The sequence below is a fragment of the Argiope bruennichi genome, chromosome X1 (genome assembly GCF_947563725.1).
Source record: "Argiope bruennichi chromosome X1, qqArgBrue1.1, whole genome shotgun sequence".
NCBI lineage: Eukaryota > Metazoa > Arthropoda > Arachnida > Araneae > Araneidae > Argiope > Argiope bruennichi.
Window position 1 is genome coordinate 79,743,638 of NC_079162.1, and position 64,472 is coordinate 79,808,109.

Genomic DNA, 64,472 nt, shown 5'->3' on the forward strand with positions numbered 1-64,472 from the left:
AAGCTCTATCCCATAAAGATTATTTCTAATTGCCTGTGAAATAACCTTCTAATCATATGCCTTCTGTTTATTCTGCAGGTGCCATCTACTGGCGGAATATAGAACTAAAGTGAAAATTTTAAAGGAATAACATTTTTTTTATTCAACTTTTTTAGAAAATATTTTACTCCAATAAATAAATTAAGTAAATAGATTTGAAAAAAATTAAAATTTAAAAGCAATCTGAAATATTTAAATTAAATCAATCAAACGTTACTTAAATTAGCAAATTAAGTATTAATTACAATTCATAAATTTTATATTTGATACTAATTAACAATTTCTTTTTAACTGTATGAGTGAAATAAGAGATATTTGGAACAAATGTTTAAAAATAGAAATAAAAATATTATTTGTTATTCAAAAAATCGTCGATTATGTCTACAGAGTTACGCACTGGAAATAAAATTAAAATCGAACAGCCGAACATTTCTTGTGCCGTTCTTTTGTTGCAATCTCTCGGAAGCAAACATCATCTAAACATATTTCTTCAATTTCTCAAATATTTCGATATCTATTAACTGTAACCTTTTTGCATCTAATTTGAATCGTCATTATAACAAGCGTCTGTACCACAAGCACGCATCTCAGCATCTCAACTTTCATTGGCTTTCTGAATCACGTGAGACAAAGCATAGATTTACCTTTCTTGGCAAATTACTGCCTTTTTGGCAGACAAACTAACTCTCTATACTTTAAAAAGGGTATCCTCTTTTTTTATATTTGTTCTAAAATAATATTATAGCACAATTAATGAGTACCAAGAATTTATTTTTTAAATGATCATAAATCTTAAGGAATTACTAATATGACATGTGTAGGGTTAACCCTCCATATTATTAAACATTGCTGATAAGATTTAAGTTTTTAAATGCTAATTATTCTGAAAGTATATTCATTCATATTATTTACGTCAAAAGTAATTTTGTAACAAGATTTCAAAAACAAGGATTGTAAATTACTTTGTAGCTGAATCTGTTGTATGTACTTGACCTATAGTAGACACACACACCCTCTTTTTGCGGTTTATTTCATAGACAGGATTCGTCTTTATTATGAACTGTCATATATTATTTTGCTTCTAAATTTAATGTAAATAATGTTATGTTTGAAATCTCAATAAAAGAAAACTCATTTGCAATTTTAGGAGAGAAAAACTTTCCTGTAGCAAAATAAGAGTTAAAATCTGTGATTTTTGCTAGTTTTATATTTGGCTAATATCGTTTTTTTTTTTTTTTTTTTGCAAAATGCATTGCTATGACAAAATTGCAATTAGTTACTAAACAATATGGATAAGGCATTATGAATAACACATTTTAAGGCCAGTTAAGATTATCTTGTGGTTTTTAATGCTCAGGCATTTGATTCTTTGAAAATGTTACTTTAAATAAAAACTTAAATAATAAATAAAGTTTTTTTTTTTTTTTTTTTTTTTAATCTAGAGTTTTTGAATTGAAACCACAATTCAAATCTTAATTCTATAACTCAGTCAGCTTTTGAGTGATTGTGTTCCCAGATAGACATAATTCCAAAGATGTCTTTTGTAGATACCAGAAATTGCAAAACATGGAGATGCATTAAAAATCTCAGAGTTGAATTTTTTTTAATGACTGTAGAATTTTGATTCCACTAATTTCATACATTTGAAATGAACAAGTTTAGAGTAGTTATTTGTCACTGAACAAGCATAAGAAAAATATTTAATGTTTATTTTTAAAAATGGAATTGAAAAAAGTCAAAGAACAGAAATGTGTTTTCTTTATTTAAAAACTAAATTGTGAAGACAATGTTGCAAAATAAAAATTTTAAAAAATTAAGAGAATACTATTCATATACTTTATTTGCATAACAAACAATTCATTTTTGTGCATTAAAAAATTAGCAACTAAATATATTATCTTCAAGATGCATACAAGTTTAAAGATATAAGTGGTCAAAATTTCTTTTACTTGTTGAGAGCCCTTCTTTTAAAGGAATTGATTTTTTTGACACAGTTTCCATAGGGGTGGGTACCAGAAATGTAGTCTTAAATGGGAAATATCTTAAAATGCAATTTTGTTTTTAGCACTGAACAGGCAAGTTAATTTCCTTATGATTATTATAACCTTTAACTTGGTGTTTGGTTTGTATTTGGTGTTTAAAGAAAATTTCTTATCGCAATAAATACTCGAAAAGTTTTTATATCGCTCTTCAGCAGATTGCTTATGGACGCGGGACAAATGGGCATTTAAATATTGCTTATTGTAGAATTCAGCGTTTCATAAGCACATGTAATCCTTTCCACATTAAATACCTTCAAAAGAAAAATGCCAGTGGATATCTTTTTTTTTAAGCCAGCACAGATAACTTGCCAACCGTCTATGGTTGCCGAGTTGTTAGTGACGTCATATGAGCATCCAATCAACGTTAGGTTGCACTAATTCCAAGCTTCTGATATAGGAGTTTGTAACAGTTCGTCACTACATTTTCTTTGCCCATTTTCATGGTAATATTTGTTTTGCATTTGCAGTGCAAATGATTTTAATAAAAATGGGCGCAAATTTAGAAATTAAACATCTCAAACGTCTCCGAAAGCATTTTTTATGGTAAGTTGGCCTTTTGATTTGTAATAATTGTTGTATTTAAATTATTTTAATGTTTTATGTGGTAATTATTATATTTGTCACAAGGCTAAAAATTTATTTTATGTGTTTAAACCATTATATTCTAGAAAGAATTTATGGATAGATATGTTATTTAAAATCTAATGTAAATGGTTTTCCCCGAGATTATTAATATTTTGCGGTATTATAGCTTTTTAAAATCTTGTCAATGTTACGTTAGTCGCAATGAAATGACCTTACTTAATTATCGCCTAAGTAATCTATCAATATACTTAACTAAAATTTGAAAGTAATAAGTAGAAAATACAAATAACGAAAAATGGAGAGAGATTGCCAAAATTTTAAATCTGTATTTTAAAATATATTTTCAATTATTATTGCCTTTAATGAATGTCAATATCCAAGGATTTATTTATTATTATTATGCTTATTTTCAATTTGCCATGATATAAAAAATCGTATTAATTTCCCTGTAGCAGAAAACTAGAATCTTTTAACCATTGATTTGAATTCAAGCGTAAATAATATTTTATTTCAAATATTTATGAGGGCTCTTTTATTTTACTTTTTTAAATGTTTATTTCATTCATAACTGACATGTGGAGAGAAAAAAATTATAGAACTTTCCAAACATGAATATTGCAAAATATGTTGCAAACAGTATTAACTGGAAGTCAAATTGAAGTATTTTTTTCAAAGTCTTTTTATAGATAATAAAAATAAAGAACAAGACATAACAAAAATGTTCGACATTGATGTAAATTTAAATCTCGGGAGTCATATCCCTGTTTAAATATTTATTTTTAAAAATACAAATTACATGCAACAATGATTATGCTTCAGAATAAAAATTGAATTATTTTTTTCTAAGTAAACATGAGGAATTAAAGAAAATTGATTGTGATCAGTTAAGGAGTGTAAAGTTGTTTGAAATAAACATTTAAATTTGGAATAACATGGCATTCATTAATGGTAGTTTCTGTCTTATTATTTTTTACATGTTCTTATTAATATTTTCTATATATAAATGCTATTTTTTGCATTTTTTATTAACGGATACCCATTACATTTTTTAAAATTCCTTTTTATTGCAATATCGATAATTCTGCAATATTAAAAAAAATATATCATTCATTCATAACAAATAATGTGTTTGTGTGATGAATGATGATCATTTGAAACTGAAATTTCAGTTGCTTTTCTTGAAAAATTATCAGGTACAGAAATTTTTTTAATTATTTCCCAAAAATTTATTTATTGTTTATGCATTCCTTTGTTGAAATACTGTGAAGGAAACAAAAAGTGTTTCATTTACAAATTCTAAAAAATTATTCAATTGTAATTTAATTTTATTGAGATAAAGAAAGGAATTTTTATGATGTAATTTAATTTAGATGTAAAAAAACAGGGAGATCTTTTATATTTCTTCATTGAAAGGGATTTCAAAGAACAATGTCTTTATATTGTGTATGCATGAATGTATTATTATCTGTTTATAGCATGTCTTGTTTCTGAATTCCTTTGTGTTCTTTTTATAATAATTATAAAAAGTTATTTTGAACATTAGATTTTTCTTATTTATTTAGTGAACCTAGAAGTGACAATCTGATGTTATCTTTGAGCATTAATTAATTAAAATATTTTTTTACTTATAATAAAGAATAATTATTTATATAACCTATTTATTTCATAACTCTGTTTAATTCTTAGGCATAAAATATTGCACTTTGTTTTAAATGGAAGTAGGAAATCCAGATGTTTAATAATATTAATATGTTTGATTGTGTGAGAAGACATGCTGAAGTTAAAAAAAATTGTAACTGTAGGAAAATATTAACAATGGGAAGCTGAAAGTATTATAATACTCTATATGGCATTCTAAGTTGGAGAATACATATTTTAATTTTCATATTATGCTTGTATAATTATATTATTTGTATAATTCATCTTTACTTGAAAACTTCTATTTATTCTTACTTTTCCAGGCTTTTTATGAAACTTGACTTGGATAGTTTATTCTTCTGGTATGATGGTACTTATACAATTATAAAGACAACTTATAAAAAAAGACAAAACTTGTTACAGGAAAAGGTAAAGTTCACTTAAAATACTCTATTTTTATTCATTATTTTCCAGCTTAACGGCATGACATTTTAAATTGTGTTGCAGAAATCCAATTCAAAATATTTTTGAAATGACAACATTTGGAAAATATTTTTTATTCTAATTATTAATAATTTATTTTTAATGTAAAATTTGAACTTATTGATTTTATTTTATTTTTAATTTTAAAATAGAGGTTAATATTTTAATTCAGGTATTTTTACACAGTAAATATTTATTTATATAATAATTTATAATATAATTATATTAATTTATTAATATAATAATAATTTATGCAGCATTTTCTCACTACACACCCTATGTATGTGTGTATATATATATATATATATATAATTTAATAAAGAATAACAGTGAAGATGTAAATATGTATGAAATGTTTTAATGAAACATAGTGAGGGGAACAAGTGGGGTGGAAAATATTTGTCAGGTGACAGTAGGTGTCAGATTTTAATAAGAATAGATAAATTTTTCCAAAGAAAAATGAGGTGAAGTAATATGTAGTTTTGTAGTTTACTTTTTACAATTGCATATATATTGAAAATCTATCGCTATTAATAAAAGAAAGTTATTGAGTTAATAATAATTAATCAAAACAGTTATTTTGAATAATTTTATTTAGCTGCCTTCCAGTTACACTTCTAGTGTTCAATTAAATTTTATGCTATTCTTTTTTACCCTTTCATTCTTGACCTAGCCAACAACTAGTTCAAATTCTAAGCTGTCAGGCTAGTTTTATTTCAAACGAATTTGCATGGCCGGATTGTTGATGAGAGGGTTAAAAATTATAAATAATTAATGAAAAAATTTAGCTTTTGGTTGGTATAAAAATCCTTTGCCACTGTCTGTAATTCTTCATTGGTAATTTTCTTGAAGGATCTTTGGTTAGTTATTATTAATGAACCATTTCACAGAATTCCACTTCTTCATAGAGAAATAGCCACGGTTCTTGCTTTCTCCGGAATCTTCATTTTTGTTGCCAAGGTCGAGGGTCATTGATCCGAGAATCTCTCTAAATTTCTCTTCTTTACCATAAGTTAAACATGGCAAATGGATGGTATTACAGATTTATAATAATATTATCAGAAGTAGTTTTATCATTGATACTAGAAATGCATTTGATGGGTATATAACATACTATTATGTTGAGAAATTTTTAACAAAATCAAAAATATCTATGAATTTTTTGTACTTTTAAAACAAATTTTTTTATAAAGGTTTTCAAAATTAAAAATGCAGATATATATAATACACAATCCTCTGAACAAAGAAAATAATACAAAAATCAACTGAATAATATTATACTATGATAACAATGCGAAAACCAGAAACAAGCAGTTAATGAATTTCTTTTACAGAATTAGAAGAAATGTTTATGAAATTGAGGATTTGTCTTTATAAAAATTTTTAAAAGAAGATAATTAAATCACTTAATACATGCTGCTATACCACAAAAATAGTTTACAAAATCTTTAGAAACAATTTATTTGCTTTCTTGTATACAAAGTATACTGTGAAAAAGTATTATAATCATCAAAAAAATTCAAATTTGAAGTTTTGACAAATTTCCTTTGGAAAATTTTGGAATTAGGTATGTCTGTTGAATGCATTGACTCAAAAATAAACACATAACTCTCAAGTGTGAGACTGAAAATAAAATTCTGAGCACTTTTGCTATTCACGTCTTTGCCTAATGTCCGCAATCTTATGCAGGAAGAGTGTGGATAACTCCTTTATTAGAGAATATGTAAAAATATTTTGAGGACATTGTTACCTATTATTTTTATTTTCTCAAGAGATGCAAGCTTTATTAAGGTGTACCAGAAAAGAAAAATAGAAATTCTGAGTGAAAGAAAAGCAAATATAATAGTCAAATTATGCAAAAACAACTTCAAACAGAATTAGGACTAATAGCTAAATTAATTCTAAGTAAAAAAGATTTAACATGAGAGGATTTTCTATTTTATGTGAAAAAAAAAATCTAATGAGATAACCTGAATCCTTTTATAATTTTGTATTAAAAAACCGATTGAATGGTTGCATAATCAACTCGGAATAGCATACTATAGTAGAAAGAAAAATTATGTAATCCATCAGTTTGTAGCACAGAATAATTTTAAATACGGTGTAAATAATTTAGAAATATCCATAACAAAATTTAGGCTAAAATAGAAAATTGTTTTTCAGACAATCTGGTTTTTGTTGTTGTATTGGATTTTTTTTAACTAATTAAATATTTAGTCAAAGATTTTAAATTAAATAACTTTATTTTTTATGAAATTATAAGAATTTTATGTTTGTAAAAAATATTCCAGTTCTTAAAAAAAGATTTCTTTCATTCTAGCTGTTATCTAATTATGTTGCTGTTGCTCATAATTGCCATTCTAAATACGTTCGCTTTGGTGGAGTATGGTTATTCCTGCTCATCAAAGACAGAAGCAGAACGTATAAATTTCGGCATGAAACTGCAGCATGCCCTCCTGGAATTCACAGACTCTTTTTTGCCACATATGAAAGAGGAAGAAGAGGTAGCTGCATTTTCATTTGTAAAAACTGATTTTTAAGTCTGTGAATATGCATGCTGAGAAAATTGTCTTTTTACTTTTAGACTAGCTTTCTCCAATGCTCTTAAACATTTTTACTTACATTTGCTGTTATATACATATGTTTGGTTAATTCAATATCAGTAAATCTTATTCAGTTAGTAAATGCTGTTGTTAATAAATGAGCATATTAACTTATGTATCCATCTTCCTTCCCAAAATTATTAGATTATTATTCTTTGTTTATTAATATGTTTCTAACTTCTCTAGAAACTGTTAAACATTTTTATTTGTAATAATTTTTAAAATTATATGTCTTCATCTGAAAAGTATTTGTCTCTTGAGTGATATATAGAAAAGGAATAATTGAAATGTTTAACCATTTGCACCCCCCCCCCCTTTTTTTTTTACCTTTATTGGAATTTATTTAGTGTTCTTTGCCCTAAAGGGAGCACAGTTTATGTAGAGAACAACTAATTAGCACCGAATCACCTGATCAAAATAATACTAATATTATTTATAACATAGGGCAATGTATTTTGATTTATTTTTTCTCTTATAAAATAATTATTTTTAATTTTGGATGCTGAACTAGAGTATGACAATGAAAATTTTGAATTCGGTTTCCATTCTTAATATAATTGTAACAAATTATTTTTAAAATGAAGCAATTTGTTTCTATATGTATATACATGCTTACTGTATATTACAAGGTCCTTTAGATTGGCCATTTTATGGTTGTTCAGAATCATTCTTAGAAACTGTCCTACAATAGTCTGCCAGTCAGCTTATCTGGCATTTTCCCTCCTATTTCTCTTGTATTCAGATAGAAAAATTGTATCTGTAATCTATTATTGGCTTTTGTTGTTATATTTCTTAAGAAATTTCTTGACATTTGAAAAACACTTTAATTTTTTCTTTTTTTTCTGGTCTTATTGAGTGTATGTCCAAAGTTTTAATCCCAAGTCAATATATATATATAATATATATGAGTTACGCAAGTTTTTATTAAATTTTCGGAATGCTAAATGTTAAAAAATCATCTATAAGCACATTTTGAATATGGCTTTGTTTTGTCGTCATTTTTATGGTAATTTGGCCAGTTTTATGATGGTAGTAGCCCTTCCGGAATTATTGGTTCTTAGTTTTATGAAACTGCAAATAAAATTTCTAAAAATAGCGAATTAGTGTAAGCGGAAATTTACACTTCCCATCCTAGCTGTGTCGCATCTTATGAATTGTTTCATATCAAACACAAACTGTTTGGTTGTGTTCTCCTACATAAAAATCAATATTTTCAAAAATGATGTATCTATCTAAATGAACTGGTAGTTTGTTAATTTTAAGAAATATTGAAAAGGTTGAAAAATTTTTAATTTTATAAAAATTAACTTAATTTTTTGGTATGGATAGTTTTTTTCATGTTTATAATCTTTTTATTTGTTTCTGTCCAAATCAAAAAGACTTCATTTGTTTTGCAATAGAAGACATTGTGCAAGTACAGATATAAATATTAAAATTTTAAGAATGTGCTTTTAATCTCAGCTTTTCGTGTCATCTGAGATGGTTCGTCTTGCATCACTCACGATCTTTTCCGATTAACGTTATTAACTGACCACCTTTCGTCGCCAGTAATTAAGCGTTTCGGAAATTTATCAATTTTTTTGCGTTTCAGGTGCAATTCGCAAATGCTAATACATTGCATCAAATAAATTTCTTTAAGCTGATGAGTGATCCATAAGTAAAGTTTCTTGATACCGGCACAATGTTTAAATTTTTTTTTAATACATGTATGCAATACATTGGGCGTCTCTGAAATCTCGCATGTATTGCTATGACGATCTGAATCGATAATGACCTTGAGCTTCAACCAGACGACCAGATCCTTGCGCCTTTTTCAGTAAACATTCACCAGAACGAAATTTGGCAAATCGATTTTGACACTGCCTTTCCTTCAATGCTTCATTCGTATATACGGCACATAATTTCTTGTGTGCTTACGATGCATTCTTGCCTTTTCCGAAAAAAAAATACAACATGTCTGAAATGCACGTGTTGTTCTACCAATTTTAATTTGGTATAAAAACGAAACTAAATAACTAATCGATATATATTTTTTTCTAAATTGAAGGTGGAAGTCCAAACAACAAGAAAACAATATAGGTTAGGTGCTTTGAACACACTGACAAAAAACATCTTAGAAGTGAAGAATATACTAAGTCATCTGTTGACGCAATCTCTTAGTTGCCAACCCAATATAATATTTGGAGAAAATTGTCAACTGTAATTCAAGGTCATGAGAATTCTATTTGTTACTGGAATTCATTTTTATATTTTGTTCGACTAATTATAAAACAAAATAAGTTAGTATAAATAAGGAAATAGGGCAACTTAAACTACAATTTCAAAAAACTGAAGTTGTGATTCTGTTTTTGCATTTAATAATTTTCCATTTTGAGGAACCTGAAAAATAAAAGGAATGCTTAATAATGAAAGCTTTTTAAGTTTAATCGAATTGTTAAATAAATAAGATGTTGTGCTACTGGATGATATAAACAAAATAAAAAATTCGAAAAATAGAATTGTGCATCATTTAATGCATAGATCATAAGGACAAATTATTTTTGTGTTAGGGAATGTAGTCCTTAACAAAATTAGAAATAATATAAATGCAGCCCCATACTACAAAATCCTAAAGGATTATACTCCTGATATTTCCCATACAGAACCAACTTCAGGCATTTTTATGTGTTTAAATTTTGAAGAGAAAATATTAACGATAAATGAGTCATTTCTAGGGTTTATTGATGTGACTGGAGAAGTGCTGGCAAAAATTACTGAAAAGATTAAGTAAGCTACATTTAGATATTATGAGTTGTGGAAGGCAGCATATGACAACGGTACGCACATGAAAGGGGTATATAATGGTTTACAATCTAGAATAAGTGTTCTAAACCCTTATGCAATATATGTGCCTTGCCTATCACACTTTTTAAATTTATTAATTTGTGATGCCTTTTCAAGCAATATGTGTCGTAAACATTTTATTTTATTGTTTATTTATTTTCGATATCTCAACATTTATGTTACTTTTTTTCAAATCTACAAAAAGATGAGAAATTCTACAAAAGCATTTAAGTGTTACTCTTAAATCAATTTGCGACACTCTATGCAAAGTCAAAATAGATTCGGTTAAAGTTGTGTATGCACAGTTTGAACAAATTTGTAATGCCCTAGAATTTATTGATGTAAATAATGATTATACAGCTGTATCAGTGTAAAGCTAAAAGTCTATTAGATTCAAAACAAGAAATGCCGTTTATTTTATGTTTACTAGTATTATTTGGAATATTGTTCAAAATTGCCAATGAAATTAATAAATAAATCAATGAACTATTTCAAACAAAAACAATTGTTCTTGACTCAGCTTTTAATTTAGTCAATAAAATTAAAGCTGAAATCCAAAATTTAAGAACAAAATTTGACACATTTTTAGACGAAGCAAAAGCGCCACATAATTCGAATATTTTAGGATATTTTCCTGAAAAACGAATTCGAAAAAGAAAAAATTATATTTAGAAATAGTAGAAGATGAAGTTGTAGAAAATCTGCTAGATGAATTTAGATGTTATTTTTTAACACTGTACTTAATACTTTATTGCACAGGCGGAATAAAGTTTGACAGGTTTTTAATGATATGACTGATATGAAATCTTCAGAATCATAAATTAGAAAAATGTTCCAAAAACTTCGTAAACATAGATGTAGATTGAAAAGTTTATCGAATTGCTACAGGATTTGATTCTGAATGATAGATATGTAAATAATAGACAAGTCATATTGCATTAATAATTATATTTATAATAAATAATTATATTTATTTATTTCTAAATATATTAACTGTGTTAAAGCTTTTCTTTGTTTTGCCAATTACTATAGCAAGTGCTGAGAGCTTTTACAGCAACAAATTGAAATTAATAAAGAATTAACTTCTGTCAAGCATGTGTGCAGAACACTTAAATGCACTTGCTGTACTAAACATCGAAAAAGAAATTCCGAAAAATTGTAATTTTCCTGAAATAATTAATAGCAAAAGCAAAATCACGCATTAAGTAAACATACCATTGTAATATATGTCCATGTTTGCACATGGACATATCCCTCCCCCCCCCCCTCTTTTACAAAAATAATTAGGATCTCAAATGATTTCTCGCACCCGGACCCTTTTTAGATAAGGGCGACACTAGAAAGAACTAGTAAATTTAATACATTTGTCCATATTTTTAATCAATTAGAATTTTAAATGAATCATAAAAATTACAGATTTTAATAAAGTAAATTTAAAAAAATATCAGTAATCTTATCTTTTTGACTCGCTTCTGAAATATAAATTTTAAAACTCTGACAAGTGCAATTTATATACAGACTATTCATTTTAGGCGGCCAACTGGTCACTAGGAATATTGATTATATTTGATTTCAAATAAATCCGTGATTCTCTCAAATTGTCTGAATAAAGCTGTGTTATATTACTTGTCTTAAATAAGTTCTGTTTGTTATGTCCATGATTCTTTTTTAATGGAGACTATTCTATAACATCATAGCATTATTACAAACATAAATATCTGCTTCATATATCTTTTAAATTTCTCAATATTGTAGCTTCCCTTCTTTTGCTTGCCTTCAAAATTACACAGATATTAAACAGTATCCCCATTCTTTAAATTTGAAAAACGGAAGAAAATGTCGCTGTTATATATTTGATGAAACAATGAAAATGGTTTAAATTGCAGGACAAACAATGTAATCTGTTGTTGGAAATCGGTAAAAAAAATATTTTTAAAAAATTGCCGAAATTCAACAAAAATTTGCATTATTGTTAAATTTGTATCATTAAAAAGGCAATTTTTGAAGCAGTTTAAAATTCATTTTTGTGCAGTAATATTTTCCGAAATTATTGCGAGAAATTTCCAGAATGCAACTTGATTTTTAATTAGTTAAAATTAGACAAAAATCGCTCCAAGGTGCACTTTTCCGCTCTCCATGTTATATATGTATCGAATTTCATAGCTGTAAGTCAAACGGTCTGATCTGTAGAGCGGCCAATACACACATTCATTATTAATTGTCATAGTGATATTATATGATATTGTGACGAACTTTCAAAAAAAGACATTGAATATTAAAAACATTGAAGTTTCCTTCATATTCTTTACTTGTAATTTATTTTTTGCTTATAATCTTTTTTATTATTCAGTGCTTATTATTATGAAATTGTGTATTTTTATAGACCAATAATTAACATTGTCTTTTCTCTATTTTCAGAAAACAGGAGACGCCAGTAGAATTGGTGAAAATACGTTCCTTCATCCATTTTCCTGTAACAAGACAGAAGCAACATGAATTTGATCTCGCAATGTAGTATGGAAACTGGAAATGTTAATGTAGAGGTGGATTGATTATAAAGATAGTCCATCTTTTCATTACCATTTCGAAGGTTTTCATACACACCTACAGTCATCATCAGGAATTATCTTCATCAACTATAGTCATTAGCTAGTTCTTCAACTCTAATTGATGAGTTTCAAATATTTATTGTATGTGGAATTGTATTCTAAAGTGTCTACTTTGTGTTATAAAGTTGTAAAATTTGTTCTCTATTTTTATCAAAATTGAAATTTATCAGTGGCATAGTGGTGGTGACCCTGTGGATATAATTCGAATTTTTCACATCTTGTATTTATTAAGGGTTTTTTAAGTGTAAATTTCATTGTAGTACAATGCGCTTTTCTTGGCTGTCATTACTTAGGGGCACTGTAATTGTGAACTCCATCTGGGGCATGATTTTTTTTTTTCTGATCATATTTTCCTTTAAAAGGAGATAAAATTTTGTCTCCATAGCATGGCCCCTAAGACTGGTGCCTCAGTTATTTATAGCTTGTTCGTTACACCTCTGTATTAGGATATTTTACAGAATTTTTTCAGAGCTGTCTGAAGAATGTATTACTTATTTTATTTTAATATTGGCTGCAGAATTTAAATTTTCTAATTTTAACCTTCATTTTTTTTTTTTTTAATATGATATATCTATGTACCTGATAGCAATTCAGAACTTAATTTCTCTCTTTCTCTCTGTGTGTATATATATATGTAACATATTTTGGTTTAAGTAGAATGCAGGTTTGAAGACATAGACGAGACGTTGTATTTTTAATTCCGTTTTATTCTCTCTCGGGAGGCAAACATGATTATTTACAAAAAGGCACAACTCAGCACAAAAACAGAAGGCAAAAAGGGGTCGAACAAATGATTGATTGCCTTATATAGCATAGGATTTCTGGCCACGTGCCGCAGGAGTGACCTTAGACAAGGGCAAAAGTATCACTTTTATTTGATACTTAGTACTGATGGCGTATTATTTTTACAAAAGGATTAATTAAACCGAAAGTGGAATTGGATCATGAAATAAGAGAATATTTTAGAATGAAGTTACTATGGGCTAAATTTAGATAAATTCTTGTAAATTAATTAAATTGAAATTAGAATTAAAATATCATTACATATATATCGCAGTATTAATAATACAATATTATTGTTGTAAAATGAAGTAAATATTTTGTTGTGCTTTTGACAAATTTTTAAAACATTGTTTTTCCATGGCATCAGATAACTGTAAGGATCTGATTTAATATATCTGGAAACAGATATCTGTTGTGCGTTTTGAAAGAAAAAAATGCTGCATTATGAAGCGAATTTTACTAAAAGAATTTGTGGATGTTTTTTATATATGATGTTGTATTTAACTGTATGTTATTAATCAGTGTTTATCAATGTTTTCTGCACTCATGTCCATAAATTAAGGATAATTCAGAGTCACGCGGAAATAGAACTCTAAAATACATATATCAACCTTAAAATGACTACACACATCTTCAAAAATCATATACAAATTGCAGGAACCCACCAGATGAAACCGATATTACGTCACAATGACGAGAGTGTAAGAAAGTGATGTATAAGGAATACAGGCAAAGAAGTAATATTGTTCGCAAGCTCTTTATAAGCCTATCAATGTAATAACCGCATAGTTATGACACAAAGGACGCATTTGGATGATTTTTTACGTGTTAGAATTATCTTCCGTTTATAATGGGTGTGTACCCAGCTGGAAGTGTCCAAGGAACTTGGAATCGCCCAGAGTGTCAACCACCTCCTACATATCTACCGAACTTCGGAGAACATTGCTTGATGAGTGGTGTAATATTCCCCGAGATCAGATCGATAATTTGATTGTACGGTCTGTATTGCAAAGTCTGGGAGATATACTATGTATTAACCATCATACCAACCATGTAATTTTGGTTTTTAAAAATGTTTTTTGTAATTAGCTCCAGGGAGCAAAAAATCGCAATTTTTATAAATGATATCAAACATATAGCATCTTTTTTGCTTTTTATCTTTTGTTTAACAAATAGGTTTTACAAATAAATTCACATTTGTTTTTCTTCTGACTCTTTTCCTGAACTTGCATTATCCTTAATTTATAGACATGAGTGTAGTATTAAAAGAAATATATATTATGTAATTATCTATTTATGTAAAAGTAATAGGGAGCATTCATTACTTAATACATTTTTATAATACATTGAAGAACCAGAAAAACTGATATAGCAGGTCGTATGAAAATAATGGAGGTGTTCAACCAATCAGTATGATACGAGAAGGCCGACAGTGCATATCTAAGACCACAGGTGTCTCAGGTCGCTATTACGTCGATTTTTACTATTACAATCGCAGGGTTATCAAGATTTAAGTGATTTTCAACAGGGACTAATATTCTTCGCACGAGAGATGGTTCACAGCATTTCGGAAGTAGCGATGAAATTTGGATTTTGGCGCACGATCTTTTCAAGGGTGTACAGCGAATATCAGATTTCCGGTAAAACTTGACGGCAGAAAACAATCATTACACAAGATAGACGTTCAACACTTCCTCAAGTTGCTGTGGATTTCAATGCAAGCCATCAACAAGTGTAAGCATACGCATTGTGCAACGTACCCTAATTGACATGGGCTTTAGCAGCCGCAGACCATCTCGTGTACCATTGTTGACATAGTGGCACAAAGCTCTACGTCTTGCTTGGGCTCGCCAACACCGTCATCTGAAAACGTAGTCTGGTCTGACGAGTCACGTTTCCAATTGTATCCGGATGCTGGCTGCGTACGGGTTTGTGAAGAAAATCCATGGATCCCTCATGCCTACAAGGAACTGTTCAAACTGATGGCGGCTCTGTGATAGCATGGGGCGTGTACAGTTGGCATGAAATGAGACCGTTGGTACGGCTTAACTTGACCATGACAGGTCAGCGGTACGTTAACATCCATTCATGTCCTGTGTGCATTCGCACGGACGTAGACAATTCCAACAGGATAATGCACCAACTCACAGGTCTACAATAGCTACCGAAAGGCTTCAAGAGCACTTTTCTGAATTTTTTTCCCTCTCTTGGCCACCTAATTCTCTTAACATGAACATTATCGAGCATATATGGGATGTTTTGCAAGATGCTGTCCTTAGGAGTTCTCAACCACCTCGCATTCTCATGGCTTTATGGACTGCCTTGCAGGAATCATGGTATGAACTTGTCTGCAGAATATCTTCACTAATTAGTTGAATCCATGCCGCGCCGTGTTGCAGCAATTCTGCGTGCTCGTGGGGGCTCTACACCATATTAGATTGTTGTATCAGTTTTTCTGGCACTTCAATGTATATGTATTCAATTTCACATTACAGTCAAGTGTTTGAAAAGTGAAGCAAATACTTTGCCATTTATTATTGTTTTAATTTATTGCTTTAAAATTGGTTGGTCGGTTTTCACGTCTAGTCAACATCAAAGTCTTTTTAAGTGTAAACTTCATTTGACTATAAAATGTGATTTCCTTGGTTACTCATGGTTACTTCATGTGTTACTCATGGGCACAGTAATTGTGAACTCCATCCGGAGTATGATTTATGTTTTCTAATCATATTTTCCTTTAGAAATTTTATCTTCATAGCATGTCCCTAAGACTGGTACTCAGGTATTTATAGCCTTGGGTGCTACGCCTCTGAATTATGATGTTTTACGTAATTTTTTCACGGCTGTCTGAAGAATCTATTTTTTATTTGATTTTAATAATGGCTATAGAATTTCAATTTTCTAATTTTAACCTTAATTTTTTTTACTATGATCTATCTATGTACCTGAGTGCAATTCAGAACCTAATTTCTTAATAATATTATTCATCTCTCTCTCTCTTTCTATATGTGTGTGTATATATATGTGGTTATCAAAATAATGGAAATACCTGTGAATAAATGTGTTATTTTTGAATGCTCTTCGTAAGCATTAAAATACAATAATAATATCCTTCAGGTTTTTTCTAGAAATAGCAATGTATGCATTCGGGTAGTATGTCTTAGCTATATTGAAGTTCTGTAATTCTTGGATTTTTTTCAAAAGCGGACATCTGAGATTTTCAAAGAGGCGAAATTGCAGGAGCCCATCTAACTGGAGCAAGTGTGACAGAAACATCCCAACTTTTAGGCGCTTCTAGAGGTACGGCATCTAAAGTCATGACAGCATACACACAGCGGGTCAAGACAAGCTCGGCAAAGCAAAATAGTGGGCTGAAAGAGAAGCCCAGTAAAAGAGACTGACGGGTATTGAACCGGATTGTAATGTCTAAAACAACAGAAAAATGACGCAGTGTTCATTTCCCATCTGGATTCTCCAGTGTCAGTGATTACAGTTAGAAGGCACCTTCATAAACAGAACATTTATGGCAGAGTAGCAATTCCCAAGCCATTTGTCACAGATGTTAATGGTAAACATCGTCTACAATATTGTCACACTCACAAAACCTGGTCGATTGATAAGTTGAAGAAAGTGAATCTGATGAAAAGTGAAACTGACGAATCGTGTTTCACACTTTTCCCTGCAACAGGACAGGTGCACGTTTGGAGGACACCTGCACAAGCGTATGATCGGGATTGTCTCTTTCCAACTGTCAAGCATAGAGGTGAATATGTCTTGATATAGGCAGCCATGTCGTGGTTTTCTGCTAGACCAATCGTAACCCTGATACGAAGGATCACTGGGGAGAAGTTTAGAGAAATTTTAGCTGACCAGGTTCATCCTATGATGCAAACTTTGTTTCCTGCAAGAGATTGTCTTTTCCAATAATGATAATGCACCTATCTGTGCAGCGAGACTTGTCCAATTATGGTTTGATGAACACGAGGATGAAGTTAAACATCTGCCTTGGCCCGCACAGTCACCCAATCTCAATATAAGAGAAACAGTATGGTCTATTTTTGAGTGTTCAATATGGAATCGATATCCTCGACCGGCATCTCTCCCAGAACATTTACAATATCTCAAGGAAGAATGGTACAATATTCCTCTTAAACATTATTCAACACTTGTATAAATCGATTTCGAAGCGAATCCAAGCTGTGTTACATGCCATAGGCGGTCCTATACCATACTAATTAAGGATTCTGTATAAATATAAGGCGTTTACATTATTTTGATAACCACCTGTAGTTTAATAATACAAAATTGTTATTGTAAAGTGAAATAAATATATTGTTGTGCTTTTGACAAATTTTTAAAACATTTTTTTTACATGGCATCAAATTAATTTAAGAACCTAATTTAATATTTCTCGAAACAGATATCAGTTGTGCTTTTTGAAAGAAAAGAAAAATAATTGCTTTCTGAAGCGAATTTTACTAAAAAGATGTGCAACTATTTTTTGAATATTATTTTATTTAACTGTATCCTGTTTATCAATGTTTCCCAGTTTTGCCAGAAATATATATTATATGATTATCTTATCTGTTCATGTGAATGTAATAAATAGGAAACGTTCATTATTATATATTTATAATTTATATATTCAGTTCCACAATCTAATGAAGGTTTTGAAGTGTGAAATAAATATTTTGCCATGCATTCTTCTTTTAATTTATTGCTTTAAAATTGGTTGGTTGGTTGGTTTTTTTGTCTAGTCACCATCAAGGATTTTTTAAGTGTAAACTTCACTTGAATATGATGTGATTTTCTTGGCCGTCGTTTCTCATGGGCACTATAACTGTGAACTCCATCTGGGGTATGATTTATGTTTCCTAATCATATATATATATATATATATATATATATATATATATATATATATATATATATATATATATATATATATATATATATATATATATATATATATATTGCTTTATGAAGCGAATTTTATTAAAATAATTTGTAGCTTTTTTATGTATATGATGATATATTTAGCTCTGTGTTGTTAATCAGTGTATCAATGTTTCCTAGGTTTGCAAAAAATGTATATTATGTCATTATCTTATCTGTTTGTGTGAATATAATAGGAAAAATTCATTATTTAATATATATTTATAACTTATGTATTCAGCTTAACAATATTGTCAAAATTTTGAAATGTGAAATAAATATTTTGCCATGTATTATTGTTTTAATTTATTTCTTTGAAATTTGTAGTTTTTGTTATTGAAGTAAGAAATTAGGTCATCCATAAACGAATTCTGCGCCCTTGGCTCCCTTAAACAATAGTACATGTGTTTCCAAGGTGATGTCTGGATAAATGCTTTGAAAATGCAAATTTATTCAGTAACCCAGTATGATTCCACTCCAAACCAACAATCCTGCACCACCGAAATGGTGTCTTTCAATGATGTTCTCTTGGTGATAAGGGTACCTGATGGTCTCCATTTGAAAGTCCGACCCGAATCAAACTGCAATCTAAACCTCGACTCTTCGAAAAACATCACACAAGCCCATTGTGACAATGTCCACGTTGCATGTTCTCAAATCCAGGCTAACAACTGACGACAGTGAGTTGCCGTGAGCGGAACACGTCTGACAAGCCCACGATCATATATACCAATATGTTCCAAACGTCTGTACATGGTTTGCCTTTCAACTGTCGTACTCGTGGCTGAAAATAACTGACGAGAGAGGTGTAATGCGTGCTCCATCTGCTTCTTTTGGCAGTTACTGCCTAATATTGGTCGTCATTCGACTTTGTAACTCAAGAACGACTTGTACTGTAACGTTTACGGACATTTACATCATCTTGGAATCGTTTCCTAAGTCTAGAGAGGATACTTTGGATGATTCCAAGTTCTTCAGATACCACTCTCGTCATTGTGACCTATTATTGGCGGCGTCTGGGGTTATCATGTAATTTGCATATTACTCTTGAAGGTGTGTGTGATAATTCTACAGGTGAAATTTTTACTTTAAGAGTTCGATTTCTGTGTGATTCTGAATCATCTAATTTATGAACAAGAGTGTAAATACAAAGATTTGAATGGAAATGGTTGGTTATCTACCAGTCGCAATAACATGCAAATTTTGAATTTATTCATGGGACGTTTTAATTTCCTTTTGAAACTATCAGCCTTTTTTAACCAGAAATGTTTCTTTCAGAATTTGAACATTATAATTTTTTTTGTAGTGTAAAAACATTTCTTAAAATGTATTAACCTGAGAGGAAAGATCAGGTTTTTATGTGTGTCATTTCACATCGTGAGCTTGAGTGTGAATTATTCAACTAGATATTCACCAGGCGAGCCTTGCCATGCCAAAATTTTAGTCGAGACATTGACATTGGTTTCATACAGAATATTTAATTTCTAATTGCATCTTTTTTTTTTCAATTATTTTATTTCATTACTGATTTAAGATTTGCTCATTAAATTAACATGCGTTTGATGCACCTTGGTCAGTACTGCCACTCAGTCAATCCTTTTTAACAACATTGTTCTTCTTGGATTACATTTTGAAAATACAGTTCTTTATACATCTGAAGAAAAAAAAAGATTTTTTTCCATAATTTTTATTATTATTATATTTATATTTAAGTTATATTTCCTAAACCTCTTTACCTTCCTAATTCTTCTAGTGTAAAAAATATAGAAAATATGCAGTGTAACTCAAATTTTTCTGCAACTTCGTTTGTGAAGACAGTAATAAAGAAATGTAAATTCAGAAGCACTCTTGTATACATCAAATGGTAGGTGTTTTTTCCTCTTATTTTGTCTGGACCTCATTACATCATTGTATCTCACAGCTGTGCTATCATGACTTAAATTTTATTTGGAGGTTAGTAAGTTAAATGTAAGGCTTTTAAATATATTTTACATCTACCCAAAGCAGCAGATCCCAGAGAGGGCGTTAGCAGGGGAGCAAATGACCCTCCCCCCAACCGTTTCCGTTGGGGAGGAAATTGAGAGTTTCATCTTCAAAAAATCTTCACCTTTTCAGGATGATTATGAAGAGCTCCACATTACCGAATATGATAATTTAAAAGCAAGTTTAAAGTTAATATTTTGTAAGCATTCGAAATATTCAGTTACGGGTTAAAGAGTTTGATTATATTTGACAATCTAATCGATAGGGTTGCAGGTCAATAAGATGCGCATTTTGCGAACAATTTTTGATCGAGTGACTAAAAACTGAATGCGATATATGTCGAAGACGCGAAGTCCACAGAATTTCAGACATATGATTCAAATGTTCATTCATTTTATAATTTGCACTACTTTAGGCAATACAACCGACAAGAGGGTAGGCACAATTTGCTGGCAATTTTTGGTCGGCCGAATATGAAAATAATGCTGTGGATGAGGAAGACATTAAATCAGTAGATTTTCAGGCATCTAATTTAAATATCGTTCATTCGGCTTATAATATCCCCTATATTTAGAGAAATACTCAGTAAGCTGGCAAATGAATAAGACGTCGCATTTTTGTTCTGGGTCTTTCGCTGAGGTGTTATCATAGGTTATGAAAAAAAAAAAAAATTTTTTTTTTGAGTATTTCTTTTACCTGCCAGTGAAATTATTAAAGAAATTTTCTTTATGTTATCATGAAGAGGTCGCAGAATTGTTTTCCCTAATTCAGAATTAAATGAATAATAATTCTAAAGTTAATCTTCGTTTTATTCGTCTAATTTTCACTTCCTCGATAACGAATTGTAAATTTCTTTTATTTATTTTACTGTGAGAATTTTCTGACTAAAATCTAAATTTAAGTTAAGGTTAAGCTAAATTTAATGGAACACTTTTCTCTTAACACTCTTGTGCAATATGCATTCTAAGAAGACTTTCTTTGCTGTAGCCATTATGTGAATTCATAAATCACTGGAATAAATAAATTGTACATTAAGTTTATTTAACAGTAAAATGTCTGTTTTTTGCAATCTAATTTATCATAATGCAATTATTACGCTAAAGAAATATTACCGACTGCAGTTAACAAGGAAAAGATCGTTGGCCAAATATCGCTCTACAGATCTTGGAAGGACCAGGCGAGGTCGCCATAGTATTGGGCATGCCTTCCCTGCAGAATGACCGGCGATTATCGCCGCGGCCAGTATCTGACAAATTTGCGGATGATTTCCATACGTGTATTATCACGGGCGATTTCATACCAAGCACTACGCGATGTGTTTTATCAATGGGCGACCCAATACCAATCAGTAGGCGATTTGGTACTGAACTCTTGCCGGCGACATACTGAAATTTTGGCTTATTGGTTATTCAGTTTTCTGAAATTTTATAAACTTATGTCATAATATTTTAAACTATCGTACTTTCAATTATTTCACCAAACAACTGTAAATATAAAATATTTTGCGTAGCTTTTTTTTTTTTTTTTTTTTACTTATAAATAATTTTGTTTGTTACTTATTTTGAGAATTTTAAAACTCCATAAAACACTTACTTGCTTTTAATAGAATGACGTTTTCTATGATTTTCATTTTACCTTTTCTTCAACTTTTTAAACTATTATTATAGCATGCATTTTGCCATAATCTTGCCTTATAAAATTTTTAAATTACAAAATAAAAAAAAAATTACTGCTTTTTAAGAAAAATAAACAAATGTTAAAATAATGTGAAATAATTTTAAATTTGATCACCTGCACATCTATATATATGTATAAGATTTATTTCCTTCATTGAAACTTCCTATTTATTTTATTTTATTTTTATTGCATGGGAAAAAATTTTAACACATTCATTGTGTCAGTTGCATAATTAATCAGTATAATTTTACTCATATATAATAAAAAGCAGCACACATTTATATGCATATATGTATAATTGAATTTTCTGCTACATATAAAGAATTATACATATGCATTTCTTCTGGTTCTCTTTCCCTTTTTGATCAGATTTCAGGAAGCTAGAAAACATATTTCTAAATAATAATAAAGGTTGAGCTTTCCCTTCTTTTAAAAGTACAAATAAAATATCTGTTGACATTTGAAGATGTGTAACTAACGAGCAAATATCTTATGAAACTGCATAAACATGATAATCTTTTCGATCTGATAATGGTATGCGTAAGCAAATTTTTTAATTATGCTTAAGATAAAGGAGAGAAATAAAAATAATTCAAACTAATGGGCGTAAAATTTATGTTATTATTTTATGAAATGTGAAATAATTATAAACCGACAATTGACCCGGCACTTCTATCCAAATTTCTACAACACATTACTGAGATCATTTTACAAAATCTAATTAAATAGACATATATTCTTGATGTGTTTTCTACCATTTTTCTCAAGAAAAATAAAATATTTATCTCAAAGTATTACAAATCATGAAAGAAATATCCTATAATATTGATGAAATCATTTATTAACATTTTATGCACAGCAATTGAAGATTGAAAGATATTGTTACGAACCTGTGATGCTGCTTCCCAGCATAGTGGGTTCCATAGGCGGTATCAAAGCTTGGCGACTTTGGCGCCAAAATAGATTATACCCGAAACATCGAGAATTTCGCGATCCGTCCATTAGGAACCGAGATACGCCTCGAACGTTCCTGACTGGTTGAGAGGCTTCTAGCCCCGCCTCCTAAGACCTATAAAAGGAGCAGCTTGCAGCTGCCGCAGTAGTGCGAGTAGTGCGAAAAAAAAAAAAAAAAAAAAAAAAAATTATGATTTTTCAAAATTTTAAAAAGAGACTTTCAAAATTTCAGCTGCACTATATTATTTGAGGAAACTTCTTATATCTCTTAAGGATTTCAATTTTACCTTTAACACACAAATAAGTTTTTTTAAATCCCTTTTTCTTTCGTAATCCAGATTGCATTTGACCAGACAAATGAATATGAATCCTCATCCCATAGAGAAAATGACTCCGAGTCCATTTGTTTTCTTAGTAGTGTACAAAGAATTCCATGAATGTTAGTCTCTTTATACAAATGGTATATCGCTCAGTTCTTTACTTAAAAATTGATAACATTAAACGATGTTGTGATCGCACTAAATGGAAATTTTTGTATACTTTTTAATACATCAGTTCGGGGCCAGAAGATTTTGCTAATATAAAGTGAATTGGCCGCGGTAATATAAAGTGAAGTAATATTAGCCGTGGCTGCGATCACATAAAGAGGCTTTCATTGTATAATTCCTTTTGAGAAGAGATACAAAGCAGAGGAGTTTATTTGAGTTTTATTGCTGAATTTTAAATTGTATTGCTGAATTGTTTTAAAAATACTAAAAAGTGCAAGAGAACTTTCTCCACCTCAGAATTTAACAATTGTGTACTTAATCCTCCTTCTTCCTCTTCTCAGACGAATATGAATATATATATATATATATATATATATATATATATATATATATATATATATATATATATATATATATATATATATATATATATATATATATATATATATATATATATATATATATATATGAGATTCTCTTTGTCAAAACTATTACTAATCAGGAATTTATTGATTTTATGTAAACTTTTCAAACTGTGGATCAGCTGAGCCAATCAAATGCAGCCTGATACTTTACATTTCTTATGAATGGAGATAAAATACTTTCTTACATAAGATAATTAAAAAAGATACTTAAAAAACTTAAAAGAACTATCTATGCAACGCCTATGAATCTATTATAAAATTCGGAGATAATGTTTCATTTTGTTAAATTTTAGAAAATTTGTTAATCATTAACTTAGATGAATTAACCAAACAGCGGCGAAATTAGGTAAACTTTAATTTCATACCCTTTTCTGAAAATAATGAAAAAATATTCAACATTTAATTTCCTATCTTTCTATTAGAAGAATTATAAAATTAGAATTTTCTGGAATTAGATTTATTATGTATGTTAATTCGCTACATTTCCTACATTATCGTGTGATTCACTTACTTAATTATCTGAAACTTTTTAGAACAAAATGCTTTTGCTGGTTAATTTGTCAGTTTCACATTATATTTCGAAGAACTCAATTAGTAATCTCTGCACCTTTACATAAACTTTAAAAATGGTAGAAAAGTTCCTTTAGTTCCACAAGGCTAATTTGTTTTATTTTGTTTATATAAGATTTAAAACTTATAGGTCTCTTTCTATTTATTCCAACGATACTTTTGCATCTCAGCCTTACACAAAATTACTTGCAAATGAGCTGTATCGCTTTGAAGCTGGCCTCATCTATTTGAGTCTTTTTGTAAGAGAATGTTTTCCTTTATTAATTAAGTAACAGTGAACAAGATAATTTAAATGAAATCCTCTGACTATATTCATATTTTTTAAACTGTGCAAAATTTATTTTTAGTGATTCACAGAAGACCGTAAAATTGTTTTAATCCATTCATAAAAAAAAAAAAAAAAAAAAAAAAAAGGCTCTGCTTGTTAATAATAATTAAATAACAAGAAAAACATTTTACAATATTTTCTTTTAGGAAAATATTGTAAAATGTTTTCTTGCTTTCCGGGTCTAAAAAAGATTCTATTAGCAGATTTAAGCATACTGTTATTTGTGGGCGATCCTGTCAAAAATGCGGCATTTAACATTTCTTTTTAATTGGTATAAAAACATCAGCAATAGGCAGAATATAAAATTAATGATAATGATTAATAATCTTTATAATAATTTTTTATACATTATTTTATTTCTTTTTTCATAAAAATGTATTCCCAAAAGATAAGAAAGAGATGTGACAATGTTTCTTCTCCTCCTATTCAAATTTTTGCCCCTCCTCATTCATCCGAATATTTCAGTTTAACTTCTGAAAAGAAACACATACAAATATATTTTATAATGAACAAAGGAAGCCTAAAAATTAGGTAGGAGTAATTGAAACAGAGATAATATAAGAACAATTTCGCATTTTTATTTTGTCATTTTTACAGTACTTTATTCATATAATATATGCATTTTCTTACTTTTCAATTCTTTTGTCAACATTTATATCAAAACTGATGTCGAATACCGAAATTTGAACTGAAAAGGAAGAGAAAATATCAATTGTTATAAAAAATTAATTTTGAAAATAATACAGAGAAAAAAATATTCATTATTACTTAAGGAATAGAACGCTACTAAACTAATATTAAATATTTAAAATATAGTAAAAAAATGATCGATATTATTAAAAAATAATAGAATATATTTGAACAAAATAATTATTACTAAAAGAGCATTTTTTGTAAAAAATGTTTTTAATTAGATAACTAATTAATTTATTAATTAGCATATGTTTTAACTTTTATTATTCAATTTTATTAATATTTTTTTAATAATATCGTTACTAAATGAAATTTTATACCAAAGTGGAAGAGCAAAATTGCAAATAAATTAAGAACCATTTGCTAAAGCGGAGGCACAAGAACCGCTTCACATCTAACAGAAAAAAGGATCATAACACTTGCAGAGGAGAAACGAATAGATAATCGACGTCGATGAGCTATCGCTCATTTTGTTTATTACTTGTCGATAACCTCTTGGTGGCCATCCGCATTAAAGGAAGTATCCCCCTCAGGCAAAAAGCCATTAAGAAAGCTTAATAATGCAATCGTATTATAAAAATGAAATAATAATAATAATAATAAGAGAAAATTATTGTAAGTTCCAATGTTCTTTACAATGTAATAATCGGATATCAGCACAAAATATTAATGTATTATACCAAATATTATGAACAAGAATTATTAATAGTTAACTTATAATTTCTTAATGATTTATAGACCCTATATTTTTAAAGCCCAGATTAGTTTCATATTGACATAAATTTGGGACAGTATAATGAGAAATAACCATGCGAAGAAACTTTTAAACTGTCGGCGTCCTGGCATAGGGGTAGTGCGTCTTCCCCGTTATTTGGGCTCCCTGGGTTCTAGTCCCGGTTAGGGCATGGTTGTTCTTTTTCTGTGCTCTATCTGTGAGGTATGTGAATGTACCCCCTTGCAAAAAAGAATTGTGCAAGCGAAGGTGATGCATGAAGCAGCTAAGTCGGCGCTACTGAAAAAACAAGAGACCCTCACTCGGCTTAAATCGCTGACAGATAACTGTCAACGAGCTTGTAAAGTGCCATAAATCACAACCACAACTTTTAATTTTAGAAATCAAATTTATAATAGAATAGTTTAGAAGATCGTTTTAATACTAACATAGCTTTAGAAAGTGGCGAGCTAAAATAATTAAAAGAATAGGATAAACTATTATAGAGAATTTTTAGAATACACATTTATACTTATATCTGTTCAAGAAGTTTAATGTAAGATAACAATAATTTAAAAAATTTTCTCACTCCTCTAGCTTTTCGGTCGATAAAACACTATACTCATATATAGAGGACAAACTTTATATGAAAGAATTCAACCATAGATCTGAAAGAAGTGGATCAAAATCACTGGAGTTATATTTGTGTGCTCTTGGGAAATGGAATTTATTTAAAGTGCTCAAAATAATTTTGAAGCACTCATTTTCAAAATTACAGTGGCGTTTAAAGAAAATAACTGTTAAGAAAACATTTTAAATTACGTTCACAAAAATAGTAATGGCAAAATTCCTTTCTTTTTCAGACAACTAGTTTTTGAATATTGTGAGATTTCGTATTTTGAAACCAATGCTAACTTGCTTTCTCTGAAAAAAAAAAGTGATGTAAATTCATACCGGAACAAAATTACAAAGCTAGTGGGTACGCTTTATAATATTACGCTGTAAGACTTTTACCTTCTTTGGTATACGATATCAGCAACGCACTGATTTCTCATGTTTATTCCATATTCTTATATTGGACATTTGTTTTGAAAAAGTTGGAGTTCGGTTTGAACCGGCGTTAGTGACGATTGTGTTCTCTCCTTTCCTTGTGCCTTCAATCCTTAGTCTTCGACCGCTTGTTGTCCAGCAAGTGTTATTGATAAGTTCTCTCTTTAATTTGTGTTGCTTACAGCTAAGGTTGTCTGTCATTTCATTTTTTTTGTAGTTTTCAGAAGATACCCCACTCGGCCAAACGAATTCGGAATTCACTTTTTCATCAAGTGGTGATGCTGCAGAAATGAACAAAATTATACAGTTTAATATGGATACAGTTCAAAATAATTATCACTATAATAAAACCACCAACGAACATGTTATGCACTTCGGACCAAACCAATATCACGAAATTAACGTAATCCTGTCGAATGGAGACAAATTGCAGAAATTGTTTGAATTAAACCCGTTCCTAGTGCACGGCTTCATCGAAAACAATATTAATATGCATGACTCAATAGACAACATGAAATACACCCGACAAGGAAAAATATTATTCACGACAAAAGACCCAATATGTGTTGTGCAATTATTGTCACTAAATAAATTTATGGATAAAGATATTGTGACAGATGTTATATCGAAAAACATCTCTTCTCGCTTCTTCTTCACACCAATAAATACCCCAATGAAGGAAATAGCAGCAGTAATACTGGGGGAAAAAACCCCTTACTTTTGTAAAAATTCAGCAACTACTGACCTACAAGATACTTTCAATGTGAAATTCGTATCATTTCTACAAAATATAAAAGAAACATTCGAAAAATAAACTGCCCTTTTTGCAGACATGTTACAAAAATCTATTAAATGTATAATTCAGAATATGTGTAGAGAATATGTACAAAATGACGATTGCAGACGAGGGGTTGATGATGATTGCAAAAGTAAAATGGCGATTGCAAAACGACGCGAAAAGAGAATCCTATAGATTTTCTTAGACGTATTACAGATCCCAACACCGAAATGCATTGGTATGCAGGTGAAAGTAATGATTATGCCAGTTGGCTAAGCCATCCACCTCCTTTATTTTTTATTTTAATTGTCTTTTGTCATTGTTTCCTTTTCTTTCCAACCCCTCAATTTTGGGTTTTCGCTCATTTTTCATTTCTTTTTTAAGCTTTCCACGACTCTTTTTACCACAGCTGTTCAACAGTAGATTTCCCTCACTTACACTCCGCCTCCCCCCCCCAAATGACCTTTCAGTAGTGGAATTGCCGCAGCATTAACACTTTCGCTGCCACGACTCACGCCCAATATTCGGGTCCTCTATCTAGTTAGATGACCCCTTCTTTGCTATCTCTTGACTGTAGTAGAGAAGGATTCATCTAATAACATAGATGGTTTGTCCAATTACATATTATCTGTAATGCACTGGCGCGTCATGCGGCAGTCAATGTGTTAAAAGCAAGAAAATTCGGTTCAGCCAACTTCCATTCTCCACATCTACTTTTGGGATCCTTCTAGAAACGTATCTGAAGGATACGGAATACTTCACTATTCCAAACAAAATCTTTTTTCGTACCCACCGATAAGATAGACCAGGTGGTGATCTTCTTAGAGGTGTATCAGCAAGTATGTCTAGTAGAGTTGTCTTTAAAAAAATGGCCCGGACCTGGAAATCTTTGTAGTTGAAACCCAAATGTGTAATCAAATCTTCACAATTATTTATATTTATGCTCCTCACGGGTTCAATATTGCCCTCACTAAATATTACTTGACGGCATAAACTCGCCAAAATTCATCTTTGGTAAGGTGACCATTCGTACTGATTTTACCAGTACAGTACTGGTTTTCAGGGCATAAGTCCTGGTTAGTCATTAAACATAACCAGTACACGAAAAGTACTGATTTTAGATTAGAAAAAATTAAAACAAAAAAAGTAATAAAATAAAAATAATAAAATTAGAACTGGCAACCCTGATAATTCCATGTGATATCATCAGGTGTCGCATGAGCAGGATCGCCACAACGTCATACAAGCCAGTGGTGGTCTGATGTACTAACTACTGTGATGTACCTACCTTATTATTATCACGGCGGCAAAACGACGAACGTGCGTATTTAATGATGATTTAAAATTAAAATATACATTTATTAAAGAAAGTAATAATATTGATCCTAGTGAAGTATATTGTGAAAAATGTAGAAGTACGTTTTCTATTGAAAATAGTGGAAAAAGCGACATGGAAAACCACATAAAACAGTTAAACACAAACGAGCAGTGTCAGCAGCAATTACAAGTTCGAGTATGACATCATATTTTAAGAAAAAAGAATTTGAAACTGCCGAGAAGAAATAGCTGCAGCTGAAGGTTTGTGGGCATATCATACAGTTATGCATAATCAATCTTTTCGATCAATGGACTGTACCTGTAAACTTATTAAGGCATATTTCGATGCTAAATTCACATGCTTTAGGACCAAATGCGAAGCTATAATCACCGATGTACTTGTCCCTTATGCAAATCAAATATTGGATGAAGATTTGAGAAACGTAAGTTTTATATCAGTGTATTCAGACGCTTCAAATCACAAAGAAATTAAACTTATTCCTTTACTTGTCAGATATTTTTCATACAAGAATGGAATACAGGTAAAAATTATTGAAGTAAAAGATTTGCCAGGAGAAACGTCTGACATAGTTACCGAATATATTGTATAGGTCTTAAAAAAACATAATTTAGAAAGCAAGATATTAGGGTTTTGTGCCGACAACACCAACACTAACTTTGGAGGCATGCGAAGAGCCGGGAAAAATAATATTTTTACCAAGCTAAAAGCTACTTTGGACGGACGGGAACTTGTGGGAATTGGTTGCTCAGCGCATATTTTAAACAATTCTATACAAACCGCGGCGGACTGCCTTCCAATTGATATTCAAACTTTAATTACCAAGATTTACTCTTACTTTTACATTTATACTGTGCGCGTCAGTGAATTAAAAGAATTTTGTAGACATAGAATATAAAAAACTTTTGGGTTCCAGTGCTACGCGGTGGTTACCGTTACGACCAGCTATTGAGCGCGTGTTGGAAATATTTCCTGCATTAAAATCGTATTTTGCGTCTAATGAAAAAACTCCGACAATTATTAAAAATTATTTTGAGAATCCTGAAACCGAATCTTGGCTTTTCTTTCTCCATAATCTGTCGTCAATGTTTCATAACACGGTTTTAAAGATAGAAGGACAGGATATTTCTATATTGGAAACAAATATCATTTATAAGGACCTTAAAACCAAAATTGCTAGCAAGTGTGTTTCTGCCCCTGCAAGTTCGACAAAATTTAAAAAGGCTATAAGAAGACGGCTTAGTTAAATCGAATATTTTCAAAGAAAAAGTGGTGGAATTTTACAGCACATGTTTTCAGTATCTGGAAGAATGGGAAGGCCATTTTGAGGGAATCGAGAAGTTTAAATGGATTACATTAAACATAAAACCTACGCATCAAATGGTTCAAGTATGCAGTGACTGTTTAATTCAACATTATCCTGAAATAAATTTAATTGAAGATGAGCTCTTTGATGAAATCTATTTCATTCAGCGCTACACTACAGATGAGAAACTTGGGCATTGGAATTAAAATTGTGTTTCGGTATCGGATAGGTAGATTGAAATTTTTAAAGCCTTTAAAGAAAATGATGTGTCCAATAATATTGGCAAATTGATAGAGTATTGCCTCTGTATGCCAGGAACTAATGCACCGACCGAACGGGCTTTTTCTTTATTAAACAACATCTGGACTAGCGAGAAAACCCAATTGAAAGTGGAAACTTTGAAATCCTTGTTGATTGTCAAAAATAATTTAAATGCAACCTGTATGGAATTCTATGAAAATATACAGGAAAACAAAACTTTGTTAAAAGCAATTCACTCCTCAGAAAAATATAAAAAACAAACTAAATTAAATAACTATTTATGTTTTATTATGTTATTATATTAGGTATGGCTTATCATGTTATGTTATGTTTATTATGTTTTATTTTTATATTGTAAAATCATATTTTAGTTTTCACATTTCTTGTGTTTAAATAAACGCAACATTTTTTGATATCTAAAAGTTTTTTATTTACTTAGGTATACAGGTTGGCCATTGGGTGAATTTTTGATAAAAATTTATCAAATTTGGGCATGGCTGGTCAAAATTCATGTTGTCCTGGTTTCAGGTTAAAAAAAATGGTCACCTTAATCTTTGGTGATTTTAACCTCTATCACCCTTTATCGAGTGCAAACCATCATTCACCTCTTGTGACGATTTTGTTGAAAGTTTCAAAAGGTCTAATTTTATACTTCTTAACTCATCATGCCCAACTCATATTATATATCCAAGTACATAATTCTTGATCTCACTTTATGCTCTGTTCAGCTTTATGAGGAAACATTGTTATGTTTTTGACTGCTCTTTCGAAAGTGATCATAGGCCCGCAGTAGATTCATGGTCAAAACACAATACCGCATCTAAATATCTCAAAACTGTTAAGCGGAATTCAATCAATCAATCAATAAAATAACGAAATTCTCACAGCATTTAAACAACTGACTATAGAAATAGTTAATAGCAAAATTTCACAAATTATATCTAAACATGCTTCGAAAGAATTTTACCCAAAAAGGTTTATCCACAGTGGTAGAGTTCTGCTTGTGACAACTTCAGCCGTTTGAAAAAAAAAATACTTGTGGAAAAAAGCATTGAGGAACATATCTGTATCAGATTGGATTAAAAACAAAAAATGTAGAAGAAAACAAAAAAATTTCGTATTAAAAGAGAAAAAGATAGGTATTGGGAAAGCATAAGCAGAATTTCTCTAAATCCTAGAAGGTTTTTTAAAATGCTAAAGAAGGTATCCATCATACAAACTCTGATATTAAATTTAATGGAATCATTTTTCGTATCATAATATAAGCATTTTAATATAAGCAGTTCAAAAATTCAAAGAAAACTTTTCGCAAATTTTTTTTCATCTCTTAAATATGGACTTGAGCCTATTCCGATGGACTACAGTAATGACAACCAATTTTTGAATAGTTGTATTAAAATCTTGGTGCTCAAAAGAGCCATTCAAAAGAACGAAAAATAGACATAAAATCCCGGCAGCCTGGTAAAAAAAACTTGACGCTACAGCTCCTTGCAAAATCTTCGATATTTTTCAACAGTAATTAAATTTCTCTTTACTTCCAAACGATTGGAAAAATGCGTACATAGTTCCATAGATTTAAAAAAAAGTATCTATGCCTTTTATATTTCATAATTTGAAATTGTAAACATGATTTATTCAATATATACTAATTTGAGTTTCATGTTCTTTCCTCTGAGCAAACATAAAACATCAAAGTCTCAATATTAATAAAAATATTTACAGAAGAAAAAAAATGTAATAATTTTATTAGCAAGCTTTAAAATATTAACTTATCTAAGAGTAATAATTATTTTTTAAAAGAACTATATTCATAAGATTCAACATTCAATAATATTTGAATAATATGTAAAAACGAACATATGTAATTTTTCAAAAACACTGCCATAGTCGTTTGTCAAAATGTATCCTTTGGATAAAAAAGGAAGGGATATGGGAAAGGAAAGAATAAAGTGGCACCAAACGAATTAAAAAGCGATGGTAATTAATTATGCAAAAACAATGATTCCATTGAAAATACTAATTAAATATTTAATATAAAAAATAAAATTATATAACTACGAAAATTTGGATTAAATAATTCAAAATAATATCTTTTTTTTAAAAAATCCGAAGTTTTTCATAATTGATCGGCTAGCGTATTATTTACAAAACGATGGTTTCATCAACGCTATCGACAGACATCACGACATGCGCAGAACGATTGAAAATTGAACAGAAGCGGTTTGTTTGGTACATGACACGTGACCGTGAATTGACCCCATTTGCCTGTGACGTAATCTTCTAATCATATGGATTCTGTTTATTCTGCAGTTGCCATCTACTGGCGGAATATAGAACTAAAGTGAAAATTTTAAAGGAATAACATTTTTTTATTCAACTTTTTCAGAAAATATTTTACTCCAATAAATAAATTAAGTAAATAGATTTGAAAAAAATTAAAATTTAAAAGCAATCTGAAATATTTAAATTAAATCAATCAAACGTTACTTAAATTAGCAAATTAAGTATTAATTACAATTCATAAATTTTATATTTGATACTAATTAACAATTTCTTTTTAACTGTATGAGTGAAATAAGAGATATTTGGAACAAATGTTTAAAAATAGAAATAAAAATATTATTTGTTATTCAAAAAATCGTCGATTATGTCTACAGAGTTACGCACTGGAAATAAAATTAAAATCGAACAGCCGAACATTTCTTGTGCCGTTCTTTTGTTGCAATCTCTCGCAAGCAAACATCATCTAAACATCTTTATTCAATTTCTCAACTATTTCGATTTCTATTAACTGTAACTTTTTCGCATCTAATTTTAATCGTCATTATAACAAGCATCTGTACCACAAGCACGCATCTCAGCATCTCAACTTTCATTGGCATGCTGAATCACGTGAGTCAGAGCATAGGTTTTACTGTTCTTGGCAAATTACTGCCTTTTTGGCAGACAAACTAATTTGCTAAGGATGACGAATATTTTACTAGCGAGCTTTTTGTACAATATCAAAAAGTCACAAATACCAATGATATAGGCAAACTAATTCGCTATACATTAAGAGGAGGGGGGGGAAATCCGCCTTTTTATATTTGTTATGAAATAATATTATAGCACAGTTAATGGGTACCAAGAATTTATTTTTTAAATGATCATAAATCTTAGGGAATTACTAATGAGTCATATGTGTAGGGTTAGCCCTCCATATTACCAAACATTGCTGATAATATTTAAGTTTTTAAATGTGAATTATTCTGAAAGTATTGTCATTCATATTATTTTCATCAAAAGTAGTTTTCTAACAAGAAATCAATAGCAAGGATTGTAAATTACTTTGTAGCTGAATCTGTTGTATGTACTTGACCTATAGTAGACACACACACCCTCTTTTTGCTGTTTCTTTCATAGACAGGATTCGTCTTTATTATGAACATATTATTTTGCTTCTAAATTTAATGTAAATGTTATGTTTGAAATCTAAATAAAAGAAAAGTCATTTGCAATTTTAGGTGAGGAAAACTTTTTGTAACAAAATAAGAGTTAAAATCTGTGATTTTTGCTAGTTTTATATTAGGCTAATATAGGTTTTTTTTTTTTTTTTTTTTTTTCGGTTTTTAATGCTAAGGCATTTGATTCTTTGAAAATGTTACTTTAAATAAAAACTGAAATAATAAATAAAGTTTTTTTTTTAATCCTGAGTTTTTGAATTGAAACCACAATTCAAATCTTAATTCTATAACTCAGTCATCTTTTGAGTGATTGGATTCCCAGATACACATAATTCCAAAGATGTCTTTTGTAGATACCAGAAATTGCAAAACATGGAGATGCATGAAAATCTCAAAGTTGAATTTTTTTTTTAATGACTATAGAATTTTGATTCCACTAATTTCATACATTTGAAATGAACAAGTTTAGAGTAGTTATTTGTCACTGAACAAGCATAAGAAAAATATTTAATATTTATTTTTAAAAATGGAATTGAAAAAAGCCAAAGAACAGAAATGTGTTTTCTTTATTGAAAAACTAAATTGTGAAAATAATGTTGCAAAATAAAAATTTAAAAAAATTAAGAGAATACTATTCATATACTTTATTTACATAACAAACAATTCATTTTTGTGCATTAAAAATTAGCAACTAAATATATTATCTTCAAGATGCATACAAGTTTAAAGATATAAGTGGTCAAAATTTCTTTTATATGTCAAAAGCCCTTCTTTTAAAAGAATTGAATTTTTTTTTTTTTGACAGAGTTTCCACAGGAGTGGGTACCAGAAATGTAGTCTTAAATGGGAAATATCTTAAAATGCAATTTTGTTTTTAGCACTGAACAGGCAAGTTAATTTCCTTATTATTATTATAACCTTTAACTTGGTGTTTGGTCAACGTGTTTTTTAAAGAAAATTTCTTATCGCAATAAATACTCGAAAAGTTTTTATATCGCTCTTCAGCAGATTGCTTATGGACGCGGGACAAACGGGCATTTAAATATTGTTTATTGTAGAATTTAGTGTTTCATAAGCACATGTAATCCTTTCCACATTAAATACCTTCAAAAGAAAAATGCCAGTGGATATCTTTTTTTTAAGCCAGCACAGATAACTTGCCAACCTTCTATGGTTGCCGAGTTGTTAGTGACGTCATATGAGCATCCAATCAACGTTAGGTTGCACTAATTCCAAGCTTCTGATATAGGAGTTTGTAACAGTTCGTCACTACATCCTCTTTGCCTATTTTCATGTTAATATTTGTTTTGCATTTGCAGTGCAAATGATTTTAATAAAAATGGGCGCAAATTTAGTAATTAAACATCTCAAACGTCTCCGAAAGCATTTTTTATGGTAAGTTGGCCTCTTCATTTGTAATAATTGTTGTATTTAAATTATTTTAATGTTTTATGTGGTAATAATTATATTTGTCACAAGGCTAAAAAATTTATTTAATGTGTTTAAATCATTATATTTTAGAAAGAATTTCTGGATGGATATGTTATTTAAAATCTATGGTAAATAGTTTTCTCGGAGATTATGTAAGAGTATTTTGTGGCATTATAGCTTGTTAAAATTTTGCCTATGTTATGTTAGTCGCAATCGTACTTAATTATTACTGAACTAATTAAATAGTCTGTGATCTGTCAATATACATAACTAAAATCTCAAACTAATAAATATTAAATACAAATAACGATAAATGAAGAGAGATTGCCAAAATTGGCAACTAATATGATAAAAGTTAAAGTTGTTAATGTTTTTGAAAATTTAAAAGAAGTATGTGTTAATAGTAATTTTATAACAAATATAATTTTCATATATCTTTAATATTTTTGGAATGGAAAAAAAATATTGTATTTTTGCAGTTTGAATATAAAAGATTATAGTAATTATTGCAGTTTTTAATAACTTCTAAGAAGAAAATATATATTAAAAATCTCAATGTACAATTTTTGAATAAGTGACAAAATCAATCTTTTCAAATGTACTTCCAATATGAGATCTATCTACAAAATATATTATCTGTGTGGAGAAAAAGAAAAAAACACGATTCTCTTTCATAATAAATTCTAGAAATTTTTATATTGCATCATATTTTTTCCTAATATTAACATTATTTTTTAAACTTTCTTAATTATATAATACTCCTAATAAAACACAGAGAAAATCCTTCAAAAGCTTTACTAAGAAATTTATGTTCAAAAGCTTTATTAAGAAATTAAATCATTTTATTTTGAGCATTAGTTAGAAAAGTCACTTAATTAAATACGAAGGCACAGTTCATTGTTTAGAAATTGCAAAGTTCAAGCAACAAGAATCAAAAGAATTAGAAGCTTGTCTATAATGAAATTGCACTCTCTTTGCTGAGTATACAGTAGTGTGACCCAAGGATAATATGCAATTTTCTTCCATATTTGTAATGGGTAGGAAATGAGAATATTCTAATAGACATGACAAAAAAAAAAAAAAAAAAAAAAAAGACATGATTTTGAGTGATATTTTATTATTATTCAAATGTTCTAAATTGCAACAGATTTGAAATTCATGAATTTTAGCTTACACGAACTGAATTTTCATCTCGCATATAATTGTTAAAAAAATTAAGAAATTAAAATAGATAAAAATTAGTTAATGGCTTGATAGACATTACAAGGATTTATGACAGACCTGATACATGTAAAAATTTGAATCATCTTTGCATTTTTCTTCATTGATGATGCAGAATGATATTTATTATGCATAATGTGTTATATTATTTATAGAAATTAACAAATTTTTAAATCCTCAAGAATTGAGCATTCTAGGTATTACAGCAGTTAAATTTATTCTTTTATACGAAACCACATACTCCTCAGATACTAATTTAAACATTCCTTTTTTGTTTCTTTTGATATTGCTTATTTGCTATTTCTGTTATCATATTGTACAATTTCATTTAGATAATTGTAGTAGGCATTGTAGGTATTGCAGCAGTTAAATTTATTCTTTTATACAAAACCACACACTCCTCAGATACTAATTTAAACATTCCTTTTTTGCTTCTTTTGATATTACTTATTTGCTATTTCTGTTATCATATTGTGCAATTTCATTTGGGTAATCACATTGCGATTTCAGACATATTCAGCATATTTACTCAACTTGACTTTTTTAACACCGTCACCAGATCTGAAATAAAACTATCTTTTTCGTGGTTAGAATTTAGATTGTAAAATGCAATATTAGATGCATATGAACTGCAGCAGTGTGTTTTTCATGTTCATGACATTCCTTTTGTTTCTTGACTATTAGTAAACTACATCTCATTCAGTTATTTTTTTACAGTTTCTCTTTGCTCTTTTAATTCTTGTAGGATATTTATTACTGTGCAGATTTTCTTCTCATCAATTGCAAATTGAAGCAATGTCCTTGGATCTGTCTTTTTGTCTCGACTAATTTCTCGAACATGTATTGTGGTTCTACCTATACCATCAATATAGTATTTGCCTTGCAATATGATTGAGAAATGCCAGGTCGTTGGTATCTCATTCAATGTCATTGAGAAAATTGTGTATTTTCCCTTAAAGGCTACATATTTCCATCTAACAAATTCTACGAGTTGCACTTTTAACTCTGGAAATTTTTATAGAATTAATTTATTAAATACAATTATTGTGTAGTAAATATGCGTTTTACTTTTTTATGTGTTAAAGAAAAATAAACAGGTTGGTCCGATCAATGGAAAGTAAGAATACAGCAGGATGAATTTGGTGCACCAAGGAGATATATTGAACATGGGTAAAGCTTCTCTAAAAAGATTTACCTTGTAGCCTCTTTAGTACATTACATATTCGGTCTTATTTCTCATCAATACTTCGTTTATAAGCAGTCTCTTGAACAATCTGTTTAAAGAGATTTTACTTTACTATGCTGGATTTAATTCATTGGTGTGTGCAACTACGCAAGTCGATTGTGTAAAATTTTCTATGATGAAATTTTAACTTGAAGTCATAGGTATTCAACTATCATAATTTCTTTCACGTTTTTTTCTTTTCTTTTTTTATGTCTCCACTTATTAGAAAAGTTCTATTTGTTGGACGAATAATGACAAATTTTAGTTTATATAAAACTCTTCTAGATCTAGTATTTAAAATTTTTAAGAAGAGGGAAATACACTTTTATTCTTCAGATTTTATCATTTTGATAATGATTTTTTTCTCTTTCTCTTACTTTTTTTTTTTTGTTTCCCCATAAAAAAAATATTTCTATACATACAGAAGTTTGTATTTATTGACAGAGCAACATCAGCACAAGCCATTGAAGTTAGGTGCAAGAAATTTGGTAGAAAGTTACTTCTTGGGTATTTGAGGTCTATTAAGAACTACTTTTAATTAGAACAATAAAAAAATAAAGACAGAATTTTAATATGTTTCTGCCATAACATCAAAGCTTATTATTACACCAAAGTTAATTTTACATCATTTTAAAAGTTTTAGAAGGGGAATTTCCAGTGATATGAATTTTATTTAAATAAATGCATTTATTTTTTAAATTTTAATAATTTTTGGAGAATTAATTTTGGACACAATTTGTAAGAATGATTTTTATTGTAATGAAATTTAAAACGTTGTCATTGCTTCATCGTTGAATCACATTAAATGTGTTAACATTGTGATTAAAAAAATGCTTTCTTTTCTTTAATTTAAAATTCAAAATTTTAAAGCAGTTCACTGAATAAGATTCTGTGCTTGTTGAGTGTTTTTTAAATTTTAAAACAATGGGACATATTATCCTGTGCTAGCTTTAAAAAATAGTTTTTAAAAAATACAGTAACTCTTATTTTTTATTTTCATTTTGCACCTTTGTGAATTTATTTCCGCTTCTTATGAAAATATTTTCATAAGTAATGTGATTTCATACTGTTTTTACCATTTATTATACCATTGTATTTTCTCATAAAATATATAATCGCATTTTTTTATAATTTTTAAAAGCTAAAGTTTTTATTTATTTTTGCATATAGATTAAAAAGCAGGTTTTATTTTTGAAATGGGAAATTTTCAAAATACCCTTTGCTGTACTAATTTTTTCATAGTCTGAACAATTCTAAACATTATTCTTTTCTGTTAAAAAATCTGATCCAAAAAACTTAGTTAGAGCATGTTATTTTGTCATCAATTTTTGGCAGTTTTGCTAATTCTATGATGGTATTCATTTTGGAACACTTTGGTTCTTAGCGTTATATGCTAATAAAATGGTCTAAATTGCTTAATATTGTGAGTTAGCATAGGAGGAAATTTATTCGTTCGAAAAAGTTCAGAATTGTTTATTATTAATTTTATAAAAGTTGATTTAATTTTTTTATTGATGATATATATATTTTTTATTTTTTTACTTTTTTCAAAATGAAAAATTTGGTTTTACAATAGAAGATGTACTTTTGCAGTGTTGCAGATATAAATATTAAAATTTTTTTAAAAATACATGTTTAAAATTAATTTTCAAAAACAAACCTAAATGTGAAAATTTTTAGTTAAAACAATGCATTATTATAAAACAGAAAATATTTTATGCTTAAAAAGTACACAGTTTTACATATGCATTTATATAAAATAGATGCTTAATCTTTTTGGCCAAGCTGCTTAAAAGTACTTAATTTTTGCAGTAGTTTCTACGCACCCTGTAGTAGTATAAAGTGTGGAAGATGTATTCTTCTTATGTGCTGGTTGAATTTCATTCTGATAATTTTGATAATAGTTTTGATTAAAATCTACTTGAATTAAAAGTTTACCATAAGGCAGGTTTTGTTTTAAATTTGTAAAGAGGCTAGACTAACTGTGCTTTGCATAAACGTGCATCAACAGGAAAATATGCAAGTTTTTTTTCCTTTAATAAATCAAAGTAGTGTGATTTTTGTTTCAAACTACAATTCTATCTGCTGTTTCTTTTCATCTTTTATATTTTTAAGTTGAGTGTTAACTAATGTTTTGTAAAAAGTTGTTGTCATCAATAATGAGAAAAATAAATGGGGGAAAAAAAAAGATTGTGATAGACATGAGAGCTTTAAAAATTTTATAGCTGAATTAATTTTCTGATTTTTTTCATTATTTAATACATTTTTAAATATTTTATTGCATTTCTGTTATATCAAAATTTCTAAATTATTATGTGTAGAAACAGGCAAGTTTTCTACACATAAAACAATATCTTATAAATATACTGCAAAATGTAAAAAAGAAACAATCTTCCCTGTGAAACTGATTTTACTGTGAAACTGATTTTACTTTTCTTTTCGTTAACTATAATTTTCCAACCTTGTTTAACATTCTACTTGAGAAACTTTCTTTTCTTCCATTTTTGTCACAGTATATCAAAAAGATTTTCCCTGACTGCTTAGAATTTTTCATTGTCTTAAAAAACAATGTTCTTCAATCCTTAAGAACTGTAAATAATAAGTTTTATTTTTCAGATAAAGATTTGTATCCCAATATCAGTAAAGTTAGTATGGAATTGTTTGGCGATAGAATACTAAATATATTTATACTAGTAGTAGTAATAATATTTTAAAAAAATTTCAAATGTAGATAAGATATTTGAAACATGAATACAAAGCTGTATGTAGAGTTTTGAATAAATGTCCTCTAAACTATATACTTGCCAGGAGCATAAATTATATAGATTCAAATAGAATTGCTAAACAGGCTCATTCTTTCTGTTACAAGAAATAAATCTTATCTACTATTCTTATGAATTACAAGTGACTATACAAAATGGATATGATGCAGTTATAATTGGATTTGACAATTTTTTACTAATTTGCTTTGTAATTCAGTAAAATACTAATCCCATGACTAAGGCATAGTTGTAAGGCGATTGTGGAGTGCTTGGTTTTAGATTAATTGAAAAAAATTCAATGAATCTAAGAGGTTCCAAATCCCAAAATAATCGGGAGTGTATGCAAAATATCTCAAAAACTTAGACCTGTAAAAATTAGAATCTTGAATTGAGAAATATATAAGAACAGGAAGCACATTTCAAATGAACTAAATGATTTAAAATCATGAATTGTAAAAAATAGAAGAAACAGTTTCTGTTCTGCAGAAGTTTGTGTACAAACTAATTGTAGACAGTTTCTGTTCTGCAGAAGTTTGTGTACAAACTAATTGTAAAGACAGATTAGTAAAGATTCATAATGTCTAGCTGAATCAATATGTTAACAGAGCAGTTTCAAATATAAATTTAAAATATTTTAATTGTTCCATGTTTACTAGCTCTTTTGCTTAAATTTGAATAAAAGTGTGTTTTTTTATTGTGTTTATTATTTTCACTTTTCTCTTTATTTTACCAACTGCTGATCAAAATTAATATTAAAGATTCTTGTGGGATGAACATTTTTTAAAAATCTGTTTTGTTTGAGCTAAAGTGTGAATGAATTTGTCATGTATGATTCCCTCTAGTAGTCTTTGTGAAATTAGTATCTAAAAATAAACATCTGCTAAGTGATGTTAACAGTGCTTGCATTGTAATCTTGAAAACCACTTTCAACTGTAACTATTGGCTAAGATAAGCAAGGAAATAATGATGGATTTGAATGTAAGTGGTAAAAAATGTTAGTTATCATTGGTATTTTTGTCTCAAATATGCAATTTTATGGTCCTTGAATTTTCTTAAAAATATCTCTTCCCCCCTTATTTGAAGAATTGAAAACTTTGTGGAAGTTATAAAAAGTGGTTTGTTATTAGGCTGCATGTTGTTGTTACTAATCTCGGTTGTAACAACATTTCTGTTGTCTAGCAGGGCTAGGCAATCCCCATGAATCCAAAAACATCTAAAATGTCTAAAAACAGTTGAGAGTCCCAAAGGACTTCGTCTTTGTTAAGTTGCATGTACTTTCCAATAATTTAAATTTTGTGAATTGACTATTACTGTACTTCTAGACTTACATTTGAAAGTTGATTTTGCAAGACAGAAAGAAAGAAACTGCTTTGAAATAAATGCTTCTTTATTTAACAAGGAAAAATATATTAAATAAGAATAGCTTTCAGGAGTCATATTTTTCTTCATTTTTAAAAAGAAAATGTTTTTACTGAAAAGTTGTTTTTAACATGTGCGGAGATTATTGGTATCATGTTCTTAAGTTTTCTCTGACAGAAGAAAAAACTAACATGTAAAAAAATACTTTGTTCATACTAGTTGAAAATATTATAAATTTTGAAACTTTATTTTTAATTTAAATTTTTTACAATTCATTTCAATTTAAGTTTTTGCAAATTCATTTTTCGTTTCAAAATTATCCGGTCTTTGACTTTGGTCTCGTGACAGTGTTATTTATTCATATATATTTAGCTCAGCTGTTTAAGAAAGAGGTACTTTGAAAGAATTCTTCTAAATTTTAAAAGAAAAGGTTTAAAGGATTATTCAGTAATTCATTTGTATGGAAAAAAGACATATTATCAGTTTTTATTGGAATATCATATTTCCAAAGACAGAAGATTATAAACTAAAATATTCCTTTTTTGAATTGCCACAATCAAATCTTGAAATTGGATTCATAGCTATCCTGGGAACAGTATTAACAGGAGGTCAAATTGAAGTATTTTCTTTTCAAAGTCTTTTTACTTATAATAAAAATAAATAACAAGACATAGCAAAAATGTTCAACATTCTTTTAGATTAAATCTTGATAGTCATATCTTTATTTAAATATTTATTTTAAGAAATTACATACAACAATAACTATTCTTAAGAATAAAAATTTGATTCTTTTTTCTGAGAAAGTACACATGAGCAGTTAAGGAAAATTGATTGTAAACAATCAAAGAGTGTAAAGCTGTTTGAAATATACATATAAAATTTGGAAGAACATGGTATTCATTAGTGGTATTTTCTGTGCTATTAATAATTCTTTAATAGCACAATTCTGTTTTATTAATAATTCTTTATATAAATGCCACTTTTTGCTTTTCTCATTGAACACCTATAACAATTTTTAAAATTCATTTTTGTGACAGTATAAATAATTTGGAATATTTTAAAAAATATAATTCATTCATAACGAATAATGTGTTTGAATTACGAATGAAGATGATCATTTGAAACTCAAATTTCAACTGTTTTTTTAAAAGAATTATCTATGTTATATCAGGTAAAGAAAAGTTTTAATTATTCTCCAAAATTTATTTATTGTTTATGTATTCCTTTACAAATGCTGTGGAGGGCATAAAAAGTGTTTAGTTTACATGTTATAGAAAAATATTTGATTGTACTTTAATATTATTGAGATAAAGAAAGGAATTTTTATGGTTGTACTTTAATTTAGAGGGCAAAAAAAAAAAAAAAAAAAAAAAAAAAACAGATTCTTTTATATTTTTTTATTGAAAGGGATTTTAAAGAACAGTCTTTATATCATGTATGTATGAATGTATTATTATCTATTTATAGCACGTCTGGTTTCTGAATTCCTTTGTGTTCTTTTTGTAATAATTGTAAAAAGTAATTTTGAACAGTAGATTTTTCTTATTTATTTAGTGTATCAACAAGTGACAATCTGATGTTACTTTAGTGAATTAATTAATTAAAATATTTTTTTACTTACTAAATAGAGAATAATTTATAAACCTATTTCTTTCACATTTTTTTTTTTAATTTATAGGAATCTGATATTGCATTTTGTTTTGGATAGGAGCAGGAAATCTAGATATTTAATACTAATAATATGTTTGTGTACGAGAGAGAAAATGCTGAAGTTAAAAAAAAAATTGTAACCGTAGGAAAATATTGACAATGGAAAGGTGAAAGTGGGTCATACTGTATATGGCATTCTAAGTTGGAGAATACATAATTTAAATTTTCGTATGTTTGTATAACTATGTTATTTGCTTATCTTTACTTGAAAACTTCTATTTATTCTTACTTTTCCAGGCATTTTATGAAATTTGACTTAAATAGTTCATTCTTCTGGTATGATCGTACTTATTCAACTATAAAGAAAACTTATGAAACAAGACAAAACTTATTACAGGAAAAGGTAAAGTTCACTTAAAATTGTCTACTTTAATTAATTATTTTCCAGCTTAATGACATGACATTTTAAATTATGTTGCAGAAATCCATTTTAAGATGATATTAACGAAATAATAAACATTTAAGAAATATTTTTAATTCAAATTATAATTATTTGCTTTTAATGTAAAATTTGAACTAATTGATTTTTTTTATTTATTTAACAGTAGTGTTGAATATTTTAATTCAGGTTGTTTACACAGGAAATATCAAAATGTATTATTTTTCTAGGGAAATATACTTTGGATTTAACATTTTATTATGCATCGAATTACTGAATTATTTGCATTAAATCAATGAAAATAATTCAGTAATCTGTTATCACAATTATTACTTTTAAGAATAAATAAAAATTCTAAATAGTATAGAAAACTTTAAAAAAATTATTAGAATTTAAATAAATGCGACAAATTTATTATATTACAATGTATTTAATAAAGTAATGAATATGGTGCTAAATTTCTCTATATTTAAGAAATTTGTTCGATGTGTTATTTTCTGAAGTTCTATGACTTATGCAACAGCAAAAAAATATTCCAAGAAACATTTCCGATGATTTGATATTCAAATCTATAGTTGTGTGTGTAAAGATCAACTCTTATAATGTCTAAGGAAAAATAAATGTGTATAAAATGTTTTAATGGAACCCACTGATGAAGTGGGGCTAAAAATATATATTGCCAGGTGAAAGTGGATATCAGATTTTAATAAGAATATATAAAATTTTCAAAAGAAGAAAAATGAGTTGAAGTGAAATGAGGTTTACTTTTTACAATTGCATATATATTGAAAATCTATCTATATTAATAAAAGAAAAGTTCTTAAATATTATTTACAGGCTTTAGAAATTTAAAGATTTACTTCAAACTTTATTCAGAAATATTATGAAGCATAAGAAAAATTTTCTGGAAATTCAGAAATTTAATTTTTTGGCTAAATAAACTATGTTTCTGTTTATAAAACATGATTATTTTTATTATCTTCATTCCAGCTAAATGAAAGTCATTTTGAACAGTTATTTTCAATAATTTTATTTAGATGCCTTCCAGTTACACTTCTATTGTTTAATTAAAATTTATGCTGTTCTTTTAACCCTTTCATTATTGACCCGGCCCAACAACTAGTACAGATTCTAGGCTGTCAGGCTGTTTACATTTCAAACGAATTTGCATACCCTTATTGTGTTGATGAAGGGGTTAAAAATTATAAATAACTATTGAAAAAATTTAGCTTTTGGCAGGTTTAAAAATCATTTGGCACTGTCTGAAATTTTTCTGAAGGATCTCTTGTTAGATATTATTAATGAACTATTTGAAAGAATTCCAGTTCTTCATTGAGAGATAGCCATGATTCTTGCTTTCTCTGGGATCTTCATTTTTGTTGCCAAGGTCGAAGGTTATTGATCTGAGAATCTCTGTAAATCTCTTCTACCGTAAGACTAACATGGCAAGAGGATGGTATTTCAGATTTATAACAATATTATCTGAAGTAAAAAATGCCAAAAATAGTTTTATGGTTGAATCTTTGAAAAGCGTTTAATGGATATATAACATACTATTATGTTGAGAATTTTTACGAAAATGGAAAATATCTATGAATTTCTTTATACGTTTAAAGAATTTTTTATAAAATATTTAGAGTTTAGAAATGCAGATGTATGCAATACAAGATCCGCTAAACAAAGAAAATAAAATAAAAATCAATTGAATAATATTATACTACGATATAATGCAAAAACCAGGAACAAACAATTAATGAATTACAATTATAGAATTAGAGGAAAAGGTTTATGAAATTAAGATCTGTCTTAATATAAATTTTAAAAAGAAGTTATTCATTTCAAATATGCTGCTATATCGCAAAAATAGTTTACAAAATCTTTGAGAACAATTTATTTGCTTTCTTATATACAAAGTGTACTGTGATAAAGTATTATAATCATCAAAAAAATCAAACTTGAAGTTTTGAGAAATTTCATTTTGGAAAATTTTCGAATTATGCATGTCTCTGAAAACAATGACTCACAAATACTTTGAGCTAGATGGGGGAAATTTGAAGTGGGGTTTTCAAACTAAATTTATAGATTTCTATCAAATTTTGAATAAGATCCATTCAGAGGAAGTCTGTTTGACTGTCCAAATGGTCACAATAACTGCAATAAAACTCAAAACTTAATAAATAAAATATATGTCCCGTTGTTTGAGTATCCAGTTTGGGCATAATAACTCAAAGTGCTGGTAGATAAAGTTTGTACATAAGTTTAGCATCTAAAATTTAGATATATACGAAATATGGAATAAAATCCATCAAAGCAATTGGCTGTTCTTTTGCATAAATGTAAATGACATAACTCAAAAATGCAATAACTTAGGTAAATGAAATTGGGCACAGTTTTAAATTCCAAAGAATATGTACTTGAAAAATTTTACATTACATCTGTCAAAAGATTCATGTAAACTCAATAATTCAAATATGCAGAAACTTGAATTAAATTTAGTGTTTGATGCAGTGACTTCTACTATAATTAGTTCTCTACCAAAATTTGATTTTAGTTCATCAAAAAAAAAAAAAAGAAAAAAAAAAAAAACACTGAATGAAATGATGAAACTGAAATGATGAAAAACTGAATGAATGAATGAAAAGTGAATTTAGCTTTCTTTAATTTACTGTAAAATGCATAACTCTCATGTTCGAGAATGAAAATAAAATTCTGAGCACTTTTGGTATTCACGGCTTTAGCTAATGTCCACAATCTTATGCCAGGAAAGAAAAATTGAAATTCTGAGTAAAAGAGCAAAAGCAAACATAATAACCAAATTATGCAAAAACCACCTGAAACAGAATTAGGACTAATGGCCAAATTAATTCTAAGTAAAAAAGATTTAACATGAGATGATTTTTCTATTTTATATGAAAAAAAAATCTAACGAAATAGCCTGAATCCTTTTATAACTTGTATTAAAAAACCGATTGAATGGTTGCATAATCAACTCGGAATAGCATACTATAGTAGAAAGAAAAATTATGTAATCCACAAGTTTGTAGCACAGAATAATTTTAAATATGGTGTAAATAATTTAGAAATATACATAACAAAATTTAGGCTAAAATAGAAAATTGTTTTTTCAGACAATCTGGTTTTTGTTGCTGTATTGGATTTTTTTTAACTAATTAAATATTTAGTCAAAGATTTTAAATTAAATAACTTTATTTTTTATGAAATTGTAAGAATTTTATGTTTGTAAAAAATATTCCAGTTCTTAAAAAAGATTTCTTTTATTCTAGCTGTTATCTAATTATGTTGCTGCTGCTCATAATTGCCATTCTAAATACATTCGCTTTGGTGGAGTATGGTTATTCCTGCTCATCAAAGACAGAAGCAGAACGTATAAATTTCGGCGTGAAACTGCAGCATGCCCTCCTGGAATTCACAGACTCTTTTTTGCCACATATGAAAGAGGAAGAGGAGGTAGCTGCATTTTCATTTGTAAAAACTGATTTTTAAGTCTGTGAATATGCATGCTGAGAAAATTGTCTTTTTACTTTTAGACTAGCTTTCTCCAATGCTCTTAAACATTTTTACTTACATTTGCTGTTATATACATATGTTTGGTTAATTCAATATCAGTAAATCTTATTCAGTTAGTAAATGCTGTGGTTAATAAATGAGCATATTAACTTATGTATCCATCTTCCTTCCCAAAATTATTAGATTATTATTCTTTGTTTATTAATATGTTTCTCACTTCTCTAGAAACTGTTAAACATTTTTATTTGTAATAATTTTTAAAATTATATGTCTTCATCTGAAAAGTATTTGTCTCTTGAGTGATATATAGAAAAGAAATAATTGAAATGTGTAACCATTTGCACCCCCTCCCCCTCCTTTTTTTTACCTTTATTGGAATTTATTTAGAATTCTTTGCCCTAAAGGGAGCACAGTTTATGTGGGGAACAACTAATTAGCACTGAATCACCTATTCAAAATAAATACTAATATTATTTATAGCATAGGGCAATGTATTTTGAATCATTTTTTCTCTTATAAAATAATTATTTTTAATTTTGGATGCTGAACTAGAGTATGACAATGAAAATTTTGAATTCGGTTTCCATTCTTAATATATTTGTAACAAATTATTTTTAAAATGAAGCAATTTGTTTCTATATATATGTTTACTGTATATTACAAGGTCATTTAGATTGGCCATTTTATGGTTGTTCAGAATCATTCTTAGAAACTGTCCTACAATAGTCTGCCAGTCAGCTTATCTGGCATTTTCCCTCATTTTTTTCTTGTATTCAGATAGAAAAATTGTATCTGTAATTTATTATTGGCTTTTGTTGTTATATTTCTTAATAAATTTCTTGACATTTGAAAAACGCTTTAATTTTTTCTTTTCTCTATTTTCAGAAAACAGGAGACGCTAGTAGAATTGGTGCAAATACATTCCGTCATCATTTTCCTGTAATTAACCAGAAGCTCCATGAATTTGATCTGGCAAAGTAGTATAAAACTGGAAATGTTAATGTAGAGGTGGATTGATTATAAAGATAGTCCATCTTTTCATTACCATTTCGAAGGTTTTCATACACATCCTACAATGATCGTCAGGAATTATCTTCATCAATTACAGCCATCAGCTAATTCTTCAACTCTAATTGATGAGTTTCAAATATTTATTGTATGTGGAATTGTATTCTAAAGTGCCTACTTTGCTTTTTCTCTATTTTAACCAAAATTTTTTCTCTATTTTAACCGAAACTGAAATTTATCAGTGGCATAGCGGTGGTGACCCAGTGGATATAATTTGAATTTTTCACGTCTTGTCGGTATTAAGGTTTTTTTTTTAAGTGTAATTCAGCTCCATCTGGTTCATGATATTTTTTTTTCTGATCATATTCTCCTTTAAAAGGAGATAAAATGTCTCCAAACAATGCCCCTAAGCTATGGCATGGGATCTATGGCTCTGAATTATTTTTCACATAAGTTTTTCCAGACCTGTCTGAAGAATGTATTATATATTTGATTTTAATAATGGCTATAGAATATTAATTTTCTAATTGTAAAGTTAATTTTATTATTATGATCTGTCAATGCACCTGAGTGCAATTCAGAACCTAATTTCTTAATTATATTATTCATCTGTCTTTCTCTCTGTCTCCCTCTCTGTGTTTGTATATACAATATAGTTTAATATTACAATATTGTTATCGTAAAGCGAAATAAATATTTTGTTGCTCTTTTGACAAATTTTTAAAAGATTGTTTTTCCAATATCATCAGATTAATATAAGAACAAAATTTAATATTTCTGGCTTCTTGAAAGAAAAGAAAAATATTGCTTTATCCAGCGAATTTTGCTAAAAGAATCTGTAGCTCTTTTATGTATATGATATTGTATTTAGCTGTATGTTGTTAATCAATGTTTCCTAGTTTTGCAAGAAATATATATTATGTGGTTATCTTATCAGTACATGTAAATGTATTAGGGAACATTTATTACATAATATATATTTATAATGTACATATTCAGATTCACAATATAATGAAGTGTTTGAAAAGTGAAATGAATATTCTGCTATGTATTCTTGTTTTAATTTATTGCTTTAAAATTGGTTGGTTGGTTTTCTTGTCTAGTCACCATCAAGGATTTTTTAATTGTAAACTACACTTGAATAAGATGCGATTTTCTTGGCCGTCGTTACTCATGGGCACTATAATTGTGAACTCCATCTGGGGTATGATATATGTTTAGTAATCATATTTTCCTTTAGAAGGAGATAAAATTTTATCATCATAGCATGTCCCTAAGACTGGTACGTCAGGTATTTATAGATTTGGGTGCTACACCATTGAATTATAATATTTTATGTAATTTTTTCAGAGCTGTCTGAAGAATGTATTTTTTATTTGATTTTAATAATGGCTGTAGAATTTCAATTTTCTAATCTTAACCTTAATTTTTTATTATGATCTATCTATATACCTGAGTGCAATTCAGAACCTAAATTCTTCATAATATTATTCATCTCCCTCTCTTTCTATATATGTGTGTATATATAGGTGGTTATCAAAATAATGGAAACTCCTGTCAATAAAAGTGTCATTTTTGAATGCTCTTCGTAAGCATTCAAATTTAATAATAGCCTTCAGGTTTTTTTCTATAAATAGCAAAGTATACATTCTGGTAGTATGTGTTAGCTATATTGAAGTTCTACAATTCTTGGATTTTTTTCAAAAGCATAAAAAAGCGGACATCTGAGATTTTCAAAGAGGCGAAATTGTAAGAGCCATCTAACTGAAGCAAGTGTGACAGAAACATCCCAACTTTTAGGCGCTTCTAGGGTTACGGTGTCTAAAGTCATGACAGCATACACAGAGCGGATCAAGACAAGCTCGGCAAAGGAAAATAGTGGGCGGAAAAAGCCCAGTAAAATAGACCGACGGATATTGAACCGGACTGTAATGTCTTAAAACAACAGCAAAAATGACGCAGAGTTCATTTCCCATCTAGATTCTCCAGTGTCAGTGATTACATTTAGAGGGCGCCTTCATAAACAGAACATTTATGGCAGAGTAGCAATTCCCAAGCCATTTGTCACAGATGTTAATGGTAAACGTCGTCTACAATAGTGTCACACTCACAAAACCTGGTCGATTGATAAGTGGAAGAAAGTGAATCTGACGAATTGTGTTTCACACTTTTCCCTACAACAGGACAGATACACGTTTAGAGGACACCTGCAGAAGCGTATGATCGTGATTGTCTCCTTCCAACCGTCAAGCATAGAGGTGAATTTGTCATGATATAGGCAGCCATGTCGTGGTTTTCTGCTAGACCAATCGTAACCCTGATAGGAAGGATCACTGGGGAGAAGTGTAGAGAAATTTTAGCGGACCAGGTACATCCTTTGATGCAAACTTTGTTTCCTGCAAGAGATTGTCTTTTCCAATAATGGTAATGCACCTATCCGTGCAGCGAGACTTGTCCAGTTATGGTTTTATGAACAGGAGAATGAAGTTAAACATCTGCTTTGGCCCGCACAGTCACCCAATCTCAATATAAGAGAAACAGTATGGTCTATTTTAGAGTGTTCAATATGGAATCGATATCCTCGACCGGCATCTCTCCCAGAACATTCACAATATCTCAAGGAAGAATGGTACAATATTCCTCTTAAGCATTATTCAGCACTTGTATAAATCGATTTCTAAGCGAATCCAAGCTGTGTTACAAGCCAAAGGCGGTCCTACACCATACTAATTAAGGATTCTTTATAAATATAAGGCGTTTACATTATTTTGATAACCACCTGTAGTTTAATAATACAAAATTGTTGTTGTAAAGTGAAATGAATATATTGTTGTGCTTTTGACAAATTTTTAAAACATTGTATTTACATGGCATAAGATTAATGTAAGAACCTAATTTAATATTTCTCGAAACAGATATCAGTTGTGCTTTTTGAAAGAAAAGAAAAATAATTGCTTTCTGAAGCGAATTTTACTAAAAAGATGTGTAACTATTTTTTGAATATTATGTTATTTACCTGTATCCTGTTTATCAATGTTTCCCAGTTTTGCAAGAAATATGTATTATATGATTATCTTATCTGTTCACGTGAATGTAATATGAAACATTCGTTAATATATATTTATAATTTATATATTCAGTTTCACAATATAATCAAGGTTTTGAAGTGTGAAATAAATATTTTGCCATGTATTATTGTTTTAATTTATTTCTTTAAAATTGATAGTTTTTGTATCTTATGTAGAAATTAAATCAGATGAAAATGATATTAGTTCCTGCTATTTCCATCAGTATCTTCTAATATAAATCCAATTATTATATTATTCTTCATTAAACCCAATTATTATACAAAAGATGAAAAAAAAATGCTGATGTGTGTATGATACCATTCATAAAATCTACGATTTTTGCTCCTTTCAGTAATTACAAAAAATATCTCCCTTACAAAAACTTAATTTTGCTTCATTGGTATGATGGTTAATCTATGTAAGTCTCCCAGACGTTGAAATATAGTCCATATAATACCTAAGCATGTGAGTATGAAATTATCGAAGTAATCTTGGGGTAATATTACTCCACTTAGCAAGCAATGCTCTCTGAAGTTCCGGTACACATGTAGGAGGTGGTTGACGGGTTGCAACACGTCGGCCAAGCATGTTTCATACATGCTCTATCGGATTCAAGACAGTTGAAAATTCTGGCCATTCCATACGAATAATATCCTCAGATTGAAGTCATCCATAAGCAAATTCTGCTCTTTTGGCTCCCCTATATAAAAGTTCATGTTGTTCCAGAATGATGTCTAGATAAAGGCTTTGAAAAAGCAAATTTGTGCTGCAATCCTGCATCACCGGAATGGTGTCGTTGATTGATGTTTTCTTGGTAGTAAAGGGTACCTGGCGTTCTCCATATAAAAATCAGACTGGAAGCTACACTTGGAGTCTTCGAAAAACGTCACAAAAGCACGCTGTGACAATGTCTACATTGCATGTTCTGAAATCCAAACTAATAGCTGTCGACATTGAGTTGTCCAAGGCGGAACATATGTGACAGATTTCACCAGCATATAGACCAATATGTTCCAAGCGTCTGTACATGGTTTGCCTTTAAACTATCGTACCCGTGGCTGAAAATAACTGACGAGAGATGTCTAATGCGTGCACCATCTGCTTCTTTTGGCAGTTACTGCCTAATACCGGTCGTCATTCGGCGTTATAACTCGAGGACGATTTGTATTGTATCGTTTACTGACATTTACACCATCCTGGAATCGTTGCCAAAGCCTATAGATGATATTTTGGGCGGTTCCAAGTTCTTCGGATACTTCCATCCGAGTACATCCACATTCCATACGGATGATGATTAAAAAAAACAAAAACATTCTCATGCGTCCTCTGTTTCATAGCTATTCGGTTATGGCACTGAGCGGCTTACTTAACGTTTGTGAACAATTTTACATCTCTGCCACCTTTCTTTAGATACCTCTCTCTTACACTCTCGTCATTGGAACTAGGAATTGCAATACCTAATACCGGTATTTTGAGCCATTTGTACAATTTTGTAATACCGGTATTCAAAGTTTAAATACCGTTTTTTCGGTATTTAGTAGAAATTTTTAAAATTGTCTCCACTATATGTTCAGGGGTTGCCAACAAAGCAAAATAGTATACTTTGAAGAGAGAAATATTGACAATGTAATTGTTGAAGAAGATATTGCTAATGAGGATGAAATATTAACCCATCAAGAACTGCTTCCTATAATTTATAAAGTTCGAAAAATTATCAAGATATTTAAACGTTCCCCTACAAAAAATGCCATATTACAAAAATATATACTAACTGAAAATAAAACAGATTCTAAAACACGTTGGAACAGTTTACTCCTAATGAGGGAACGATTTTTGAAACTGAGAAATCCAATCCAAAAAGCAATAATCAACTTAAACCTGCAAATTAATTTTTCAGATAGTGAATTCGACTTAATATCCAGACTGTATCAGCTCTACTTCAAATAAAACTGGCTGTTGAGGCATTATGTCGGAGAAATTCTAATTTATTAACAGCTAATGCAATAATAAATTTCATGCTGCAATCACTAAAAGAACAGGACACATCACTATCTGAAGAATTATATGTTACATTGAAGAATCGTACATGAGAAAGGCATACCGAAATAGAAAATGTCTTATGATATTTACATAATTATAATGATTTTAAAAATGAAAACGAAGAAAAGAAAATAACCATTTCATATCTGATCAAGTTTATAGTAAATTTTCTTAAATTTTTTTACTCATAAACCTATTAAGAAGAATTCGGTACAGTTATCGAAGATTATAATGACACTAATGTCGATAGTGAAAAGGAATTGTCTCTTGAACAAAAATTAGAATTATCGATAAGTAAAAAAATTTCAACAAACCAAAATACAATACAGAAATCAGCTATATCCAAAAACATCCGACGAGAAATCGATTTATTTGAAGATGAGGGATATAGAGGTAAATACTTGGGAAGAGTATATCACGCATTGCTAACAGTGCCCCAACTAGTAGATGCCAAAAGAGCGTTTTCGACAGCTGGTAGTTTTTGCACAAAATTACGTTCCAGGCTTAATGACAGTACACTTGATGCATTATGTTTTTTAAGATCACATTTCAAAAATTTGTAATAGTACCACAGACTGAATAGTGATATTTATACTTTTTTGTGATTTAAATAAATAAATTCCTTCATTTTTTTGTGATTTTTACACTCTTTTATAAAACTGGCAAATAAAACAAAGACACACCTGTGTTTTCTTTCTTTTTCTAAAATTTCTACTACCGGTATTAAAACCGGTACATTGAAGAAAACCGGTATCCCGGTATTAAGCTCTAAAAAAATACCTAATACCGATATTGAACTTTTGTTCCGATATTGCAATCCCTAATTGGAACGTACTATGAATGTCATCTGGTGACATTCTGTGATTTGCATATTATTCTTGTGTGTGATAATTCTACCGGTGAAATTTTTATTTTAGAATTCTATTTCCGGGTGATTCTGAATTACCCTTAATTAATGGGCATGAAATATTAAACTTAATTAAAATTTATTATGATGAAATCTAAAGACTACAATAGAAAAAACTGGTTCCTGAGCAATAAAAAAACATTTAAGAAATTCTTGCTATTAAAGTAAATATTTTATTCGAATTACTCTTTTAAATTAATTTAAGTAAAAAATTTTATTTACCGAGCTGGATCGAAGTTTGCATATAATCATTAACTTCATCCTAAGATTATGGAAGGGGAAAGGAAAGGAAATTTTGAACTTAGTACTTAAATTCACAGTACAATCAAACAATTTTGCAATGATCAATAAATACACAATTAATCAACAAATCCAAATTTAGCTCTTAAATTTAATTACACTTGAGTGCATAAGAATTTTCTAAATTTTTAGAAATAATTTTTCACAATATTTTTTTCTAAAACCTAGCTTTTTTTCTAACCTAGCTTTCTAAAACCAAACTTTTTTTTCTAAAACCTGATAATTGCCTCTGAGAGTAGAAAATAAACAAGCTTACCGTTTTGTAGGTTTCTCGGCACTTGCTTCCTTGGGGCTGATTTCTTAGCAAAGAGCTAGATGATCTGGGCTGCTCGCTTAAGCAGGTTCCGCAGCAGTTTTCTCGGCCTAGAAATCTTTTGCTTCCGAAACAGAAGTTCAGTTATCTAATGACAAATACTGCGTCAAGTTCTTATCCTTTACCGCTGCCACTATTTAATATAAGACTGTAATATCTTGATCAAGAACGATCCAATAAGAGAGCAGTGTAATAACATTCTTTTATTTACAGTCATATATGTACAAAAAACAACTTGTTCTCATCTAGGTTAATATTATTTACAAAAATCACATAACATTTGAAAGCTTAGTCATGAAATAGTTCCTCCATCAAATCTAAGAATAAACCACCAACAAAAACGCTAACAGGCTGTTAGCTCAAAATGGCTACTCCAGGGGCCGCTCAAGAAATCCGCCGATCTTTATCGGGTGGATGCTAACACAGAAAACCGAATCACATGGATCTTCTCAAAAAATCAGGAACAACGTCTTCGATTGTTTTTATAGCTATATTGAATTCTTCGCTTCGCTGAGCTAGAGTAGCAAAATAATATTAGTAATGTTTCGCCGTGCAAAATGTTAAATAATATCCCAAGACTCAGAATGTTATTTTTTAAAATAATATCAGTTTCATTTCAAAACTGTTCCCTTAATTCTAATTATATTTTTAATTCTGATGGATAAACAGTGATTTTATATGTCATGATGGAATTCAAACTCAAAACATTTAATTGTATACTTTTACTAATTATTAATTTATTTTACTAATTATTATATATATGTAATTTGCAGGAAATTTTTTTTCCGTATAAAATACCAAGACGAATTTTTTAAAAAATATATTCCGTATTAATCATTTAATAGCCTAAAAAGTCAGTAATCTGAGCGAACAAGCTAGTCGCCAAGGAGGCTAATCCTTTTTTTTTATATTGCTTAAAATGAAAGGATATATTTATATTGGTGACATAAAGGATTTTAAATATGAAATTGCGACATAAGTAATATAGCCAGAAAAACCCATCCTAATGCGAGCATAAATAAAAATCTGAACTTCTTGAGTTGGTTCATGCTGATCTGCTTGGCCCTATGCAAGATATGAAAGATATAAAGTTAGATATGAAAACCTAACTGTTAAAAGAATTAGAACACTAAAAATCGACGATGGCTTAGAATTTGTGAAACTTGATACTTATCTTGTTAATTCAAGAATATTTCATGAAAAACACTATCCCATATAATATTGAAAGTAATGGTAAAGATGAAAGAACAAACCTTAATGTTCTAGAAAATATTAGATTATTATATATGAAAATTAGATTTCATTAAACTTTTTGGCCGAAGCTATCAATTGTATTATACAAGTATCAAACGTAATACCACATAGTTGAAAGGCAAAAATTTCCACTTGAAATTTGGACGGGTAAAAAATCGAAAATTAAATTATTTATAAAAAAAAAATTAGCTTGCTCCTTATTTTTATTTTCTGAAAATAATTGGATTTAAATTTGAAGTTCCGGAAAGACAAGGTATAATGTTTGATTATCCAAGAGAAAGGAGTTATCAAATTTATATTTAAAACTGATAAGTATTTCAGAAAAGATTAGTTAGATTGAAGGAATTTCTAGGAAGGTAGAAGCTATTAGAAAAAATGATAGCGGACACTTGGAGTACAGATTCATTGCTTGAAATCTTTTCAGAAATAAATGAGATTAATGATAATAATATATCTCACACAGAAATTGCAGCGGAACCTGTGAAAAATAATTCAATCCCATACCAGACCTTAGCTTCGCATCAGATAAGTGACACTATTTGGAGTCAAGGGGTTGCAAACCAAATACCAAACGTTGAGTCGAAGGATAATGATGTAAATCGAATTCCACATAGATGTTATGAAAAAACTCAAATAGAAACAAAAGCTGCTTAACTTAGCTCATAACGTTTCGACAGCATTTATAAAAGCAATAAATTGGAAGAAACGATTATTTAGATATGAATATTGTAATACATGAAAATGGTATGTTTGTCACAATCTAGAAAAAAAGATTAAAGTGTCTAAACTCCTGTTGTAAAAAAAGAAGATATGAATCTCACTACTACAATTAAACAGATTGTTATTACTGTGCATCGGGAATTAGTTGGTGAACTTTTATATCCAGCTAATATAATGCACCCTGACATATCATTTGTAACAGTTTATCTTTCACATTTTAATTATAAACCAGAAAAATATGTATTTTTAGAACTCAGAAAGGTCTGAAACGTGGAGATTCGACAAAGTCTTGTGTTCGAATTTTTTTGACGATTACAATACTTTCTCTATTCATCATATACGAGAAAGTTAAAACGCATTATAATTTACTTAAAAAATTATTAAGGTATTTGAGGAGTACTAAAATTAAAAAATTGTTTTATGAAAACAATTTTATAACTGCTAGTTGGGGAAATGCGAGAAAGGGTAATAACTAATTTCCTGGAAATGTCATAAACGAAAAAGTTCCAATCTCTCAACATGCGAAGAAGAATTATTTCCGCTTTCTAAAGTTTGTAAGGATATTATTTGGATAGTAAATTCTTTATTTGAATTGAAATGTAAACAATATATCAATGATGTTGTAACTTTAAATTCAGAAAGTCAAGCAACAATTCGTTGTATTAAGGGCAGCACTAAGTCGAATAAAGTAAGGCATACTAATATACGTTTATGTTTTCATTTTGTGATAGATTTGCTGGAAGAGAATCTAATTAAATTAGAATAGATTGAAACAGAAATGTTTACAGCAGATTTTCTGACAAAAGGTGTTAATGAAGAAAAGTCAAAATTTTATATGAAAAATATCTCAATAATTTCTCAATTTTCCTGTTTCTTTGTGTTTATTATGCTTTTTGAATTCATTACAAAAATGTTTGCAAAATGCATCACGTGCAGGAGTGGTGTGTTGAGATAAAGAGAGCAAATTATTTTTCAAGTAGATGAATATCTATGTAATTAGGCTCCCCGTTTCTTCCACTTCTATGGATTCCTCTTGCGAACTCTGGACGATGTAGCCATGAGTGCATTATACAGTAAACTCTCGAATATCCGGTCTAATATGGCGGAAGGGTAGACCGGCTAACAAAAAAGCGGGATAGGCCGGAGTTCTATGAACTCATTTCTTTGCCTACCAATATCAGAAGACAAATTCTGATATCAAAACTCACTGTTATTATACGTATTTTCTCTCTTGTTACTGAGTACTAAGTTCTCCATTTGTCTCAAGTCAAGTAAAATGTGAACGCGGCCCGGTGAATCATTGAAGCATTTGCCGGTTTTTCCTGTTACACCAGAGTCTAATCGCTGTGTAACGCGTAATTTCTCCTCCATAGTCACTGCAACTTTTCTTCGTTTATCATCCATTTTGAAATCTTCACTGTGGTGCATTTAAAAAAAAAACATTAAGCATACCCCAAGAACAATTTACGAATACTATTCGTACTGTGCAGTTATAACCAGGAACAACGGCAACAATTGTGGTTTGTTACACACTGATGAAACAATGAGCAACAAACAGAACGCTGCTCTTTTCTTGTCACAACTTGTTCTTGCACACAACACATAAGAGGATCGTAGCAGACACCCGTTTCCAATGCCCTGGTAATGTTGCCAATGCAAGCCTTGCCTTCTTCATTTAATTACAATAAAAGAAAATTAGGCTTACGAAGTACATAAGCTGGATAATCGTGAACCGGATGCTCAGAAGCGTACTGTACTTAAAGTGCTGCGTACTTTTTACCTGTAAAGGAACACATGCTATGATTAGTCTTTCACCAATGAAACATCACCTAACATTCAATATAAAGCTGATTCACATTATAATTATGTATACGAAAAGAATCTAATAGATACGGTGGTAAAAAAATTATATCATATTACAACAATAAGCCCTTTCCTCACTACCAGTGACCTCATTCGTTCCCTTTAAATAAAGATTGTTGCCAAAGGCTAGTTAGGTTCTCTCTATTGTTTCAAAATAGGTAGGAAACATGTAAGCAGAAATGTGAAAAATGGAAATTGTCCATAAAGAAGCAAATATATTACTCATTTTGTGAAAATAATTTAAAATATTTGAAGAGTTGTTTAACAAAAAAGGTCATTTCGGCCGACAATTTTTAGAAACAAATGTAAGAATGTTGTTCTGTTACTGTTCGCGTGAGTGTTTTTATTGTTATTCATGCTCAATACCGAATAAAGCTTTTTTTTTTCTTTCCCATACTCAAAACCAGATTTTTTAAATTTGTTTTTAATTTACCCTACTTTATTTTACTGTCTTTCAAGTAATTACAAATGTTGTGATAAACCAAAATCGTAATGCATTTGATTCTAGGTCATCTTCATCTTAGCTATATTAGTGTTTTATCTGGAAAACAACACTAAAGCTATTTTGGGGCAGAGCTCATAATTTTGAATCTCGAGAAGATGACAAAAATGACAGCTATGCTGGCACAACATCTCAAAATTACCAAACCACACCAACGGTGACATCTTCGTAAGAGTTTCGGTATGAAAAATCTTTACATTTAAGAGTAATTTTCAACAAAATGGTGTGAAAAAAACCCCTCTGTTTTACATTATCCAAATATCATATTACTAAGTTTACAGCTACTTACGAATCTGTCAACCAATAAGCAAAAGAAAGAATAATAAACATTAAGGCACACTGACCTGGAAGTCTTAAAGCTTACAAACTTAAAAATGACAAATATAAAACATACTCTTTGCATATTTCTGAAAATAAAAATGTTAATTCTCATTCTTCTCAGACCTCTGAGCATATAATTTCCATATCTAAGACTAACAAAGAGAATCCTTGTAGTGTGAATTAAAGAAAAAACTAACAGAAATTATCTGATAATAATTCCACTGCATTTTTGCTAAAGATAGTCGAGGAGTTGCGTCTTAGGAAATAGACATACAAATTTCTTGGGGGAGGGGGCGGGAGCAGTCAGAAATTGCAAATGATCATTAGATATATTTAGTTTCGATATGAAACTTTGGATATAAATAATATAACCAAATTAACAACTGCATCATGTCGTATGTTACTAACATCTGGATCACCTGGAAGATGTGTAAACAATTGAATCATCTACGGAATTTTTTTTATTTGAGTGCTTTTAGGTTTGGTAACTTGACAATCTTAAACATTAACAAAGTTGAATGATTGAATCATTTAACCTGTTAAATGTCCCCACATTTCATACGAAATTTTAAATGAACGTATGACCCTACAGGCTACCAAAGGGCAGACCTGTTAAGAGAAATATGACAAAAACTATTTCGGTAACATTTTAGATATTTTATTAAATATATATGTTAATTCATTTATGTTACAGTTGGATATTAAAATGAGAATTTTAAAAAAAATGTAAAATTATTCCAATATTAACTCAAACATTTGTTTTCAAGTTCGGAATATATAAACTAAAGAAAATCACTAATGATGATAATGATAATAATTATTATAGAATCTACTTATTCGCAGCTTCCTTCGTTTTATTCGACCCATAACACCCGAGCAGGCAGACAGGAAGCAGAAGATAGGATTTGTTTGATGTCACCTGAGTGATATAACAGCTTGTAGGATCACGAGCGTAAGAATCGAATAGCGAAAGCACGGTTACTACAACTCGCGATTCTGCAGGCAGCAGTGTAGAATGACCACATCTTTATTGATAAAATCTGAGGGGAGAAAACTACATTAAAGGTTTAAAATTAAACAATACTTAGCAAAATTATACATATGCTGGTGCTTTTATTTAGGTTTAGAAAGTGAATATAAAATATGTTATAAATAATTATAAATATTATATACAAAATAAAAAGTAATAACGAACGCAACTTAAACACACAGGCTGATGCTCGCCCAATTACATATAAATTAGAATAAAACATATAACATGTAAATATAAAAATACAAAATAAGAACGAATAACTTTGGGATGTTAGAAATATGATACATAAAAAAACAAAATCTTCAAATTTATCTACATCCCTTACGATTAAAAATGTCCGAATGATAAAGAATTAATTCCATTATCTGCTAGAAACTTCTTTTGATATCAGGCAGACAAAGCGATGCCATTTCCAACTGAATTCAATCAATAAAATTTCCAATTTAATCCATAAAAAAGCAGTTCTGCTTCTCTTAATCTGTAAATCTTAATCTGTAAAAGGAAAGATAAATGTAGTAAGAAAAACTGCAGAAGCTTTTGTTTTATTGGATCATTGCAGCTTCAAATGTTCGAATATTGATGTGCGGCATTGTGCAGTCATTTGCACCATTGCTCTTGCGAAAACTGCAGCAACTTGTGTAAACACATTCCTAAAATTCATTAAATGTTTTCCGAACTTAAAATGTACGCAATTGATGATTTTCATAAATTTGATAATGAAGAAAATAGTTTAACAGTTAATTCTGATATTTTAAAGTAAAAAATAAACCCTAATATGTTATCTACTAATGAAAGTTGCAGATCAAAGGAGGCAGAGTGGAAAAAACTATGTTTAGAATTAATAGAAACTCCTCTGATTAAAGAAATCATGTTAAATAACGTAGTTAGTTGTTTGAATAATTTAGTAGTTGGGTGGGGTTTTGAATTTTGAAGAAGCAAAAATTGAATGAAGAAATTTTTGATGAATCTAATAATCTAATTAAACAAGAAACAAATTTAAAATGTTATAATGTTAAAAATTCTGAATATGTTAATCTTGATGCGTTTCGTATATTTTAATGTCGCAAATCCTACTGCTACAATATTAACTATTAATAACATTGATCTTTCATTTTATATTTTAAGTCAGCATCATCAAATTTCAAAAAGGATCGGTTCTATGGTTCAATTTTCGATGCATTTAATTTTGTACTAACTAAAAAATTCTCAAATTTCAAAGTTATAAGATTTTTACATTCTCTTTTGCATGCTGCATAATCAAACGAATCAAGCTGATGTATAATCAAAAGAACATTCTTCAATTTTCTTGGATTCGAGAAATAGCAAATTTCGATTTTCTTGTCAGTTCTGTAAATGCAAATTCACATTGGACTTTAATTATAGCTTATATGAAAAATAAATATTTAAATATTTTGACCCACTTTGTTATAAGCTGGATGGGGATACCTCAACTTTAATAAACTGTTAGTGTATAACATTAAATAATTCGCTCAATTCAAATAGCCAATGGTAAATTGTTTCTCAACTCATACAAAATAAATAGACGATTTTAATTGCGGTGTGTTGTTAGTTACTATGTGTATCAAAAATTAAACAATTTATCATTGACTGAGAAATTCGATATAATTGATTTAGAGCAGCGATTCTCAACCTGTGGGGCGTGCCCCCCTAGGGGGGCACGAGCACACTAGAAGGGGGGGGGGGGCGAGAATATGCAAGAGAAAATATTATTTTAAAAAATTGATTAACTGACTGAAAGGAAAGCACATGCACACATAGAAAACAAAATACATTTTGACATATTTAATAACTTATTAAAGTAAAACAACTTACTAAATCAAAACTTACTTAATCAAAACATACTAAATTAAAAACAAATTTAATAATTATTAGTGATTTTCTTGGGCCTGTCTTGCAAAGCAAAGTTTTTCGAAGGAAGGCTTAGTATTAGAAATAACCACTCTCAGTTCTGTTTCTATATTTTGTCTTCAAAGAAGCCACAGCAGAAAATCCAATTTCACTAAAGTTGGATGTTAAAAATGGTAATAGAACGTGAAATGCCCTTGTTTTTAGTGCAAAAAAATTATCCTTACTCCTGCCCAAAATTGAAATAGCGATTTATTATTAAATTGTCTTTTAGCTCGTCTTTATTAAATTGTCTTTTATCGTGAAGTCTATGAATGTTTCTTCCTTATCAATTGAGAGTCATTCGGAAGTCTTATGAAATGGATCCCTAACCCACTCGTAACTTGCTATCAGTTTGTCGTCAGCAAGAAAATACTTTTTAAAATTCTTTACCAGCATGGCTAAAAGATTTTCACTGGTTACAAAACAACTTTTACATGTTCTTCTTCAGCCTTGTAAGTTTTAGTACAATCATCCACATTTGTAAACATTGTTAGGTTTTTTGCTTTAAATTTCTGCTCCACAATTCCAATTTTCTACAAAAGGCATTCATTTTATCACTCGTATCCAACATGAAGTGGGTAAAGAAAGTTTCCGTACGCAGCTATGACTGTTAAGAAAAGTTTTATTTTTGGCACAAAATATTTTGTTATGAAAATGAAAATTTTAAAATTGTTTTAACACAATTTCATTTATTATTTAAGAATATTATAAAGGAAAAACTATGACGAAAATTAAATACTTAAATTGAAAGAATAAAAAAAAATGTCACTAATAAGGAACAAAAAAGTTTCCTTACGGTATTTATATAGTACATGAAAAACCTTTTTCATGCTGACCAATTTGCCTTTAATGATCGGTAGGCCTTCCTTTGGCCTTTATCACTTCTCTCAAATGTTGTGACATAATCCCCATCAGTTTTTTTTTTGTTGTTGTTTCTGGAGAAATACGACTACAACTTCAACTGAACTCAACTCCCTTTTGAGATCAACCTTGTTCTTTGTGTCATATTTTTTTAGTTCACGACCGATTTCTCCCAATAAATGTCCTATAAGGATCAAATCGGGTGACTGGGGAGG

The 64,472-nt window shown here is 29.3% G+C and overlaps 2 protein-coding genes and 1 pseudogene across 3 annotated transcripts; all 3 read left to right on the forward strand.

Moving 5' to 3' along the window:
• The first annotated feature begins 2,503 nt into the window (after window positions 1–2,503).
• Window positions 2,504–18,803, forward strand: LOC129958639 (uncharacterized). Of its 2 annotated transcripts, XR_008783277.1 has the most exons (4): window positions 2,504–2,624; window positions 4,628–4,733; window positions 7,108–7,291; window positions 12,632–18,803. XR_008783277.1 is itself a non-coding variant. In XM_056071239.1 (3 exons), exons 1-3 carry the CDS (start codon window positions 2,554–2,556, stop codon window positions 7,318–7,320), a joined length of 390 nt encoding a protein of 129 aa, XP_055927214.1. In that variant the 5' UTR covers window positions 2,510–2,553; the 3' UTR covers window positions 7,321–7,444. The 2 variants fall into 2 exon arrangements, 1 of the variants encoding a protein (XP_055927214.1); XM_056071239.1 differs by lacking the exon at window positions 12,632–18,803 and having other exon boundaries at window positions 2,510–2,624; window positions 7,108–7,444.
• A 9,625-nt stretch (window positions 18,804–28,428) lies between these two features.
• Window positions 28,429–35,441, forward strand: LOC129959295 (uncharacterized; annotated as a pseudogene).
• Window positions 35,442–35,848: 407 nt separating this feature from the next.
• LOC129959507 (uncharacterized) lies at window positions 35,849–49,150 on the forward strand. The gene is made up of 4 exons (XM_056072370.1): window positions 35,849–35,939; window positions 44,490–44,595; window positions 47,916–48,099; window positions 49,045–49,150. The coding sequence occupies exons 1-4, from the start codon at window positions 35,869–35,871 to the stop codon at window positions 49,059–49,061; spliced, it is 378 nt and encodes a 125-aa protein (XP_055928345.1). The 5' UTR covers window positions 35,849–35,868; the 3' UTR covers window positions 49,062–49,150.
• The last annotated feature ends 15,322 nt before the right edge of the window (window positions 49,151–64,472 follow it).

Excerpts from the sequence above, each read along its gene's own strand:
- LOC129958639 (XM_056071239.1), top strand. The coding sequence starts at position 2,554 with ATGATTTTAATAAAAATGGGCGCAAATTTAGAAATTAAACATCTCAAA. Across the intron at positions 2,625-4,627 it reads CTCCGAAAGCATTTTTTATG|GCTTTTTATGAAACTTGACT; the intron begins GTAAGTTGGCCT and ends TTACTTTTCCAG. Across the intron at positions 4,734-7,107 it reads AAAACTTGTTACAGGAAAAG|CTGTTATCTAATTATGTTGC; the intron begins GTAAAGTTCACT and ends CTTTCATTCTAG.
- LOC129959507 (XM_056072370.1), top strand. The coding sequence starts at position 35,869 with ATGATTTTAATAAAAATGGGCGCAAATTTAGTAATTAAACATCTCAAA. Across the intron at positions 35,940-44,489 it reads CTCCGAAAGCATTTTTTATG|GCATTTTATGAAATTTGACT; the intron begins GTAAGTTGGCCT and ends TTACTTTTCCAG. Across the intron at positions 44,596-47,915 it reads AAAACTTATTACAGGAAAAG|CTGTTATCTAATTATGTTGC; the intron begins GTAAAGTTCACT and ends CTTTTATTCTAG.